We start from the raw sequence: 72,089 nt of genomic DNA on the forward strand, positions 1-72,089 counted from the left end.
AGCTTTTAAGCCTGATATTACTCAATCCTAGAGATTGACCTTAAAGATTGAGAATTACAAACTTATGGAATTCGATGATATCTAAACTCGAGCTTGAACGAGAAAATATTTTGATCAAAATTACAAACCGATTTGTTTTCTGAAAAACCCATTTTTAATGCGTTCATTACCATTGAACGTAAAATCCTAGGAATTTACCTGGAATTCATTAGGTCACCTGAACCAAATTGGGTGTCAACCGTAAGAACGGTGATTGCATAGCATGGTCAAAGACAGGACCTTATGCCAGACCGAAAAACCATAAGGGTGGGCTTTACTATTGCTCCTACAAAGGATAGTAATTGCATCCGACACGTTATAGACCATAATTAAAAGCATGTCAGGGGACATTGCCTTAACAGTTGCTTGTTCAACGTTTTCCTTTACAACCGGACGGTAGTTTACCAAATGGTAATATACGGAGCAAGTATACTGGACGTGTTGCTTTCCCAATACAAGGTTAGCAAGTGGGTGACACAAAACCGCAAGTTTTAAGCTAAAATTTTCAAATATGAAACCCACCAAACCCACAAAAACATTTTGCAAACACCGGTGAAGGGTTATTCCGGAAAACTTATCTAGGGTAAAAACTAGATTTAATTTTCAAAAGATCAAATGTTTTCATAAAGATCCAATTTCCTTAAGGATTTAAATTTTTATAGTCATGTGGGACTGTAAACCACATCGTTACTACCATTATTCATACCGCCGTATAAAAATCACTGATGTATAAAGTGTGAAGAATAAAGAAGTGATTCTAGTATTTTTATTTCAAGACTATATTGCTTGAGGACAACAACGCTCAAGTGTGGGAATATTTGATAATGCTAAAAACGAACATATATTTAATAGCATTATCCCTCAAGAAAGACAAGTTTTTAGTTGCAACTGTTCTATTTACAAGTGATATTCGTTTAAATAATAAAAGGTGAAGACAAAAGACAGATTCGACGAATTGAAGACGCAAACGACCAAAAAGCTCAAAAGTACAAAATACAATCAAAGTGGTTCCAATTATTAATGAGAAACGTCTCAAAATTACAAGAGTACAAGACGCGAAACGAAAAATAGAAGATATTAAATTGTACGCAAGGACGTTCGAAAATCCAGAACCGTGACCAAAGTCAACTCTCAACGCTCGACGCAACGGACCTAAAATTACAAGTCAACTATGCACATAAATATAATATAATATTTAAATAATTCTTAAAATTATTTATATATTATATTTAAAATCCGTCGGCAGAATGCAAACAAAGACATGTGAGCTGGAATCCCAGGCCATGCGAGCGCATGGCCTGCATGAGATAATCTCATGCGATCGCATGAGCCAAAAAGTCAAGCCACATGCTATAAATTTCGCAGTTTTGAGCGATCTTTTAGACATCCATATATCTTTCTCTCTATCTCACTCGTATAATTTATATATATATTATAATTTTAATTTTAATTTTAATTTTAATTTTAATTTTAATTCTAATAATAAAGGTATGTTAGCGAATGTTGTAAGGGTGTAAGTCGAAATTCTGTCCGTGTAACGCTACGCTATTTTTAATCATTTTAAGTTATGTTCAACCTTTTTAATTTAATGTCTCGTAGCTAAATTATTATTATGCTTATTTAATGCCGAAGTAATCGTGATGTTGGGCTAAATATTAAAATTGGGTAATTAGGCTTTGTACCATAATTGGGGTTTGGACAAAAGAACGACACTTGTGGAAATTAGACTATGAGCTATTAATGGGCTTTATATTAACTAAACGACACCTCGTTAATTTAATATATAGACTTATAATTTGACATATTTATATATAACCACATACGCTTGACTGGGTACGGTGGGCGGGATATCTATAAATACCAATAATTGTTCATTTTACCGGACACGGAACTGGATTAATAGTTAATAGACTTGTGGAAATAGGGGTGGATTACATTCAAGGGTAATTGGTGTAATTGTTAATAAAGTAGTAAAACCTTGGTCTACATGCAGTCGATAACCTGGTGTATTCATTAAACAAAGTATTAAGACCTTGTTACAATTCGAATCCCCAATTAGTTGGAATATTTGACTTCGGGAATAAGAATAATTTGACGAAGACTTTCGCACTTTATGATTATGACTGATGGACTATTATGGACAAATCCGTATGGACATATCGAATAATCCAGGACAAAGGACAATTAACCCATGGTAATAAAACTAAAATCAACACGTCAAACATCATGATTACGGAAGTTTAAATAAGCATAATTTATATATTTCATATTTAATTACACTTTTAATTATCGCACTTTTATTTATTGTCATTTTATTTAATTGCATTTTTAATTATCGTACTCTTTAATTATCGCAATTTTATTTTATCGCACTTTTATTTATCGCAATTTCATTATCGTTATTTACTTTACGCTTTAAATTAAGTTATATTTATTTTTAATATTTTACATTAGGTTTTAACTGCGACTAAAGTTTTAAAATCGACAAACCGGTCATTAAACGGTAAAAACCCCCTTTATAATAATAATACTACTTATATATATTTTTGTATTTTTACAATTATAAGTTAAAACTAATATAGCGTTAAACTTGGCTAGAGTTCCCTGTGGACGAACCGGACTTACTAAAAACTACACTACTGTACGATTAGGTACACTGCCTATAAGTGTTGTAGCAAGGTTTAGGTATATCCACTCTATAAATAAATAAATATCTTGTGTAAAATTGTATCGTATTTAATAGTATTTCCTTGTAAAAATTAATAGTATTTTATACACCACCTCGCACACATCATGTATTCATTTCCTTGCATATAGGAAGTTATAAAATTCTAGGCCATGTATAAGAAAGTGAAAGGTTAAATGGTTTTTTTTTGGTTAGATCTTTACATATTATACGAGGGATGCAAACAACAAATTTTGTATTTAAAGATAGTATAGAATATAAGGAACATTTGTTGCGGGTACGATGCAACGGACAATTTTTTGACATGTATCAATTGTTTTAACTCACACGAGTAAAAATTGGAAATGAGATCCGATCAATTTTAGGTAGTTTTGGATGCATCCAACTCTAAATCAAGATGTGTCAACTATATTCATGTGTAAAGTGGATGCTTCATCGTCTAGATATGCATGTTTCATCGTCTAAATATGGATGCTTCATTTATAAACTATTCGTGTGTAAAGTGAATGCTTCTTCGTCTAGATATGGATGATTCATTTATAAACTTGATTTATGCATACATATTATAACGGTCATTGATTATGAGTCAATATGAAAACTATGAAAAAAGTTGCAACATACAAGTAAATCTATTTCAAGCTATAAGGAATTTACTTACCTACATGTATATATTGCATCCTAAAATTTTATCAATTTCATCCATTAAATTAAATGTGAGATGCAATCAAAGTGTTATCCAATTTATCATGTATTTACCACTGATGATTTGTTAACTTCTATTAATTATAATAGAGAGTATGTGTAGGCCACTTTTTTTAGGAGAAATTAATTAAATTATTAATGTATTTTTTTCTTTTGTAAATAAAATGAATGGTTCACAAGTATTCTCACCAATTTTAAAAATGAAAATGTTCTCACTAGAATACTACCCTCTATATATATATATATATATATATATATATATATATATATATATATATATATATATATATATATATATATATATATATATATCAATTTATATATATATATGTATTTATATAAATATGTACTTAGGTAGTCCTCCGTAGCTTTGTCCCTACACCATCCACCTTTCTTATAAGTGTGGATGTTCTTGAAGTTCTCGATAAGACTCGGAGGATCCTTAGCGGCCTGCAAACACGCATCAGGTCAAATTAAATTCATCTATATACAACTATTAAAATATGACATTGATAAAAAAAAAAAAAAAGATCTAAGTAATTTACCAGACGGTCGGCGATAGACCTGCTACCTTGCGTACTGAGATATTCCATTTTCGCCCTATTTTTCTTGTTAGCCGCACAACGAGCTCGATATTTTTTTGAAAGCATCAAGTCTACGAATGGGTCCCACAGATGTTGTTCAACATCCGGTGGCGGTAGGTTTCGAAGGTTGTTTGGATGTTCATACCCATCATTATCCGTGAAATACTTTCTCTGTTCACTCTTTGCGTTCTTCCAACGATCCCCGCACAAAGAATTTACCCCAGCTTCCACGGTTCTTTGCTTGCTCCCGCCATCTAGCCATTTGGTCATGTCAAAGAACCCCTAGAACAAAAAGATACATAGTTACAATATTATATTAGTATAATAAGTAACATATTTTATAAAGTTTAAGTATAAATAAGTAAGTAATCTATCATTTAAGGAACCGAATATACTTACACAGAGATCAAGCCAAATTTTTTCTTTCTCATCATCGGGAACCTTTTGCCACGTGTCGTAATGCTTTGGAAAGGACGGGTCCCTAACAACTTCCACAAGCATACCAATACATTTTGACTTGTGAACGCCAATTGGACGACATGTCCCCAAAACAGAAACATCAAACTCAATAGGTAATGGTTTGTTACCCGTTTCGGCCACCATTTTCCGTAATTTGGCGTTTGAACTTGGGCCACGACCACCCTTACGGGGTTGAGCTGCATATTCAAACGAAAATTACACGGTTAAATTCAAAAAATAATAATAAACGATATGATCACTAAAAGATCTTAATTTCTTACTTGTGTGCCCACGCTCTAGGTTAGAAGGACACCGAGGGGGCTCATTGCCCCCATCACCTCCATGACTCGTTGCACCGAGCATTAAAAGAACCAGACATAACAAATACATTTGCATATATACAAGTAAGTCAACAGAACAAATATATATATATATATATATATATATATATATATATATATATATATATATATATATATATATATATATATATATATATATGTGTGTGTGTGTGTGTGTGTGTGTGTGTATGTGTGTGTGTGTGTGTGTGTGTGTGTGTGTGTAATGAAAAATATAGAAAAGCATAAAAATACACTTCATTGAAAGTTTAAACATTTCATTGCAATTAGCGTTCTTCATAAAGATAACAATTACACATTAATAATCAAATTCATCGCTAGAGTAAGCTTCATCATTAAGAAACTGAGGATTGTCTTCATCGTTAGCCTCCATACCATTATCATCGTTAGCCTCCACACCATTATCATCCTCACATAAATCGTGAGGAAGGATAAAAGGGTCTAAATCGATAATAAAATCAACATCATCATCGACTTCATGTGTTGGTGGATTAAAATCAATTGTTGTCGATTCTCCATGTACACTCAAACTTGTATAAGTCATATTATCCAAATCAGCATCCAGTATAAGATCGGATGAATTGGTGTTGTGTACAAACATCTGGTTCGGTTTCTTCGATGATGTCTCTATCCCAAAGTTTTCGATGATTGACCTCATGAATGACCTTCCAGCTAGCATTTTTAGAAGGATCAGCGATGTAGAAGATTTGTTGAGCTTGTGTTGTAAGAATGTGTTGATCGTCTTTATACCATTCTTCTTTTGTGTCAATACTAGTCATGTTATTCTTTGTAACTAAACGGATTTTACGCTTGATGTTCTCAGTCTTGAACCACCGACATCTGAATAACACAACACTAAATAAACCACCATAATGCAACTCTAGAATATCTTCCAACTGGCCATAATACATAGGCACATCAATTCCAGGTGTTGCAATTCCGCTATTTTGTGTTGTGCATCGTTCATCACGATCACGAACCACAAACCTAACACCGTTCACGTTGCAAGCGGTGTAATAGTTTGCGGAACCGACCGGTCCTTCAGCTAGACTTAGCAATTCGTTGCTACAATTTGATCGGTCAACTACTCGAAATTTACGTATCTATTAAAAAATAATATAAATAGAAAGTTATATAACATATATATATATATATATATATATATATATATATATATATATAATGAGTTTACCTTTTCTTTGAACCAACCAGCAAAATATGTTTGGATTTCAAGACCGGGATTCTCTGTATTGAACTAAATATTTAAAAGAATTGTTAGTATAATAAACGTTTACAAAGGTAAGTCATTCACAAAGCAATTTTTAGTGTATTGACTTACTTTTTAGATTACGCCGTTATATTAAGCCGCTATCATCATCGTCACATATCATTGTCATCATCATCGTCACATGTGACTTCAAATCTTCGGCGAGAAACTTTGGGTGAGAAATCATTGGCGGGAAAACATAATGAGGCTTTTTGGGCGGGAAAATTCTTCTATATAACAACCTCTTATTAATTATACCCTAAACTCTAATTAAACGACGTTAATCATCATCGTCGTCGTCGTCATCATCATCATCACCGTCATCGTAATCATCATCATCATCATCGTCGTCATCATCATCGTAATCATCGTCATCGTCATCGTGGTCGTCATCGTTCGTCATCACCATCGTCATCATCGTTACACCGTGACATTACACTGTTAAACTGCACCGTTACATTACACCGTCAACATCATCATCATCATCATCATTACAACATTACTGAATTAAATCACATTACAACGACCAACATTAAATGGAAATCATACAAAGTTACTGAAATTAAAATCACACTGATAACGACAAACATACGAAGATGAGGTCTTGTTTCCCCGCCCTAATGTAACGGTGTTTATGTGTCGGTGTAATGTAACGGTGTTATGTAACGTTGTTATGTAACGGTGTTTATGTGTCGGTGTTATGTAACGTTGTTACGTAACAGTGTTTATGTGTCGGTGTAATGTAACGTTGTTATGTAACAGTGTTTATGTGTCGGTGTAATGTAACGGTGTTATGTAACGTTGTTATGTAACAGTGTTAATGTGTCAGTGTAATGTAACGTTGTTATGTAACAGTGTTTATGTGTCGGTGTAATGTAACGGTGTTTAGAACACATAATTGTTAAGTAGAAATTATTCTCAAAAGAAAATACATCAGTTACTTTCAAAAGACAATACATTAGTTACTAGAAACCGAAATTACTTCAGAAACTACAAACTACAACACACTACTTCCAAAAGAAATTACATTAGTTACTTGAAAATGAAACACAACACAAATGCTACCAAACTATAAATTAACATCAGTTTCAAACTTTTTGCTTGACGTTTTGCGGTTTCAAGTGAACGTATGAGAGCTTTATTGGACGCTAACAATGACGGTATCACTTCAAGCGCCCGATCAGATCAGAGCGGATCAATCCAAATTTGTCTCCTTCTACAACGTTCAGACATCAAGCTTCCGAACCGACCATCACAACCATAATATCGTCGACCGTACTGGTATTCATCAGTCAAACAAGTTTTGATAACCATCTTTGAACCACAAGTTCGACAAGACTTAACAGCCAAAGTTTCCCATGTACCATACTGGTAATTTTCATCCATATTGTTGCAGTCATCTAGTGTTGTGACTAGTGGGGTTGTTATATAGAAGAATTTTCCCACCCAAAAACCACCATTCGTTTTCCCGCCAATGTTTTTCCACCCAAAGTTTCCCGCGGAAAGAAAAATACATCAGTTAACAATGTTAAGAGTTTGTTTATGGTTTAATTAGGGTTTGATTAAGGTATGTTTAGGAAAAGGCTTCTTATAGTTGCCTATCTCCTTGACAATTGCCCGACAGATGGTATTATTGTGTTGGTGGGGTATCTCAACTCCAACTCTAATTCCGTTCGAACACACGGACGTCTTATTATATTCTCTTTTAACTCCTTTTTATAATATTAGTTGCTCTTTTTAAAAAAAAATGATGATGACAATGATTTTTGACGATGATAAAAAAAATACAAGTAACTAAAAGATTTCAAATTAAATATATATAAAAAATTAAAAATTTCACCAAAATATATATAAAATATTTATTAAAATTATATATTCATATAAAACACATATTACTGAATCGTCATCGTAATCATCATCATCATGAGTGTGATTTAATTTCAGTAACTTGGTATGATTTTCGTTTAATGTTCGTCGTTATAATGTAATTTAGTTCAGTAACTTTGTATGATGTTGCTTGTAGTTGAAATGTTATAATTTCAGTAACTTTGTTAGAATTCGAAAATAACTGCGATTTTTCATTCATTTAATTCAGTAACTTTGTATGATGGTCAACATTTTCGGTGTGTTTGATGTGTGCAATGTTGTTGATAATGGACTCTATAAATACGAAAAACTGTCAAAAATGTCGTCCCCAATAGGCTTTAGGGACGACATGTCGTCCCTAAATATGGCGCCAATTTTTTTGTTCTTTTGGAGCCAATTTTTTTCCCAACGACAAAAATAAAAAAAATGTTTTTTTTTTTTTTTTTTGGAAGTCGTCCCTAAAAAATTTGCTTTTTTGCTTTTTGGAGCCAGTTTCTGACACGAGAAATAATTAAAAAAATTAAATTTTATTTCGGGACGACATGTCGTCCCTAAATGTCGTCCCTAACAAAATGGTCAAACTTTTGGTAAAAAGCAGCCCAGTTTTTTGTCCTTTAACGTATTTTTGGGGACAATTTGATGTTGTCCCTAATACTGTCGTCCCCAATGTTAGATTTTCTTGTAGTGTACGGTGTACGATGCCTTTCTAATCGGTACGTGTTTTAATATGTACGGATGCCTTTTTCAGCATAATTGTGTGTCTTGATACGAACTCTCGTCAATTGATAACTAGAGACTTAAAATGCACTATATTCATTTTAATTGAACATATAAAATGGTAGACGGAGCAAAACATAACGAATAGGCTTATGTCACAAACAATAAAAACCAACAACGTATGCGGCTTAGATGATTGAAATGATTGTCATAAAAAGCTTATAACTACTTGTTGAAACACTCGCTAACAATACTGAATTATGTTGATACTGGATTAATTCACGTTGTAAACTGATACCTTTGATGACTTTGATAGAATAATCCAAACTTTCACGAAAAGTTTCCTTGACAGAATGTAGTTGGTCAATGACTTTGCTAATGTGTAACCGGCTTCTAGGTGATTTAACTGAGCAACATATCCCAATTCGATACACTGACATCAAACACTCTTATGTCGACCCGTATGTTTCACTTTCATAACTATCTGCACTCAATTTTCGTTCTGTTTTGCTTCGAATAAGACGGGATCGGTTATCTCCATAACTTGATGTGGTATAGCCGTTTTCACATAGTCATGAAGATTTAAACTCTTACTAAACATGTCTTTAGTAGGAGGTTTGCCCGTAAACAACATTAGTATGGGAACTCTGAAGCTATATATGTCGCCATAGGGTGACACTCACTGACACCTTACTTCGGAATCCATATTCTGCACATTTTGCACATGAACAAAAGATTAGAACTATTCAAAAGATTCAATAGAGGGGTATCCGTTGGGGTGGAACGATGGCCACAAGATAACTGTTAAAGTGGCGGCAGCCGTAGGCAATCCGGAGGTCGCCATCAACAACGACGGAGAGGAGCTAGGGTTTCGGGAAAGGCAGCCGGTGAAAATGTCGCGACACGTATCGGTTTTGGGAATTTTATTCTCAACCCTGCATCTCTTTCTCATTTTCCATTAAATCCCCATATTTCTTATTTCTTATATATTAACATTTAGTCCCTGACACAGTTACACTAACGAATTAGATTGTGATCCCCTCGACCATTAGGTTTTTAGGTTTAGGGTTTTGATTGTAATCCCCTAATTTAACCGTTAGGTTCATGATTACATGTTACAATATGAAATTATCAAGTCTTGGATTTTATTTGGTATGAAAACTTACCGTAAGTGCGACGAATAAGCCATGAAGGCTAGATGATAAGAAGGCCATGAAGGCTAAGATGATGAAAAGGCCATAAAGGCTAGATGACGCCATGAAGGCTATTCAAATTTGCTGTAAGAGCCATAATTTTTGGATAGTATAGTTTGTGTAGTTACAAGCATATGTGAAATATGTCTCATGACTGCGAGAGTTGGTCCAAAAATTATGTTTCTGATCTTAAAAGATTAGTGGTTCAAGTTAGGGCATCTGAACTTTTGAATCACCTTAATTCAAGTCCGTATAAGTGAGACTCAATCGAAATGATAGATGTGCGTATAATTAGGAAAAAAAAAAATTAAACGTACCTGAACTTGGGGGTGTTACACTTATGTATCCTTTTACATGAAAACTGATTAATTGGTATAAGACATTCTTATCATTTTTAAAACCTAAAAGGTGTTCCACTACAAGTCTACAATGTTACCTTGAAAGACCGAACATTGTAATTAGACGTTATTTGTATTTAGACACTATTTGTAGATGCTATTTGTATCAGTAAACAACAAGGTTTTCATCTGTAACAAATATCAAAGAAAATGAGGGAAGAATACCAAACAAGAAGATAAAAGGAAGACATACTAGAACAAGTTATTTTTAAGAAACACGCAGCAGCCAAACATAGAGCGGCTTGTGGTGGGGCATCACACCCAATTAGAATCAAATTATGCGACAGGAGATGTAGTCGTTGAGGCAAATAGTTGAAGTTAAAGATCAAAATACTCTGAACATACCGGATGATCATATTTAGAGTTGTCGGGTAAGGCACAAAGATCATGCATATATAGACAAATCTGCTTCACATCATAAGAGAGACTCGGGCGCGTGAACGTAAGATGCTAACGAGCACCTACAAGGACCGATAGGCCGTAACCAACAATTAGGGTTTGGCTCTAGTATCGATAGATTTCCTACAAGGGTTACGATTAACCATTTGTACGCACCCAAGAATCTTGGTGGAGTACTTCTTTTGGGAGAGAAACATCTAGAGGGGGTATGAGTGCCATAGATTCTGAGAAAATAGTTAAATGGGCCAATGTCAGTCATCAAAAAGTCCATATTTAAAGAAATAATGACCTGCTGAAGCAATCTTGATGAGTGATAGGCTTCTTTTTTTTTTTTTTTTTTTTTTTGAACAGCGATTGGAATCACCCGGGGGGACTAAACCACCCGTTGCGATCATCTCCCGTTAGATAGTTAGGGAGAGACTTCTGACTTCAACCAAAATAATAATCATGATAGAAACTTGAACTGTGATGTACAAATATATCAACATTAATTGGTTGTTTGCTACTGTTTACACTTGTTAATAATAGCTTTTATGGAACAAAGCACTCATTTGTGAGCATACAGACAATCTACAGAAGAATATGTACTTATACAACTTGCGGTCGCATGGTCGAGGAAACGGGAGTTCCACTTCCTAACCTGAAAGTTAACAAAGGACATCGGATATGGATCATTATAGTGTCATTTTCATTAATTTGTAATTCCTATATTCATTTTAGTTGGACATAAAAAAATGATAGAGCAAAACAGAGTAACACATAGTTTTCATATGTTCTGTTCATGATACAACGTGGAAATACAGCCTCTTAAGGCTTGTAACAATAAAAACCTACAAAATATGCGACCCAAATGCTTAAATTTATCGTTATAAAAGTATAACTACTGATTGAAATAGTCACTGACAATACTTGATTAACAACCATTTACGTTACATAAAGTGAGAAAGCAAGATGAAAATATAATTTATATGACTTCATGGTATGTGTAGCATATGTTGGTGATTTTAGTGTCATCCAACGTACATTTTAGTTAGTTGCGATTTACTTGAATGCAGGTGTTAGCTAGCTATACTTACCAACGGGTTCGGAGAGTGTGGAGTACACGCCCGTAAGAGTTGGCTACTAACTGTCGCGTAAAATGCGGGGGTCAAGGGGGCTGCGCCCCCTTGCGGGGTCCAAGGGGCAGCGCCCCTGGCGGGGTCCAAGGGGCAGCGCCCCTGGCTGGGGTCCCGCTCCCAGGTGAGCGGGCAGGGGTCGAGGGGGCAGCGCCCCTCGCGGAGCTCGGGGCAGCGCCCCGAAACCTCAACAGAAATTGCACTATTCGTTAACTAGAAAAGTTGCGTTCGAATAAGTGTCAGCGAACAGGTATGCCTTTTGGTATAACCGATTTTCCCGCCAAAACTGAAGGGTTACACCCTTTTGATTTAACTGTTTTCCTATAAACAGTTTATGAACGTCTTTGTTCATTGATTCTGCATTCATAAAAACCAACAGAAACACACACATATTCTCTAACAATTTGATCAGTGATTTCGTTGCCCAAAACACTGATTGCGTTCTTGTTTGATCCCTGTAAAGATTTCGTGCAACCGTGGCAATCGTAGGGTCGAAATACTTTATAGAGATAGTGATTACACGATTCAAGAACGAATCCAGCAGTCAATTCATACCCGATTTCTAACAAATCTATAAAGTATTTAGTCTGTAATCATGTCTGGAGAAACGGTGAAAGAGATGACAAGGCAGTTTGCAAAACTGGAGAAATTTGAAGGAGTTAATTTTCGAAGATGGCAACAGAAGATGCGATTTCTGTTAACAACGTTGAAGGTTGTTCATGTTCTATCCACCCCCATGCCAGAACTTCCTGAGGATGCAACTTTGGATCAAATCAGGAGAAGAAACAAGTGGGATAACGATGATTTCATATGTCGTGGCCACATTCTAAATGGTATGTCTGATGTTCTTTTTGATGTTTACCAATCTGTAGAAACTGCTAAGGAACTATGGGATTCGCTTGAATCCAAATACATGGCCGAAGATGCTTCGAGTAAGAAGTTTCTTGTGAGTAATTTCAATAATTACAAAATGGTGGATTCAAGGCCTGTTATGGAACAGTTCCACGAAATTCTTCGAATTTTGGGACAGTTTACACAACACAATCTGAAAATGGATGAATCCATTTCAGTGTCTTCAATTATAGACAAACTGCCACCATCATGGCAGACTTTTAAACACATGCTAAAACATAAGAAAGAAGAATTGTCTTTGACTGAATTGGGAGGCACCCTACGTATTGAGGAATCAATACGTGATCAAGAGGGTGGTAAGACTAAAGAAAAGGACGTTGCATTATCCTCTGTTAACATGATTAAGGATGGTAAACGTGGGAACAAAAACAACAAAAAGTTCAATGGAAAGAAACGTAAGTTTCAAGGGAACAACGATGGTTCCAACAAGAAGGATAAGAAATCTCTATCTTGTTGGATTTGTGGCAAACCTGGTCACTTTAAGAAAGAATGTCGTGTTGGAAAGAACAAGGATGGAGCAAGCGGTTCAGGTTCAGGAAACGGGTCTAAGGACCAAGTTCCTAACCAATGTCAGAATTTTGATTGTATTATAAATTCTGTTCAGAATTATGTATCACATATTTCTGAAGCATTTTATGTGCAGGATGATAACATAGCGTGGTGGATTGATTCCGGGGCCACATGTCATGCATGTAAAGATCGCTGTTAGTTTAAGACATTTCAACCTGATGATGATGTGCTTCACATGGGGAACGAATCAGTCACTCCTGTCCTTGGTCGTGGAGATGTTGTTTTACAATTTAGCTCTGATAAGACAATTACTTTAAATAATGTTGTGTATGTACCTGGGTTGAGAAAGAATCTGATTTCCAATCCTATATTAAATAAGTGTGGTTATAAAAAAGTATTTGAATCCGACAAGTATATCTTGTCGAAGGGTGGCATGTTTATTGGATTTGGATACTATAATAATGGTATGTTTATGTTGAATCTTAAGAATGTTCCTGTTGTTGATAATTCTGCTTGCATGATTAGTTCTAGTTCAAATGAGTCAAGTTTATGGCATGCGCGTCTAGGACATGTACATTATAAAAGAATGTATGAAATGTCTAAAGTTGATTTGATTCCTACCTTTGAAAAATGTTCTGAAAAATGTAATACCTGTATGTTGAATAAAATCACGAGACAACCTTTTAAGACCATAAACAGGACGTCTTTGAATTTAGAACTAATTCATAGTGACCTTTGTGATTTTCATGCTACACCTTCCTTAGGAAATAAGAAGTATGTAATCACATTTATAGATGATGCGTCTAGGTTCTGCTATGTTTATCTTTTGCATTCTAAAGATGAGGCCTTAGACAAATTTAAAATCTATAAGACTGAAGTGGAATTACAACAAAATGGTTTAATTAAAACGTTGCGCACCGATACAGGTGGTGAGTATTATGATCCAATGTATTTCCAATCTGTAGGGATTATTCATCAAACTACAGCTCCATATACACCACAACAAAATGGTGTAGCGGAGAGGAAAAATAGGTCTCTCAAGGAAATGGTTAATTCCATGATGACGTACTCTGGTTTGAGTGACGGATTTTGGGGAGAAGCCATGTTAACGGCTTGTCACATTTTGAATAGAGTTCCTAATAAAAGAGGAACTATGACTCCTTACGAACTTTGGTACAAGAAACAACCAAACTTGCATTATTAGCGAGTTTGGGGTTTTCGGGCAATCGTAAGATTAACCGAACCCAAAAGGAAAACTTTGGGTGAAAGAGGTGTTGATTGCATCTTTATTGGATATGCTGAACATTCCAAAGCCTATAGGTTTTATGTGATAAAACCTAATGATTTTATTTCGATTAACACCGTTATAGAATCAAGAGATGCAATATTTGATGAATCCCGTTTTACATCAATACCTAGACCAAGGGACGTGATTTCTCATTCAAATGAGACTACACAGGGAGTTAACCTGGAAGAAATTCCAAGTGAGTCACTAGAACCTCGTAGGGGCTCTAGAACTAGGACACCCAAGTCGTATGGTTCTGACTTTCAACTTTACCTAGTTGAAGGATCGAGAGATTGTGTTAAGTCACAATATTCTTACTGTTACAGTATAGATGATGATCCTAGAACCTTTGATGAGGCCATGAAATCTCGTGACGTTGCCTTTTGGAAAGAAGCAATTGACGACGAGATGAGTTCTATTTTGGAGAATAACACTTGGGTATTAACAGATTTACCACCAGGATGCAAACCTTTGGGAAACAAGTGGATCTTCAAGAAGAAGATGAAAGTCGATGGCACAATTGATAAGTTTAAAGCTAGATTGGTTATCCAAGGCTTTAAACAAAAGGATGGTATTGATTATTTCGATACATATGCTCCTGTTGCTCGTATCACTACTATTAGATTGTTAATAGCACTTGCTGCTACGTATGATCTAGTGATCCATCAAATGGATGTCAAAACAGCATTCTTGAATGGTGATTTGGAAGAGGAAGTGTATATGAGACAACCAGAAGGGTTTGTTATGCCAGGTCAAGAGCATAAGGTGTGCAAGTTGGTTAAATCATTGTACGGGCTGAAACAAGCTCCCAAGCAGTGGCATCAGAAGTTTGATGATGTGGTGTTGTCTAATAGTTTTGTACTAAATCAATCTGACAAGTGTGTATATAGCAAATTCGATCAATCCGGAAAAGGTGTGATCATTTGCTTATACGTGGATGACATGTTGATCTTTGGTACTGACCAGGATCAAGTTGATAGAACAAATGAGTTTTTATCTTCGAAGTTCTCCATGAAGGACATGGGAGTGGCGGATGTAATCCTAGGCATAAGGATTAAAAGGGTTGATAGAGGTATCACGATCACACAATCTCATTACATTGAGAAGATTCTGAAACGGTTTAAGTGTGATCAATGTTCTCCCTTGAATACTCCCGTTGATACAACTGTGAAGCTTATGCCCCATTCGGGTAAAGCTGTATCACAGCTTGAATACTCTCGAGCAATTGGATGCTTGATGTATGCTATGACAAGCACACGCCCTGATATTGCTTTCATAGTGGGAAAACTTAGTAGGTTTACTAGTAATCCAAATGCTACTCACTGGCGTGCTGTGGTTAGAGTATTCAAGTATTTGAAGGGTACTATGGATTATGGTATCACTTATACTGGGTTCCCTTCAGTTTTAGAAGGATATTCGGATGCAAGTTGGATAACCAACGTCGAAGATCATTCATCTACGACTGGTTGGATATTCCTACTTGGAGGAGGTGCTATTTCATGGGCTTCTAAGAAGCAAACATGCATTACAAATTCAACCATGGAGTCTGAATTTGTAGCTTTAGCTGCAGCTGGTAAGGAAGCTGATTGGTTAAGGAATCTAATTCATGAAATTCCTTTGTGGCCGAAGCCAATATCTCCTATTTCCATCCATTGTGACAGTGAAGCTACTTTGGCTAAGGCTTATAGCCAAATGTACAATGGAAAGTCTAGACACTTAGGTGTTAGACACAGTATGGTTCGCGAGCTGATTTCACATGGAGTGATATCCGTAAGTTTCGTTAGATCACAACAAAATTTAGCGGATCACTTGACTAAAGCATTAGCCCGAGACTTAGTGCACAAGTCGGCTATTGGAGTGGGATTGAAGTCCACATAAATCTTCCAAAGTGAGACGCCCAATTCCCTTCTAGTACAACGCTAGAAGCAGAATTCAATGAGGTAAGCTTACTTTCTGAAGATTGAAACACATAAAATTCTGATCCCAAAGTATGTGTTTAGACCTGCAAGTTGAGTTAGGTTGAAGTTATTCTTCTTAATAGTTCTTTTGAAAAATTTCATATGCAGGTGCAAGATGTAAAAGGACTACCTATGTGAGCATGAAGTTTTGCCGCTTCAATGGAGCCTTGGACTTAGCTGCCAATATGTTCACTGAAGGATTGGGACACATGGCTTATAATAGTGTCAAGATTGTTTTAGGGATATGTAAGAAACTGATGTGTATAATATTTTATAGTTTTCATACGAGTGGAAGGGTTCAATTTCTGAAACACCCTGATACTCGAATTCTCGTAAATATTATACTAAGTGGAAATTCAATTTCTGAAACATTTTCATTTATGCATTAGTTTGTTCTGTTTGTTTAGTTATGTTAGTAAATCAAGGATTACACTAAAATGGGGGGGATTTGTTGGTGATTTTAGTGTCATCCAACGTACATTTTAGTTAGTTGCGATTTACTTGAATGCAGGTGTTAGCTAGCTATACTTACCAACGGGTTCGGAGAGTGTGGAGTACACGCCCGTAAGAGTTGGCTACTAACTGTCGCGTAAAATGCGGGGGTCAAGGGGGCAGCGCCCCCTTGCGGGGTCCAAGGGGCAGCGCCCCTGGCGGGGTCCAAGGGGCAGCGCCCCTGGCTGGGGTCCCGCTCCCAGGTGAGTGGGCAGGGGTCGAGGGGGCAGCGCCCCTCGCAGAGCTCGGGGCAGCGCCCCGAAACCTCAACAGAAATTGCACTATTCGTTAACTAGAAAAGTTGCGTTCGAATAAGTGTCAGCGAACAGGTATGTCTTTTGGTATAACCGATTTTCCCGCCAAAACTGAAGGGTTACACCCTTTTGATTTAACTGTTTTCCTATAAACAGTTTATGAACGTCTTTGTTCATTGATTCTGCATTCATAAAAACCAACAGAAACACACACATATTCTCTAACAATTTGATCAGTGATTTCGTTGCCCAAAACACTGATTGCGTTCTTGTTTGATCCCTGTAAAGATTTCGTGCAACCGTGGCAATCGTAGGGTCGAAATACTTTATAGAGATAGTGATTACACGATTCAAGAACGAATCCAGCAGTCAATTCATACCCGATTTCTAACAGCATATGAAATATAAAGTAATACCTTTGATGACTTAAATAGATTTTATGCAAACTGTCATGAAAAGTTTCCTTGACATGATGTAGTTGGTCAATGACTTTGCTGATGTCTAAGCGGCTTCTAGGCGATTCAACTGAGCATGCAGTCCTAATTCGATACACTGAAATCAAACCCTCTTCTATCGGCCCGTATATTTCAGTTTCACTAGTACCTGCAATCAAATTATCGTTCTGTTTTGTATTGAATAGGAAAGGATCAGTTATCTCCATAACTTGATGTGGTATAGCCATTTTCACATAGTCATGAAGATTCAAACTGTTACTAAACATGTTGTGAATAGGACGTTTGCCGGTAAACATCTCTAGTATGAGAATTCCAAAGCTGTGAATGTCACCATACGGTGACATCTTACTTCCCATTCCATATTCTGCACATTTTACACATGAACAAAAGATTAGAACTATTCAAACAGATTCAGTAAAGTAACTTATTTCTCAAATTAACCAATGTTCTTGCGTGCACGCACACTCGTACTCACAAAAATAATACCTGGAGCAGCATACCCAACAGTTCCTTTTACACCAATAGAACTGTCATGGCTTATAGAAACGCCAAATGTAGTCTGTTGAACAGACCTTGCTAACCCGAAATCACCAAGATGAGCAACAAAATCTGAATCGAGCAAAACGTTACTTGGTTTGATATCACAATGAACCATTGGCAATCCACACTGGTTATGAATATAATCTAAAGCGCTAGCCACATCTATCACGACATTCAATCTTTCTAGAAAATTTAGGTGTTTGGATGACTCGTCGTTGTTCTCTGGGCCCACTATCGGGTTCGGATGCAGCCAGTCCTCCAAACTTCCATTAATCATATAAGAATAAACAAGAGCTTTGAAATCATTCCCTTGAAAATCAATAGCTGAACAACAAGTTATAATTTTCACAAGATTTCGATGTCTGATACTTCGTAAAGCTTCACATTCTGAAACAAAACTCGTTTCAGCTCCATGAACTGCAAGTTTTAGTACCTTCACAACAACAGCTTCCGGTCCATTTTTTTGGCTCAAAATTGCCTTATAGACGTAACTGAATTTTCCATTACCAATCAAGTTGGCCGAAGAAAAACCATCTGTTGCTTTGTGTAAGGCTCTATAAGAAAGCTGTTGGAAGCTTTCGTTGTCCGAATTAGTCCTCGAGGAAACCTTCTTGTTATTTCTCCGTATGTATAATAAATAAAAGACTACAGCAGCAGCTACTAACAAAAACACGCCAAGTATTGAAATCATGATCTTCAAGACACAAGAAAGATTGTTCTTCTTGGATGATTCTTGATCAATTGCACACTCGGGCAGCTGAAATTCTTGAAATCCACCGCAAAGTTTTGCATTTCCTTTAAAAAAAAATCTTTGCTTACATTTCTAAAAGTTCCTTTATCTGGCAATTTTCCCACAAAACCATTATAAGACAAGTTCAAACTTCTGAAGAACACGAAATCTCCTAGATACTCAGGGATAGTCCCGGTTAAGTTATTTCTTGAAAGATCGAGAACTTCTAGCCCTCTCAATGTGCTAAACGTGGACGGAATTTCACCTTCAAAGGCGTTCCCCGAAATGGATAGTACAATCAAACTCGTGCAAGCTCCAAGACTAGATGGAATCGATCCTGACAACATGTTATTTGAAACATTAAACGAAACCAAATTTCGCAACTTTCCTACTTGGGAAGGAAGAGGACCCACAAAATGGTTATCAGAAAGGTCTAAGCATGTTGTCAAGGAAGAAAGACCAAAAATTTCCTCAGGTATGAACCCACTGAGATTATTTCTATGAAGATCCAATAGTTGTAAGCCTTTACAGTTGGATAAACTTGATGGTATCGGTCCCACAAGATCATTAGAAAATAAAAAGAGCTTGCTTAATTGGGTAAGATTTCCTAAAGACGACGGTATAAGACCTGATAGTAAGTTTCCTCGGAGAGACATTGCACCGACGTTTACTAGATTCCCAATTGAATCCGGGATTGTACCACTGAATCGGTTTGAGAACATAAACAATCTAGTTAACTTTAATAGTTGTCCGATCTCGTAAGGGATGCTTCCAGAAATCAAATTTCCTCCTATTGTGAGTGCCTTAAGTTGAGTGAAGTTAAACATCGATTTTGGCAAAACTCCTTTGAGATTATTAGCACCAAAACCTAAATATCTTAAGTCAGTACAGTTAGATAAAGAGGATAAAAAGTTCAAGTCACCGAATTTCCCATTTCCAAGAAGATTATTATTAACCGTAAACGTCCTCAATTTTGTTAGCCTATCGAAACTCGGTACGCTTCCAGTAAACTCATTTTCGTGGAGTGCTAGATGTTCAAGATTCGAGGCATTAGATAATGAAACTGGAATAGGTCCAGTGAACTTATTTATTGGAACGTTAAAGTATACGAGTCTAGGAAATCTTTGTGCAATGTCTTGTGGAAAATTTCCATCAATTCGGTTATTGGGCAAATCTATATCCGTCAAGGATGAAATATTGAAAACCGAAGGTGGTAAAACGCCCGAAAGATTATTACTTGCGAACCCAAAAAACCACAAACTAGACAACTGGCCAAGAGTATCTGGAATACTTCCATGAAAATTATTTCCTAACCCAGATATAAGCTCAAGGGACGAAAAGTTTCCTATAAACTTGGGTATTTCTCCAGTTAGATTATTCGAGTGGATATTAATAAGCTGTAGCTTACGCAATGATTCAAATTCATTTGGAAAAGTACCTACGAAATCGTTCCCACCGAGATCAAGTTTTTCAAGATTTAGACACTGAGATATATTCCAAGGAATATCACCTGATAAAAGATTATTCGCAATTCCTAGAGTGTTTAATCTCGATAACTTTCCGACTTCTTGTGGGAACTTGCCTGTAAAACTATTGTTGCGTAGCACAAGCGTTCTAAGAAACGACAAATTACCGACTGCAGGTGATATTGTACCCGAAAATCCACCTGACGATAAATTGAGTTTGATAACTCGAGTGTGCCTTGAACTACACACAACACCTGTCCAGTTGCAGATATGGATCGAATCGTTCCATGTAGACAAGATTTGATATGGGTCTGATTTTATATGCGCTTTAACCGATAACAAGGCCAAATGATCGGTCTCATTTCCAGTATCCATGGAAGAAACCGATGGGATTAAGCAAACCAAAACGAAACTAGAAAAGACTACATATTTATGAAGTAGTGAACAGAGTTTTTTCATTGATGCAAACTTCTTAAAGAATCTTGCTTTCATATAATACAGTGAATCAACAATTGTTCAACAATTGTTTGGAGTGTGATAAGAAAAGTTTTTAAGGTGAGCAACCCAATAAACACAGGTTTAGTAGATCTGTTGGGCAATCATTTAAATTAGTGGTTGGATTTATATAAGATTAAATGTCTAAATAATCTGGTATGTATGCTTATGATAAGGTGTGTGAGTCTGTAATTTTATATTCCACAAGTTTTGTCATCTCTTGTATTATAAAAAAATCATTTCTCTTCTATATATTATCATATACCTTCATGAATCATGACTGATTATCTAACTCCCACCAAGGCTAAAGGAATGGACTATATTAAAAAAAAACTGTAAGCTTATAAGGGTTCTCAATTTTTTTTCTCTATTCTATGTGGGATACTTAAATTCCGAACGTACTAGTTAGACTAAACATAATCGCAAGATCACTCATGTTCAACCGCGTGGCCTTTTATGTCTACATTACACATGTTTTGTACGGAGTAATATTTAATATATTTATTTACTTTACTATACATGTTTATTCAAAAGTCTTTGTTCCAAAGTCTTTGTTCAAAAATCTTTATATCAATATCAATCAATCAATCTATATCTATACATTTAAAGTGTGATAGATAATAAATTATAAAAAAATTAAAGTGTGATAAATAATAAATTATAAAGTTAAAAGTGTAATAACAAAGTTTTAGTTGGGTACACCGTACACAATGAAATGACCCGTGAAATCACGGGTTGATTTAAACGGAACAATTTAATGACATGTTTTAGGTATTAAGTGAATGTAAATGCTTAAGTCATTTATTTTAATGAAACGTTTAACTAAGAAACTTGTCGTTATTTTTACAAATATATAGAGACATGTATTTTCGCATACATATGTAACGTAATTAATTTCGTACAACGATTTCATATTTGAATATTAATAATATAATAATTATAATTATAATTGTTATATTAAAAGTAAATAATAATAATAAAGTTCGCTCAAGTTGAGTATTTAATAATAATAATTATTAGTAATAATAAATGCCTTTTAATTTTTTTTAGAAAATTAAAATTACAATTTAGGAGAGATTAGTATTTCCTTTTATAAAAGATTTCATATTATTTTTTTAATTACATTAATATATAATTATGACATCATCATTATGAAAATTAAAGAATAATTAGCTTAATAATGATATCATCATTTTAGAGCTTTATATGACTATATAGATAGATTAAAAATTTCCGCAGCAACCTATTAGATTATTTTATTCTTTATGTTGTTGCAAGAGTGTTTATATGCATTGGTATGTATTTATATTCATAGAGTGGCAATTTTATTTTTATCTTATTATAGTAAAACATAAGTGAAAAATACTTTTAACTCTAGATTCAAGGGCAAATGGCTCGAAAAGGTAACATAAGTTACTCAATTTGACAATCAAGGTAATCCTCAAATCGCATAAGCCCGAAAAGGATTTCAAATTTATTTTTCTCAAGAAAAGGATTGCGTGTTTAAAAATTTTAAAATTGAGGTAATACTCGTTAAATTCATTAACAATCGTCAGTTAAAAATACACGATTGGTCCCCGAAGTTTCTTAAAAGATTGCACCAAGAGTCATCTTCATCATCACCATCAACTTCACACTCATCTTCATCATCTCATCAACATCGTCATCTGTCATCATCTAATCACCACAAGTGGATGCTAATGTCGTTGTCAACGATCTAGATCAAGAAAAAAGGGTACTAAAAAGAATGGAGATTAATCAAGAATCCAAACAAAGAATGTAAAACAAAGAGATGTGACAGTGCATCTCTTAATCTGACTTTGTGAATGAGACAAATATTAAGTGAGATTTTGAAGGTGTAATTACCACCAATCTAATCACCACCATCGTCACCGTCCAAAAATCTTAAACACAAGGAATTAAAGGTCGAACTACCACCAATTTAATGGATATGGACTTCAAATTCAACAACAGGTCATAACCAACCACCACCAAATTCGAAATCCAAATCTGAGGTTTCTCAACACGAATTGATTAGAGAAAAATGTTACTAAACATCTTCTTAAGCTACGTGATAGATCAATTTCAGTTAACATCAACATATTCGAGCACTTTTGATCCGTGTTCATCGTTAAACCAAAAATATGAAGATTGATTAGTTTTGGAAGATTCACTACATCTTAGATTGAATTGAACATAGATATGGAATACATATCACCTGTTTATGACGTGAATCATCAAATCGATTGTAGAAACATCTCTGAATTCGAGATTTCAAAGTCAAATTTTGGAGTTTTCGGTCAACAAATTAATTTGGGTGATTCTTTAATTTTCAGGTTTGAGAAAAGATTTGTAACAACTTACATGAAGGAATCGAGCCTAACAATAACTAGATCTAAAAGTCGAATTTCATGTTCATCTTCCTACAAGGATCTAGCTTATGCGATCATTTTCTTGAGCAAAAATAAAATTGAAATCTTTTTCGGGCTTATGCGATTTGAGGGTTACCTTGATTGTCAAATTTGGTAACTTATGTTACCTTTTCGGGCCATTTGACCTAGATTCCATAGATTTATTGCTTTGATTTACAAATCAAATTCTAAACACATATATACATATATAAGAGATGAAAATGTAATTTATGCCTTACAAAGTTGTTTCCTTAAGAGTAAATTGAAATTAACAGAATTTCATTATGAATTGAGTTCGATACAACTGAATACGATTTACAGACTATATAATTACAGTGATCTTCTAACTAACATAACTGTCATTTGACTTTTATAACTAACTTCTAACTAACTTAACAAGCTATACACAACTACTATATACAATCACTTTGAACTAAATATCTTCTGTATCTGCTTGATGATGATATAAGCTTGTTGATTAAGTTGGTGATGCTTAGTTTGCTTTAGCTGTTATTGTTGATAGTATCTCCATTAATCCCCCACAAGTTGGTTGTGTAAGGCTCACATATGCCAAACTTGGAGATGCAGTTATAGTGGCGGTCTATTTCTATGTGTGTTGTCCTCGCATGTTGAACAGAATTTGATGCTATTGCAATAGCAGATTCATTGTCACATAGTATCTAATAGGGAGTTGACTGTTGAGTCTCAACTTGTAGATCATTCAGTAAGCTTTGTAGCCAGATTATTTTAAATGTACAATCATTCAATGCTCTATACTTCAGGTTATTTCAAATTTACAGAAAATTTTTAACATGCACATAGTCTTCTATATTTTTAAAAGTGAGGAATTATTATAATTTATAAATATGATGTTTTTATAACAACAAGATTAGTCAAATGACTTGGTTACACCTTTATTTCACCTCAGTGAACCAAAATCAGACTGTAGCATTGTGACTTGTATTTGCATCTTTATGCCGAGTTACTCCTACCTTCAAGAAAAAAATTCTTAACAATCTTTAGTTGATTAAATACATCGTTAATTTCCATCCGATCTCTTGGCGTGTACTTGGTCAAAACTTAGCCAAAACTTGGGATTACTCGAAAAATCGGTCAAAATCAGTCAAAGTCAAACTTGGTTAATATCCAAGTACAGCTTGAGTTTCCGAGTACCCCCTAACAAGTTCCAACCGAGTACTACTAGAGTAGCGTTTTTGCAACCTTGAAAGTGGCTAGTAGTAAGGCGTAAAAAAAGTCTTGGGTTCAAACCTCACTATGTAAACATAACATGTTGGGAGTGGCTAGGTCCTAGGGGAAGGGCGAAACGGTCAAAAGATGTACATCAGAGACAAAATTACCCGATAACATAAATTAGTAAAAACCTTACAAAATCATCTTTTGTAGAATAAGTAATTGTGAACAAAAAGTCAAAAACTGTACGCTTTGTAGAATAAGTAAATCGCATAATAAGGAGTTTGAAGACGAATTACCACGAGCAGCATAACCAATGGTGCCTTTTACACCAAGCGAATTCATGTGGCTTGGTGAAGAATCAAGTGTGGTATACTGAAAAAATCTTGCCAAGCCGAAATCACCAAAATGAGCAACCAAATTAATATCTAACAAAATGTTACTAGGTTTAATATCACAATGAGCCAACGGTGATCCACGCTGGCAATGAATAAAAACCAAGGCGCTAGTCACATCGATCACAATGTCTGTATGTATGAATGCGTGTACGTGTGTATGTATGTATGTATGCGTGTATGTATGTACGTAGGTATGTTTTTCATGTATGCGTGTTTTATGTATGTTTAGGCAAGGATTTATGTATGTAGATATGTATGCTTAGGTGTGTTTTTCCGTGTTTGTATGGGGTCATATATGTTTATTGCTAGTGTAGTGTTGCATTTATTGATATGTCGTGACCTACGTCATGAGCTCCGCACAGCACTCCAAGGTACGACCTTTATATATATATATATATATATATATATATATATATATATATATATATATATATATATATATATATATATATATATATATACATATATGCATATATTTATATACATATATGCATACGACTCTATTAAGTAAGTCATCAGCAAACGTCGATTTATTGACGACTTAACTGTCGCTTAAAGCCTAAATTAAACTCCAGGCATGATCTAAAACTCATGGAAATTTGATTCTATCATTTTCATAGCGTCTCTTTTTATTTTACTTTTATTTGTTATCTTTTATATATATATATATATATATATATATATATATATATATATATATATACACACACACACACACACACACACACACACACAAACACACATATTTTTTTATTTTTATTTTTTTTTTGGCCGGAGGTCTTTTGGAAACAATCTCTTTATCCGTCGAACAGAGAGAGGGAGGACCTTCTCTACTCTTGGAGTGTTTCACTCGGGGTGGAGAAACGACTTCTCTTTATTCAAAGATAGAGGAAGGATTGTCTACGTCTCACCTCCCCATACCCTACACATGTGGGTTTGGGTTTGTTGTTGTTGATATCTCGATTAACCACCCGATTCTGATGTAACCACTCATCATATCCAATATGTCTGATGACTTTAAGTTTTCTCAGAGTGACGAATTCATACATTTTTTCAACAATGACAAAGCGCTAAAAAATTGAAATAACATTATAATATAATAGCTTAATAGGCTGAAAGTTAAGTCTTCTCTATTTCACAGTTTTAGTTATATGATTTTCATAAGATACATATATTTGAGATAATGCACAATATGTATAGTAACAACATATTGGTATAGCTGCAATTTTGCAGTTTTACCACGGTGAAAATGCACAAAAGGCGATTCAATTGTAAATAATTGACGATATATAATGTTACGTTGGAGTGCCTATAATGTTACTGTGTAACGTTGACCAGTCAAAGGGCCTATGTAATGGTACACGCTTAATAGTTACTAATCTTTATGACAACAACATTGAAGCTCGAATCATTACCGGCCATTGTTTTGGTGACCTAGCTTACCTCCCTAGAATGATCGTTGAACCAACAGACAAAACGATTGCTACAAAGTTTAGGAGGCGTCAATTCCCAGTAACTGTCTGTTTTGCAATGACGATTAACAAAAGTCAAGGTCAGTCGTTGACAAACGTTGGTCTGTATCTGCGAAAGCCTGTTTTCACTCATGGACAGCTCTATGTGGCCGTATCTCGTGTTACAAGCAAAAAAGGATTGAAAGTGCTTATATTGGACAAAGAGGGTAGGTCATCAAATACAACGAAGAATGTTGTCTACAAGGAAGTCTTGCAAAATATAATATAGTCCAGAGAAGTTTAAACACATGCATGTAATATTGAAATCTTCTGTTTTTTTTCTTTTCTTAAATGCTATAAATAATTCATTTGTTAGTTTCATATGATGATATCATTATTATGTCACATGTCTGATTGGAATCACAGTATATAATCATCCAGTTGAGTATGTTTCTTATGCGGATTACAATCTGCAATGACTTTGTTATCAATCAATGACTACCTGGTAGTCATTAATTTGTCACAAGTTGTTTGAATCACAGTCTGGTTGGAATCACAGTATACTGACTGAAAATGTTTGATAGCAATCAACTACTACCTACAGTTCAATTTACTATTAAACATGATTGCTTTTACTGATCACTTGGCATCTTCATTTTACTTCTCAGGGTATTTGCAACTAAAAAATTTGTTTCAAAATATTTTTTTTCCCTTGCTTTATATATCATCATGCTATGCACCAGGGCCGTCTGGTTAATTTTATGGGCCCTGGGTGAAAAATAAAAGTGGGCCTTTTGTATACAAATCTATAGTTTCTATTAAAATCCTATAATGATGATGTCATTATTAGACTATTTCCTTTGTTAACAAAAAATCAAAAATAAAAAGAAAAAAATCTAAGCAATCTTGATGATGTCATTAACATTAATTAAATATTTTATTATTTATTTAAGATTTTTATCATATATACGGATATACCCTTCTTAACTTTAATAATAACATATTTACCCACTTAAATATGATTATATCATATGAGTCTATTTTAAACATATAAACTCGTCATATTTACTCATTTATTCAATACGTCGTTATGCCCTAATTTTTTTAGCGATAATTATTCATGTTTGCTTCTTTTTTCTTCTCCGAACTATGTACTATGATATTAACTACCATAATCAATACATGTTAATCATCTAATCATCAACGGTATAAAGCTATTATAAGGTGAGAATGCATAAAGTGATCACTATTAGTTATCTTTATATATCTTTAGCTGACTAGAATTTTTTTTTATTGTTGTTATTTTCTCTTAATTGATAGGCTACGGATACTATAAATCACGTTTCGTCAATATGTTTGTAAAAAAAATAACAAGTTTCTTAGTCAGAATATGTGGTTCCACGGGTCATTAAACTAAATGACTTTAGCATTTACGTTCACTTAATACATAAAATATATCGTTAAACTGTTTTAATTTAAACAAACCCGTGATTTCACGGGTCATTTCACTAGTTTTTTTTTTCTATATAACATAATACTAAGCTTCGACATCTAAGTATTGAAGGATGAACGTGTAGTATTGGAGCATAATATTGAATTACGGAGCATTCGATATTGATTATGTATCTTATTTTCCGATTTTTCTATTTTTAATTAACAAATGGACCAAAATATGTAAAAATGAGCCTATATGTAATGTTAGGATATTTTTTAGAGGCCCTTATAGATGTTGGGCCCTGTGCGGCCGCACGGATTGCACGGGTCAATATCCGGCCCTGCTATGCACATAACTCATTAGATATGATTACTTCCTTAATGAATTGTTTTCAGTGTTGTGTTCATGTATTTGGTTTTATTTATGATAACAAATAAGGAAAACGCAAAAATTCAGATAATTACTTACCAAATTAAAACACTTGCTTTACTCAAACACAAACCTGCAGTTCAATATGTTAATCATAGATCACTTGGCATCTTCAATTTACTGATCACTTGGCATCTTCATTTTACTTCTCAGGGTATTTGCAACTAAAAAATTTGTTTCAAATTTTTTTTTTTTTCCTTGCTTTATATATCATCATGCTATGCACATAACTCATTAGATATGATTACTTCCTTAATGAATTGTTTTCAGTGTTGTGTTCATGTATTTGGTTTTATTTATGATTTCAAATAAGGAAAAGGCAAAAATTCAGATAATTATGTTGGAATACATAACGTACCACCTTATAGATAGGGTCGGTCTATTTCTTTTGTTAAAAATATATATCAAAAAAACGTGCTTGGTAGCTACAGGTAAGCATTAGCAGCTTTTTAGGAATTTTTTTAAATTTGCATTCAACATTTATATCTAACTGCTCACACGAAGTTGTAGGTATTTTAAATTGTCTTTTTCATATTTTTTCTTATACGTCACTGAACACTTTAGTTATCTCATTATATTAACTGCTCACTTCCACAACTTCCTTTTATATTCTCCACAATCACAGGTTTCATTTGTTTTAATAAACTAATAAAACCTTTGTCATACTACTAGAAAATCGATTTTAATGGACGGAGGTTTTTCCGGACGATGGCCATCGTCCGGGAAGAGCTACTACACGCCAAAAAACGGACCCACTAGCACTTGCATGTTTGACCCACTTTCCCGGACGACTCCAAATCGTCCCGGAAGATACTATTTAATTATTATTATTTTTGGCTTGAAAATATTTGGCTCCAAAATGTGGCAATTTTGGAGCCTTTTTCTTTCCGGACGATAAATCGTCTGGGAAAACCTTTCCGGACGATAAGCTTCATCAGTCCAAAAATAAATAAAAAAACTCACACAGCCGCGCCTAAAATTTCGTTTCCCTCCATTTGATTCCCGGACGATTTATCGTCCGGAATGGGTCGTCCGGGAAAAGTTTCGGCAGAAAAGCTGAAACTTGGCTACCTTTTTCTCACTTTCACCTACCAAAAAAACTCACACAACTCCGGTGTTATCGAGCGATTTCCGGCGATTTCCCGCTTCTTCCATACCAAATCCAACAATCTTTCATCCCAATCACTACCAAGGTATGTTCTTCAATTTTTTCTTTTTTAATTTTGATTCTTTTTCATGTTTAGTTTGTTAAAACCCCAAATCCGAAAATTGGGGTTAACATTTGATAATTGTTGTGATTATATATGTTTTAGCTTATGATTTTCATGTTTAGTTTGTTACTATGTTTATGTTTGATGATTCCTTGAATATTTTGAGGCTTTAAATCCGAATTTAGTTAGTAAAGTGGTGGGTTTTGTGATGAAATTGTCAAGAACATGAAATTGTTGTATGACAATATGTTTAGGTTCATGAATTTCATGCTTAGTTTGTTAAGTTGCTTAAGTTTTGATTATAATTGGTCCTAAAATCTAAGTTTTGTGTGTTTGTAGAACGAACGTCAAGCCAAGAATGCGGAAATCGGTCCTATAAAAAATTACAAGATCTTGCACAAACCCAAGGATTGTACCAAGTGGAATGATTCGTTCATACCGAAAATTAATTACGTAAGTGATACATTTTTATGGATTATGGTGTACTTCTTATAAATATAAGTCAATTGGTGTACTCCCGATATATATATATATATATATATATATATATATATATATATATATATATATATATATATATATATATATATATATATATATAATGGTCTTGTAAGTGATACATTTTTATACGTATGTATATATATATATAAATAATGATATGTTAGTAATATTTATATTTTTTTAACTTTGTAGAAACGAATGAAGACGTTGTTAAAACAATTTCCCGGCACCGACGAGGAAGTTATCATGGAACAAGTTTTGGGCGAACGACCGGGACACCAACGCGGATTGGGCCCGAAGATGCCAAAGTCGGTAACTAATTCTGAATCTTCATTGTCTACCGGTCGGAGTCGTCAACCCGAAATACCACCACAACCATAATACACGGCGGCCGACATTGAACGAATAATTGCTTTTAATAATATGCAAATCCCGGACGATGTTCGACCAAGATTTGGCTATCCTCCCGGTACTTCCACTACCGGTACTTCCAATACCGGTACTTCCACTTCCGGTAACCCGAGCTCGAACGATGACTTTGATAACGATTTGTATAATGATGGATTTGACGGTTTGTAATTTGTTTGGTGTGCGTCAAGACAATTATGAAATGGTTGGTACGTTTTGTAAACGATATTTTATTTTGTAGTTTTTCGGATATTGTAATGCATGTTTGGATAAGTGTATGTTTCAAGACTTTTGTTTAGTGTTATTATGGTATTTTGTGAATTCGTAATCGTTATTATATAGCAGGTTTTTAATTTGTAAATGTGCTGGAAACTGCAGAATTTGTGCTGTTTTATTAGTCTGGAAATGCAGAAACCAAATCTGCTAAAACTGCAGATACTCGCTTTCCCAGACGATAAGTCGTCCGGGAAAACCGTTCACGAATGCAGTGTTGAAAGTCAAAGTGGGGCTCACGTACGCGTCTGGGAAAAAAATCTTCGTCCGGGAATACTTTCAAGGACGGACTTTCCCAGACGACCATTCAGGGATGAAAAGTCGTCCGGGATCAATTTCGGGGACGACTTATCGTCTGGAATTTTCGTCCGGGAAGACCTCGTTTCTAGTAGTGATATAAGCTTATATACAGCACCATATTCACTTTTCTCTCTCTCTCTCTCTCTCTATATATATATATGGGTAGGATCAAGAGGGAAGTAACCAATCGGGGGAAGCAAATTTTTTTTTTTTTCTTTTTTTGAAAAAACTTTGTTCACGAACATTATAGATGGGATGAAAATATGAACATTTAGTAGAGACACTTTGTGATAAATGTTTTTATTTTGGCTGGAAAACGCTCGAAGAAACAATATATAACAATTATCGTGTTTTTCGAGCGTATGTTGAGGTTTTAGCTATTGGTGTTTAGATATTAGGGTTTAAATATTAGGGTTTATAGGGTTTAGATATTAGGGTTTAGAAATTTAGGGTTTAGGGTTTAGATTTAGGATTTAGATTGAGTTTTTAACACGAACGGTTTAGAGTTTAGGGTTTAGGGTTTAGGGTTTAGGGTTTGGTGTTTTGGGTTTATTCCATAAACCCAAAACACCAAACCCTAAACCCTAAACCCTAAACTCTAAATCGGGCTAAATTTTACTTCACAAAACATGGAAAAAAAAAAACATTCATATTCTTCACGAACAATATTATCTTGAATGTTATTTTTGTCGATCGTTTTCCCGCCTAAATAATAACATTCATCACGAAGTGTCTCTTCTAAATGTTCATATTTTCGTGTGATCTTGATGCCGAAAAAAAAAAATTCCAAAAAAACGAAAAAAAAAATAAATTTTGCTTCCTCCCAATTGGTTACTTCCCCATTGATCCTGCCCCTATATATATATATATATATATATATATTTACAAATAAATAGCGACGATCAAGAGTACGTGACATAGAACTCTTAACGTGTTACTCGATCGGTATATAATGAACATTCGATTCACGGTTAAATAATGCATTAGGCGTAATTGCAGAGGCCATAAATGCAATAACCACCGGGCATGCACTTGTTCCCACACGACCCACAATTCCTCTTGTCATAAGCCAAATTGACACACTCCGCTCCACAACACGAGCTCGTAAACTTGCACTTGTTCTTGCACGCCCCACAATTGTGCTTGTCTTCGCTCAAATCCATACATTTATTGTTGCAACAAGTCGAATTTTTGCCTTCTAAGATATAGCAAATCTCGTCGTCTTTCTTACAATGGTCTGCTGATCCTTGTCTAGAGTTCTTGGTCTCAGTCGTGAAGCGGTTTACCGTCTTTGGAAATGGTTTTGCGGCCATGGATTCGTTCGAGATTATGATGATGGTAATGATGACTATGAAGAGTACTTTGACCGTATTCGACATTGTTGTGACGAATTAATTACTCCTTTCGAAGCCAAATTAATTGTCCCCAGACAAAAAAAACACACAGTTTAAGAAATGTCATTATCACACTGTACTTTTTCTGAACTTTTTTCTTACTTTACTGTTTTACCCTCAACTAATTAATTAGAAATCTCTCTCACCTTTGTAATTTAATTAATTCATTAGGGACAATATTGTAAACATCATCAAATTTACTTTCCATATTTGGAAGTGGACAATTAATTTGAGACGTCCAAAAAAGGAATACTGGACAATTAATCCGGGACGGAGGGAGTATTAAATAGTTAAAATGTATGGAAATAGATGAGAAGGTGAATTATTAAATAGTTATTGATGGGATGGAACAATGAAATGTTGGATTTTGGAGTTGATATATGTAGTGGGTAGGTTGATGGGTAAAGGGTTGACCCGAAGTACCAGGTGAATTGTGTGTGGTGGGTCTTACTATATATGCACTCTTCTAAAAGGTAAGTAGTTTTAGTACCGTGAATGGAAATGTGTTGATTAGAACACACATTTAATTAGTCGTCGATGGCCTATACAATTACAATTTACAATAGTATTAAATAATTAGGCAAAACAATAGTCCCATCATTTGTTAAAATAAAAGGGCAAATTCTAAAAAAAGTTAACCTATTTTACCATTTTTCCTATTTTAGGTAATCTATTTTAGTTTGATACAAAAAAAAGGGGTATGTTTTACAAAGTTAATTAAAAAAAGGGGTCCCGTTAAATTTCTTGGTTAAGTGCCAACATGGCATGTACACGTCACTCACTTTTTTCACCTCACTTGCTTACTGTAATCGTTATATTTAACTCTCTCATCTAACACATCGTTCCCACTTCTCCCAAATCGAACCAAAACAAATGAAACCCTAAATTAACCAATTCGTTCTAATCCTACCAAATCGAAACCCTAAATCTCACATCCGTACCAAATCGAAACCCTGTATCACTATGGGACCTGACCCTGATGAACCTTCCTTAAATCAAAGTGAAATACTTGTTCGTTATGGTGGAAAGTTTTTCGAGAATCCGTCGAGGTATGATAAAGGACACATAGTAAGGATGCAAGGATTTGATTTAACCTCGTATAACTGTAAGTCTTTTTGCACTTATCTGAGAAAGATAACAATTTCTCATAAATCGTTTGGTCTTTATTATTGTATACCTGGTAGGAATTTAAGTGATGGTCTACGGTATATCGTTAATGAAGCAGATTTTAAAAGGTTTGTTAAGTATGCAACTCAATTTGATAAGTCTATTCGTGTTTACGTGGATGCACATAAGTTAGATTTATCAAGTTACATATGTGAAAGTGATGAGGAAAATGAAGATGATGAAATTAATGAAATGAAGGTAGAAAAGAATGATGATTTAGCTGTAATTGTTGATAAGGAGGATGATAAACCTGCTGTTGATATGGATAGTCCAGAATCTGAGCATGAGAATGATAGTGAGTCTGAGAATGAGCCTGATAATGAGAATGAGAGTGGTCCAGAAAGTGATTGTCCAAGTTTAGATCATATGTCTGCTGATGAGGAAGAGTTATTACAATGTAGAAAGAATAAGAAGATGAGTCCTAAGGAACCACCTATGCCAGCTTTGAATACACCCACCAAGAATAAGAAGATGGTTCCAAAGGAAAGTGAGAATGCACTTGAGATAGTTGATGTACACGATGAGCACAACATGGATACTGGATATCACTCAGATATTGATTACAACCCTAATGTTGAAGAAGGTGATGAGGCTGAGGAAATCACTAGAATTAAGTCTCAAATGCATAACCCAAATACTCACTGGAGGTTAATGCACCCTTTTAAAGGAGAGAGGTTTGAAAGCATTGAACAATTTAAGGATTCTATAATCAATTATGCTTTGGCAAATGGTTATCCATTGTATTATGCAGAGAGTAAAAAGGAATATGTTCTTGTTAGATGTGGGGTCAGAAATGCCAAAGGAAAGAACATTGTTGAACAAAAGCCATGTCCTTTTAGATTGTGGGCATCATGGATCACAGGTGAGTCAACTTTTCAAATAAAGTCTCTAAAGTCTAAGCATACATGTTCTAGGCAGCAGAAACTAAGTGGGATTGTGACATCTAGATGGATTGCAAAAGCTTTTGGTAACAAGATTAGGATCAACCCTAGAATAAAACTTAAAGAACTAAGACACTTGGTGATGAAAAAGTACAATGTTAGAGTGACCCAAAGTCAATGTAGTAGAGCAAAGGCAAGAGCAATATATGAGATGAACATCATTCTGGATAATCATTATTCAAGGATATGGGATTATGCACAAGCAATCATTGAGACAAACCCTGGAACAACAGTTGAAGTTAATGTTCAAAATCAAGAGGATGGATCTACACCATTTCAAAGATTTTATGTTTGTTTCAAAGCATGCAAGGAAGGTTGGATAGGTGGTAAGCTGCAAAGTCCTATACTCTAGAACACTTTGCATATGTCATGGATAAAATCAAAGAAGGTAATCAAGAGGCATACACTTACTTACTTAACAAACAACCATACAATTGGACAAGAGCATACTTTGCTACAGGTTTTGATTGTGATTCAGTTAGAATGGGATTAGTGAGTGTTGGAATTCAATGATAAGAGACTTTAGGAGTAAGCCAATTATTCAAATGCTAGAAGACATCAGAAGGAAAGTGATGACAAGACTAGAGGAACAAAGGGTAAAAGGACAAGAATGGACTGATGAACTATGCCCTGATGTTAGACAAAAACTGGAACATATAAAACACCACAACAGGTATGTCTATACCCTCAAACTATGTAACTGTATTGTTTATTATTTATTAAATAATCATACATGTAATGTTGTAGGGATTGGGAGGTTCACAATAGTGGTTATCAAGAGTTTGAAGTGCTAAACAGGAATGAAAACTACACTGTGAATTTAAGGACAAAAATGTGTACATGTAGAGCATGGCAGTTGACTGGAGTTCCTTGTACTCATGGTGTTAGGGCCATATTTGCAAAATACAAAGAACCTGAAGCATTTGTTAGTGACAGTTTAAGGAAAGGAAAATTCATGGCTAGCTACATGTATTCAATTAGATCAGTTGGTGGTGAGATATTCTGGCCAAAGACAAACAAAATTCCACCTTTGGCACCACTCAAAAGAAGAATGCCTGGAAGACCAAAGATGAAGAGAAAAAGAGCACCAAATGAAGATGGTCCTATAATGTCAACAAAGCCAAAGCAATGTTCAAAATGTATGCAATATGGTCATAATGTTAGAGGCTGTACAGGGGTTCCATTACCAAGAGAACCAAACATACCAAAAAAGAAAGGTAGGCCACTTGGTTTAACTTCTGTTAGTAGAGGTGGTGCAGGTAGAGGTGTTGGTGTAGGCAGAGGTGATGGTGGCAGAGGTGTTGGTGTAAGCAGAGGTGATGGTGGTATAGGTGTTGGTGGCAGGGGTGTTGGTGTAAGCAGAGGTGGTGCAGGTAGAGGTGGTGGTGGCAGAGGTGGTGCAGGTAGAGGTGGTGGTGGCAGAGGTGTTGCAGGTAGAGGTGGTGGTGTAAGCAGGGGTGATGGTGGCAGAGGTGGTGTAGGGAGGGGAGATGGTGGCAGAGGTCTAGCCAGGTGGTTCATGTAACTATAGCATGGCAAAGGTGTTGAAGTGATGCATTTCTTTTGAAGTTTAACTTTTTTTAGGCAACGATTTGGGTTATTTTGAAGTTAACTTGTAATGTGCAATGATGCATTTCTTTTTTGTAGTTATCTTGTAAGTTAATGATACATTTAAGTTAACTTGTTATGTAACCCAAATGATATATTGAACTTATGTAATGTTTCATCTATTGAAGTTAAATTATGTAATGTATTGATCTATTGAAGTTAAATTTATTTTGAAGTTAATTTATGTGATGTTATGAAATATTGTAACTGCACTTTTAAGTGCACTTTGTATCTGCACTTTTAAATGCAATTTAGATGTCAAACTGGATACAAATTCTGCAAAATAACAAGTTATGCATACTGGAAACAAATTAACTTGTAATATAGATACCAAAACTTAGCAAGTCATTTCATTGATAGTAAAAGTGATACAAAACACAAGATCATATCCATTACATTTTGGAATTCAAGATTCAAAACATAACAAAAACTAACATTACATTACAGACATTACCAAACTAACATGACTTGCTCTTAGACTTCAATTCGAACTAAACCTAAAAGACATACAAATACATAAGGAAGCAACAAATCAAACCGAAAATCATCAACCTTTGAAACTTGTTCTTAGACTTCAATTCTTGAATTTCATCTTCGTACTTCTTTCTTTGATTCATGAACTCAACCATATTCATTAAATACCAATTCGTCAATGGTGGGTCAATCCACTGGAAGTAATCACATTTACGCCTGGATCTGAAATTAGGGCAACCGAAGAATCTTCTAACCGGGTTTGATACAGTCCACGAAACCCAACTTCCAGCTATATCACCACAAGAGCAACGAACAGCAACTTCACCATTAATATTTGACATTTCAGGAGATTAGGGTTACTTACCTGCACTCAATTTGGAAAATAGGGTTAGGAGTCGTATGAATTGGAGAAGTAAGGTTACGGATTCGTAATTGGGGAAATTAGGGTTACGATTTTGATATGATAATTGGGCAGACAAAAGCGTGGTTTAAATAGAGGTGTTTCAGTATAAAATATTCAAAAAGCCAAGGTGAAAAAAGTGAGTGACGTGGACATGCCATGTTGGCACTTAACCAAGAAATTTAACGGGACCCTTTTTTTTAATTAACTTTGTAAAACCTACCCCTTTTTTTGTATCAAACTAAAATAGATTACCTAAAATAGGAAAAATGGTAAAATAGGTTACCTTTTTTTGGAATTTGCCCAAAATAAAAAGATGTCATAGTCTTAGATAAACTCCGTAAATCCGTAATTATTAACATGTTATATTGAACTAGCCAATTGATTACTGAGTTAGTATTAATTAATATATATCAGTTATATACAATGACATACATTATTGTTTAATACGGATTATAAGATGCAGAGTAGTCCTATGATTTTTTTTTATTTTTTTATTTCTTTTAAAGGCAAACCTACAATCTACACACGAAACCACGAATATTTATATCTCACTGCCTTAAGTGAGACTTGAACTCACAACCTCTTAGTTGAAAGGTTCCTCTCATACCGCTAGGCCAAGGGCCCTTTGGTAGAGTAGTCCTATGATGATCAACTCGCAATGAACTTAGTTAATTTGTTTTTTAAAGCAACAATAAAATTTATTATTATAAATTATAATTATAAGATTATGTACATCATCAATGGCCAAGATGGCCATGGGCCAAATTAACATAACCCAAATTTGACTAAGTAAAGATGGGCCAAATTAACAGAACCCAAATTAGACTAAGTAAAGATGGCCATGGCTTAAGATGGCCTGTTTATTTTCCACTTAATAATCTGTCTCTGTACAGCTCTTAATTCAGTAACTAAAGTTGATTTCTTGTTACTTAATCTGAAATTGGTCTATTTCTTATGAGACACAGAATCAGACACCCCTTCAGATTAAGAGAAAATAAAAACAGGACTTAATACAGAAAAAAGTAAACAATCCCGTACATTGCATCGGATGCTTAAAATTAAAGAAACACTCAGACTCTTACAAACACTCCGAACGATTTTAGTATATAATGGATAGTCGCAATCATTAATAATAAAAATTACACATGATAACGGTACACCATGATCACATCTGCGTTTTTTTATGACAAGAATATTAAGTTATTCATTTCTTTGTAAATACACATGACAGATAATCACTTGGGCAGTTGGGCATAGCCTAGTGGCCCCGAGTTCTCAATGAAGTAGGAGATCCAGGTTCGAATCTTGGTAATGTCCAAGATCAAATTGATTGGGCTTCTGACTAGAGGGGGCATCAATGTACACAATTCAACTGGTTACGATTATTGATGCACGGGGGGCTCGTGAGTCGTCACTCGCGAGTTTTAGTCGCTAGTGAGGACCCAATATGATTGCTAGAAAAGTTTCCGCTGCGAACCCAAATAAAAAAACTAAACATGACAGATTTTGTCCCGTCGGGTCAATTTAGGCTACATTTTTATCACTAACTAACAAGTTAAAATTGCCTATCAGAAGCAGGCATAATATATGGTTAAAAGACTACCGAAGTGTAGTTTACAAATGGAAATCGTTTTTGTTAGTGTATCTAAGATTGTTATTAGACATTTGTCTTATGTTATGTAAACTTAGTTACTAAGAAAACTTAGCTATTAAGTTTTCTTAGCTATTAAGTATTCTTAGTCATTAAGTATTCTTAGTCATTAAGTATTCTTAGCTATTACGTTTTCTTAATTATTAAGTATTCTTAGTTATTAAGTATTCTTATCTATAAAGAATACTTAGATATTTTAGTTTTCTTAATTGTTAAGAAATTATCAGTATTCGTGATACTTACCTCTTAAGATTTCTTAGAGGTTAAGTAAATCACTTTTTGTAAACCTATAAATAGGAGTGTAATCAAGAGTTGAAATGAATAACCAACCTTCAAATTATTTCTATTCTAAGCTTCCATTATTTATTCTAATATACTTAGCAACAAAGTCTTGCTATTTTAATCTTTAACAACAAAGTCTTGCTATTTTAATCTTTCAAGTGTAGAATTCTATTCTATTCTTGAACATTTACAGTGGTATCAGAGCACTCTTCTTAAGGGGCTGTTTTATTCACGCTAAAGAAATTTAGACTAGACATGGCATCTAGTTCAACTGCTCCAGCAATTCCAACATTTAATGGGTTGCACTATCATATATGGGCAGTAAAGATGAAGACATATTTGAAGTCTCAAGATTTGTGGAAGGTTGTAGAGACTGATGAAGATCCTCCAGCACTCAGAGCAAACCCAACTGTTGCTCAACTAAGAAATTATGAAGAAGAGTTGCTGAAGAAAGATAAGGCACTTACCTGTTTACATTCAGGACTTGTTGATCAAATTTTCACCTCAATAATGGACTTGGACACACCAAAAGCTGTGTGGGATAAAATCCAAGATACCTATGAAGGTTCTGATAGAGTAAAAGCTGTCAGATTATTGACTCTCAGACGAGAGTTTGAATTGTTGAAAATGAACGATGATGAACTCGTAAAAGATTATTCATCGCGAATAATGGATGTTGTTAATCAAATTAGACTTCATGGTGACAAGATTTCAGACCAGAAAGTGGTGGAAAAAATAATGATAAGTGTTCCTCAAAAGTTTGAAGCCAAAATTTTCGCAATAGAAGAATCTTGTGATGTTAGCATGCTTACAGTTTCTGAACTAACAAGCAAGCTTCAAGCACAAGAACAAAGGGTCTCTATGAGATCCGAAGAAAAGGTTGAAGGTGCTTTTCAAGCTTCTTTCAAAAATAACAAGGCTGGAATTCAAGATAAAATACATATAAGAGAGGAAATTATAAAGGAAATAAAAGTTCAAACTCACGAAGCTCCTCTTCCACATCAAAGAAAGGTACTTTCCCTCCATGTAAAGTTTGTCAAAATACAAATCATCAAGAAGTTGATTGTTGGTTCAAAGATAAACCAAACTTTAAGTGCAATTTTTGTAAAAAGTTTGGTCATATTGAGAGATATTGTAGAGCAAAGAAAAATCAAGGTCAAACAAAGGAACTTCAGTTGGCAAATGTCACTGAGGAAAATCAGGAAGCAAATGAACACTTGTTCATGGTCTCACATGTGGATAAAAGTTTAAGAAGACTTACATGGCTTCTTGATAGTGGGAGCACTAGTCATATGACTCCAGAGTTGTCATACTTTTGTAATCTTGATACTAAAATCAATACTAAAGTGAAGCTCGGTGATGGAAGAATTGTTCAAGCTAAAGGGAGAGGCACCATTGCATTTAAAACAAAGCAAGGTATCAAATATATTTCTTATGTCTTATATATTCTTGACCTTGATCAAAATTTGTTAAGTGTTACAAAAATGATGAAAAATGGCTACGGTGTGAATTTTAAGAATTCTCGTTGTTGCATCTCTGACACTACCGGTTCAATATTAGCAAATCTTGATATGGTAGTGATAATGCTAAAAACGAACATATATTTCATAGCATTATCCCTCAAGAAAGATAAGCTTTTAGTTGCAATTATTCTATTTACAAGTGATATTCATTTAAAAATTAAAAGGTGAAGACAAAAGACAGATTCGACGATTTGAAGACGCAAACGACCAAAAAGCTAAAAAGTACAAAATACAAATCACCAGGTTCAAATTATTGATGAGAAACGTCTAAAAATTACAAGAGTACGAGCCGCGAAACGCAAAGTACAAGATATTAAATAGTACGAAAGGACGTTCGAAAATTCAGAACCCGGACCAGAGTCAACTCTCAACGCGCGACGCAACGGACTAAAAATTACAAGTCAACTATGCACATGAATATAATATAATATATAATTAATTCTTAAAATTATATATATATATATTATATTATATATTAAAACCGTCGGCAAACTAGCAAACAAATAATTCTGAGCTGGATTCCCAGGCCATGCGATCGCATGGCCAAAAGGCACAAATGCCATGCGATCGCATGGAGCAAACAGTTTGGCCACATTGCTATAAAAGGCGCAGTTTCAGTCGAATATGATACATCTTTTTCTATCCTCTCTCTCTCACGATATATAATTATATTTATATTATAATTTTAATTTTAATTTAAGATTAATAATAATAAGGGTATATTAGCGAATGTTGTAAGTGTGTAAGTCGAAATTATGTCCGTGTAACGCTACGCTATTATTAATCATTGTAAGTTATGTTCAACCTTTTTAAATTAATGTCTCGTAGCTAAGTTATTATTATGCTTATTTAAGCCGAAGTAATCTTGATGTTGGGCTAAATATTAAAGACGGGGTAATTGGGCTTTGTACCATAATTGGGGTTTGGATATAAGAACGACACTTGTGGAAATTAGACTATGGGCTATTAATGGGCTTTATATTAACTAAATGATACCTCGTTAATTTAATATATAGACTTATAATTTGACGTATTTATATATAACCACATACGCTTGACTGGGTACGGTGGGCGGGATATCTATAAATACCAATATTATTCATTTGACCGGACACGGGAATGGATTAATAATCAATAGACTTGTTAAAACATGGGTGGATTACATTCAAGGGTAATTGGTGTAATTGTTAACAGAGTAGTAAAACCTTGGATTACACGCAGTCGATAACCTGGTGTATTCATTAAACGAAGTATTAAGACCTTGTTACAGTTCGAATCCCCAATTAGTTGGAATATTTGACTTCGGGTATAAGGATAATTTGACGAAGACTTTTGCACTTTATAATTATGACTGATGGACTATTATGGACAAAATCGTATGGACATATCGAATAATCCAGGACAAAGGACAATTATCCCATGGTAATAAACTAAAATCAACACGTCAAACATCATGATTATGGAAGTTTAAATAAGCATAATTCCTTTATTTCATATTTCATCGCACTTTTATTTACTGTCATTTTATTTAATTGCACTTTTAATTATCGTACTTTTTAATTATCGCAATTTTATTTATTGTCATTTTATTTCTCGCACTTTAATTTATCGCACTTTAATTATTGTCATTTACTTTACGCTTTAAATTAAGTTATTTTTATTTTTAATATTTTACATTAGGTTTTAACTGCAACTTAAGACATAAAATCGACAAACCGGTCATTAAACGGTAAAAACCCCCTTTTATAATAATAATAATACTACTTATATATATATATATATATATATATATATATATATATATATTTATTTATACAAATATAGTTTTTAAAAAATATAGCGTTAAACTTGGCTAGGTCCCTGTGGACGAACCGGACTTACTAAAAACTACACTACTATACGATTAGGTACACTGCCTATAAGTGTTGTAGCAAGGTTTAGGTATATCCACTCTATAAATAAATAAATAACTTGTGTAAAATTGTATCATATTTAATAGTATTTCGTAGCAAAAATATAACTATTTCGTACACACCTCTACGCACATCAAGTATTTTTGTCGCCGCTGCCGGGGAAACACTTAACGCCAAAGCGAAACGCCATATATATATATATTTTTTAAGAGTTTATTTAAAATATATAAAATTATAAAATATTTTTATTTCAATTTTAGTTTTTAAATATAAGTTTTATTTAATTTATATAAATATTTTATTTAAATTAAAAACAGAAATTTTAAAAAAATAAATAAATAAAAACGGGCTAGTCACTGTAGAAGCCCAACTACTTGGCCTGAAAACCGAAGCCATGCGACCGCATGAAAATCCTACACACAATGTTTGCGATCGCATGGATTGATTTGACAGGACCGGTACCTCAGTTTGCAGGTTAGGGTTACGAATTTAATTATTATTATTATTATTAATTACCTAATTAGGGTTTATTATAATAATAATTAGATTTAGTTTTATTTAATTTGTATTTTTAAGTTATAATTAGTTTTAATAAATATATAAAATTAATACTTTTTATAAAAATAATATTTTTATAAAAAAATTGTATTTTTATAACTTTAGTTTTATTTTTATATTTTCGTATCTTTTTATAAGTTTAATTCGTAATTTGTATTTTTCGTTCGTAATTAGTTTTAAATATAGTATTTTCCGTAGTTATTTTTATTTCTAGATTTTTAGGCTTTGCCGTAAAATCCCTTAAGTACTTTTTCTTTAGATTAAGATTTAGGTGTTTTAGAATTTTGCGACGCCGTTTTAAGATTTTAGTACTTTTTAAGTTATTACCATTTTGGATATAGAATTCCTTTTAAGATTTAATACCTTTAGACGTAAGTTTTAAATTTTAGTTTTTAGACTTTTAAGTTTCGACGCTGCATTTTATTATTTTTCGACGCTTATTTTTCGACCTTTTATTTTTCGACGCTTTTCGATGCGCTCTTTTTCTTTCTTATTTCTCTACGCTCTAGTTTTTAAGACATAAAATTTTCTATTTCTTCTCTAAAATTTCTTTAAATTTCGACGAAAAATTATTTTAAGCGGTTAAATTGATAGACATCCAAAATTTTCTGGCTCGTAGTAATAGTTGGATATGTTAGTGGCGAGTTGTGGGCTTCCGATTTAAATGGTCCTGGCTACCTGCTGCATCTATTGGCTATTCGAAACGTGGGCAAAATCAGAAAATTCTATTAATTTGATAACTTATATAATTTTTATTTTTATAACTAATAGGATATTCAGTGAATGCACCGAGCAAAACGTTCACCACCTTTCATACGTTCACCACCTGTAACTCGATCAAGACATCTAGCCAATATTGTCGCCATTGATTTTTTTTAGAATCGTCATCTAGTCGACCAAGTACTCCAATGCAAATTTCCGATAACCCATTTTTTGAACCCGACCTCACAATTGAGAATTCGGAGGATATTCAGGGACAATTCAGAGATCCTGAACCACTAATCACTCATCCAGAAATTGTCGAGGAAGAAACCATTAAATCAGAATCCCTTAGTGATTCAGATTCAACAAATTCAATCATGGAAAATCCGGAACCTCTAAGTATGGAAGACCGAATGAGAGCTAAACGCAGTGGACAAGGTCACGCAATTACTCAACCAGACATTAATGCGCCAGATTATGAAATCAAAGGACAAATCCTACACATGGTAACTAATCAATGCCAATTTAGTGGTGCACCGAAGGAAGATCCAAACGAACATCTTCGTACCTTTAATAGAATCTGTACTCTATTTAAAATCCGAGAAGTTGAGGATGAACAGATTTATCTCATGTTATTTCCCTGGACTTTAAAGGGAGAAGTCAAAGATTGGTTAGAATCGTTACCTGAAGGGGCGATTGATACATGGGACGTTTTAGTTGAAAAATTTCTTAAACAATTCTTTCCGGTATCTAAAGTCATGAGACTTCAAGGAGAAATTGTTACGTTCACGCAAAAGCCAAAAGAAACTCTATATGAGGCGTGGACAAGATTTGGAAAATTGTTGAGAGGATGTCCGTAACATGGTTTAGACACTTATCAAATAGTACAAATATTCTACCAAGGATGCGACATCACTACAAGAAAAGACATCGACATAGCAGCTGGTGGTTCCATTATCAAGAAAACCGCAACTGAAGCTTATAAAATTATTGATAACACTGCTTCCCACTCACATGAGTGGCACCAAGAAAAAGATATCGTTAGATCATCTAAAGCAGCTAGAGCCGATTCTAGCCATGACTTTGATTCCATTTTCGCAAAGATAGATGCTGTCGAGAGACAAATGGAAAAGATGACTAAAGATATTCACTCAATACGAATTAGTTGTGAGCAGTGTGGAGGACCACATTTGACAATAGATTGTCTCAGTATTGAACAAACAATGGAACAAAGAGAGAATGTTTCATATATAAACCAAAGGCCTGAAAATAATTATCAGAATAATTATCAACCGTCAAGACCAATCTACAATCAAAATCAGAATTATAACCGAAATTTTCCATACAACAACCAACAAGGTCCTAGCAATCAACAAGGTCCTAGCAATCAACAAATATCTAATAATACTTACAATCAGCAAAGACCAATTTTTCAAAACAAACAACCACAAACCGATGATAAAAAGCCAAATTTAGAAGACATGATGTCAAAGTTAGTTGAATCTCAAACGCAGTTTTTCACATCTCAGAAACAAACGAATGAACAAAATTCTCAAGCAATTAGAAATCAACAAGCTTCAATCCAAAATCTGGAACAAGAAGTAAGCAACCTAGCAAGGTTGATAGGTGAAAGAAAACCAGGAAGTTTACCTAGTGATACAAATGCTAACCCCCGGAATGAAACAGCTAAAGCTATTACCACAAGAAGTGGTATTACACTTAAACCACCTGAAATACCTGTAATTTCTGATGATTCTATTCCTACTCCACAAGAACCACAATCTGAGCAAGATAAGGAAACATAACCGGTAGTTGAAAAGGTTAATGAAGATAACACAGTTAAGGCTAAACCTTATGTTAAACCATACCAACCACCACTTCTTTACCCGAGCAAAATGAGAAAAGAAATACTTGAAGCCGAGCAATCCAAATTTTTGGATATGTTTAAACAAATAAATGTAAATCTTCCTTTCATTGATGTGATATCAGGAATGCCTAGATATGCTAAATTTCTGAAAGATCTAATCACAAATAGAAAGAAAATGGAAGAACTCTTGGCTGTTACTATGAATGCTAATTGTTCTGCAGTGCTATTGAATAAGATACCAGAAAAATTATCAGATCCAGGAAGTTTTACAATTCCATTTTTTCTGGGTAGTCTTAGTTCAATAGAAGCATTGGTAGACTTAGGTGCTAGTATAAATTTAATGCCGTATTCACTATACGCTAAACTAGACCTTGGAGAATTGAAACCAACACGAATAAGCATACAACTAGCAGATTGATCAGTAAAATATCCTAGAGGGATAATGGAAAACATGCTAGTTAAAGTTGGTACTTTAGTATTTCCAGTAGATTTTGTTATTCTGGACATGGAAGAATATTCTCAAGTTCCTCTCATATTAGGAAGATCATTCTTAAACACGGCTAAAGCAATAATAGACGTGTTTGGTAAGAAACTGACCCTAAGTATAGAGGACGAGAGTGTTACCTTTTCTGTTGATAGAGCCATGCAACAACCGCAATCTGCAGATGATACATGTTATTATATTCAAACTATAGATTCACATGCAGAATTGTTAGAAGAATTTCCAGAATTACAAGGAACAGGAGAATGTTCTTTAGGAGAAAGAACTGAACCAATTGATGAAGCTGAAATGTTAGCTACACTTATGGCTAATGAATATGAACCAACAACAGAAGAAATTCAAATGCTAAAAGAAGAAGACAGATATCGATATAAATCATCGATAGAAGAACCACCGACATTAGAATTAAAGCCACTTTCAAACCATTTGGAATATGCTTATTTACATGGTGAATCTGAATTACCTGTAATAATATCATCTTCTCTTACTGAAAATGAAAAATCTCAACTCATTTCTATGCTAAAAGCTCATAAACCAGCTATTGCATGGAAGATTCATGACATTAAAGGTATAAGTCCTTCGTATTGCACACATAAAATCCTTATGGAAGAAGGACATAAAATGTATGTGCAACGCCAACGAAGACTAAATCCAAATATGCAAGATGTTGTTAAGAAAGAAATTATTAAACTGCTAGATGCAGGTTTAATTTATCCAATTTCTGATAGTCCATGGGTAAGCCCAGTTCAATGCGTACCTAAGAAGGGTGGCATGACTGTCATCACAAATGAAAAAATGAGCTTATTCCTACTAGGACTGTAACAGGATGGCGTGTTTGTATTGATTATAGAAAATTAAATGAGGCCACCAGAAAAGATCACTTTCCCTTACCTTTCATTGATTAAATGTTGGAAAAATTAGCCGGAAATAGTTACTATTGTTTTCTTGACAGTTTCTCCGGATATTTTCAAATCCCAATAGCACCCAAGAATAAAGATAAAACCACGTTCACTTGCCCTTATGGTACTTTTGCTTACAAACGCATGCTATTTGGACTTTGCAACGCCCCTGCAACCTTTCAAAGGTGCATGATGGTGATTTTTCACGACATGATAGAAGAATGCATGGAAGTATTCATGGATGACTTTTCAGTCTTCGGTGATACATTTGAATCATGTCTAGTTAATCTTGAACGAACGCTTATTAGATGCGAACAATTAAATCTAGTACTTAATTGGGAGAAATGCCATTTCATGGTTAGAGAAGGCATCGTTTTGGTCATAAAATTTCAAAGGAAGGAATTGAAGTGGATAGAGCTAAAGTAGATGTAATTGCTAAACTTCCACATCCCACCAATGTTAGAGGAGTTAGGAGTTTTCTAGGGCATGCCGGTTTTTACCGACGTTTCATAAAAGATTTTTCTAAAATTGCCCCTCCTATGAATAAACTCCTAGAAAAGGATGCTCCATTCATCTTTTCAGATGAATGCATCAAATCTTTTAATATTCTTAAAGAAAAACTCACTAATGCGCCGAACATGATAACGCCAAATTGGAATCTACCATTTGAACTCATGTGCGATGCAAGTGATTTTGCAATGGGAGCCGTTTTAGGACAAAAGATTGAAAAACGATTTCAACCTATTTATTACGCTAGTAAGACGTTACAAGGAGCACAAATAAATTATACAACTACTGAAAAAGAACTCCTTGCTATTGTCTTTGCTTTTGATAAATTTCGTTCATATCTCGTTCTAGCTAAAACGGTGGTCTATGCTGACCATTCTGCTCTTAGATACCTATTTTCAAAACAAGATGCCAAACTACGATTAATCCGATGGATCTTACTCTTACAAGAGTTCGATATTGAAATCCGAGACAAAAAGGGAGCAGAAAATCTCACCGTTGATCATCTTTCTCGTCTTGAAAATCCTGAATTAGAAGTTCTAAATGAATCGGTCATACAAGATAACTTTCCCGATGAATATCTATTGAAGATAGATTATAATGAAATTCCATGGTTTGCAGACTATGCAAATTATTTAGTATGTGGATTCCTTGAAAAAGGGTTGTCGTACCAAAAATGAAAGAAATTCTTTAGTGATATAAAACACTATTTCTGGGAAGATCCACATTTGTTTAAAAGTTGTCCCGATGGAATAATACGCCGATGTGTATTCGGGGATGAAGCTAGTCAAATCTTAAACCATTGTCACACAGGACCAACATGAGGGCATTATGGGCCTCAACTCACAGCAAGAAAAGTTTACGATGCTGGATTTTATTGGCCTATAATTTTCAAAGACGCACACCTTCTTTGTAAATCCTGAGATGCTTGTTAAAGGGCCAAAAAAATAAGTCAACGTGATGAAATGCCACAAAATGTCATTCAAGTATGTGAAGTATTTGACGTTTGGGGTATTGACTTTATGGGTCCATTTCCAAAATCTCATAATAATCTTTACATTCTCGTTGCCATTGATTATGTATCTAAATGGGCGGAAGCACAAGCTCTCCCAACTAACGATGCACGAGTTGTATTCAACTTTTTAAAACGTATTTTTGCAAGGTTTGGAACACCGAAAGCTTTAATAAGTGATCGGGGTACTCATTTCTGTAATAATCAACTTGAGAAAGTTCTCAAAAGATATGGAGTAACTCATAAAATCTCAACCGCTTATCATCCACAAACAAGTGGACAAGTTGAAAATACCAACCGAGCATTAAAACGTATTCTAGAGAAAACCGTAGGATCTAATCCGAAGGAATGGTCCATAAAATTGGAGGATGCACTCTGGGCTTTTAGAACAGCCTACAAAACCCTAATTGGAACCACACCTTTTAAACTCGTTTACGGAAAAGCATGTCATCTTCCAGTAGAAATTGAGCACAAAGCATTTTGGGCTTTGAAGACATGTAATCTTGATTTACATGAAGCCGGACGTTTACGATTAAGTCAACTAAACGAATTAGAAGAATTAAGACATGAAGCATACGAAAATTCATTAATCTATAAAGAAAGAACTAAGAGATGGCATGATAAAAGAATCAGAAGTTCAAAAGAATTTAAAGAAGGAGACAGCGTTCTTCTTTTCAATTCACGATTCAAGCTATTTCCTGAAAAATTGAAATCAAGATGGTCTGGACCATTCATAGTCAAAAGAGTTTTCCTATATGGAAAAGTAGAATTAATAAATTCAAATAGAATTGAATTTAAGGTTAATGGTCACAGAGTTAAACATTACATACATGATCCAATGGAAGTTGACAACGAAGTTAATCACAATTTCGATACCATAGCTAACTAAGTGTGGGGAGAATCAAGTCTTTTTAAGGATAATATGTATTTCTGTTAGAGTTAGACATTTTCTATTCGTGTAGTTTTCGAAAATGGAATCCGAATGGTCTTTCCCTAGCAGACCCTAAAGAACTAGTCTTCTCCCCCCATTCTGAATTTTTATTTTTTTAGGTTTTACGAGATGAAGAATTCCTTTGATTTGAACCATGGTCTAATGCTACACACTTTGATTACTAAACGTAATAATGACACACTCCCGAGTGACCTGGTCTCAGTAATAAGAGGCACATGTGACGAAGTAAGGAAAGAACTAAGGAAAGATCATCATAAGATACATTTTGGTAAAGGAAAATCAAAATCCGCAACAAAAAGAAGAGCACGACACCTTGAAAGATGTAATAAATGCGGAAAATGGTCACACGAAGGTAAATGTTCAAATAATCAAACATATTCAAATACCGAATTTGTAACTCTATGCAGAGAAGGACCGTTCATATGTTTAGAAGAAAAGTTATTGAAGAATCGAGGTTACGCTTATGTAGCTATGGAAAACCAAATCACACGCCTCTCCTATGAGTCGGCTAAAGCAGGTCTCTGAGAATTCTTTCTCACAGGTAAGTATGTACAGTTTTTATTTGTTTTTATTTTATCGCTTTTAACCTTTTGATAATAAACGCTAAATCGTTTGCTATAAAGTATTAAATTGGTATTCAATAAAATTAGGTATGCATAACAGAAATTATTGATATCATACGAAAATTTATTACATCACTGCGAAATTTACCGTTTATTCTTAAGGTATAATATCTTTAATCAATCAAACCAAAATATTTCAAAAATTCGTCAGGAGTAAAACTAGGTTATGGAACCGAAATTACTTTACCGAAAAGAGGGGCGTATATTTTTGATAATATTTGATTGATTAAAGTGGGATAAAAGACCAAAAAGATTTTAAATTTTAATTTTTACCATGTTTTTAAAATTAATATATAAATATTAAATTAATATTGTAAATCTTTTTCAATCAATATATTTAAGTTTTTAAATATTTTAAAAATTAATAATTTTTTTTATAAGTTGTAAAATTAATGTATAAAAATATTAATATGAATTTTTAATTTTATGCATTTTAAATTTAAGTTTGGTGTGAATTTAAAAATAAAAATTTACTTTATTTCATTAAGTTAAAATTTTGATATTTAAAATTCGTCGTGAGTTGAAAACTAGGTCATTGAACCGAAATTGCTTTACCCAAGGGAGGGACGAGAAATTTTATTATCATTATTTTTAATCTTATTGAATTAAAGTATACCAAAAACATTAAAAAACCCAAAAATCTTTACTTTTAAAACAACGCTTAAAAAGTGACAAATTTTAAAATTTTGTCGAGGAACGGACTAGGACAACGATCCGAAACGACCTCGTCCTAAATTACAAGGAAAACAAAAATTTTAAATTTACTTAATTTTTTGTTTTATAAGTATAAGGTTTTAAAAAAAAAAATCAGACCCCATGCGATCGCATGGGGTTTCCTCTTAAACCTCATGCGGTCGCATGAGGCCAAAAAACTGGGCAGATCATAAAGTCAGTCGAGTGTTCTGCTCTTCACAATACCACACACACATACACGAACATACCTACATAAACACCCCAAAAATCATCAAATTTTCATCAAATTTAACCATATTTCTTGCTATAATCTGCTCTAATCATGAATTTGTTAAGAAGTTTTTCAAGAAAGGTAAAGATTTCACCCCTAAACTCTTTAAATTTTCAGTTTTAGTGTTCTTGAGCGAATTTTTACATAATTTGATTTTGTTAATTTCTAGTGTAATTAGAGTTAAATTGTTAGTATATTATGCATGTATAACCTAGATTGATGCTATTTAACATGATTTGAAGCCAAAAACTTCAAAATTTTTAGAAATCTAAGGTTTGTGTTCTTGAGCAATTTGGGGCTTTTTGATATAAACAGGTTATGGCCGATTTTTGTCATGAATTATTGCTAAATTAAGTAGTGTAACATGTTTAGGTAGCTAAATGATCCAAACTTTGATCCTAAACATGATTTTTGAGAATTAAAGTGGACTTTTTAAGTCTAAAATTCATGAACTTGATTAAATTGATGTAAATGCCATTTGAAACTTATTTAATTGCTAGCAATGGTTATTTTAACATGTTATTTGAGTTGAATGCTTATGAACTTTGTAAACATTTTTATATATGCTTATTTGAAAAAGTGTAAAATTGTTAAAATTGTGAAAATGTGTATAAGTTTAATTTTGATTGAACATGTTATTGTAATTGTTTTAATTTGTTATTTTGTTAACACTAATGCATATTTGGATGCACAAATTTTGTGTTTAATGTGATTTGCAGAGATATACCGATACTGATGGTGCATCATCATCATCTAGGCAACCTGCTCCGGAACCACAACCAGAAATGCAATATGAGCCACAATATGAACCGGAGCAACAACAGGAACAACAACAACAACCTGATCAACACGTACCATATTATGATCCGCAACAAGAATATGTTAATGCCTACGTACAATTTCCGATTCATCCAATAATAGAACACCCAACGATTCATGAAGAACAGTTGCATCCCAATTTGAGATTTGATCGAAGTTGGAGAGATTACCCGACGTATCAAAGTAACAAATTTTAAACTGGTATAGAAAAATGTAGAAGTACCGAGGGTAATCGATTGGGAGCCTTTGGAAAGGGTCCAACTAGTTAACTCAGTTAGGCAGCATCTGATCCAAAGGTATGAGAACTCTTCTTTTCCCGATTGGGAACATTTATTCACCATTCGTAGGCCTGTATATAAGGAATGGTGTGTTGAGCTTATGAGTACTATATCACTTAATGCGAATGTAGTTTGGTTAGATGATAGAAGTTTTCTTAGATTTTTACTTGGCCGTAGGATGTACAGGATGTCCATGCTGGACTTGGCCAGGGCTTTACAGATTTACACTCCTGGTGAATTACTACTACCCGATTGTACACATATGATTTATCATGGGGAGCGGGTAGATAGGAATTTTGACGCGGACGCCGTCTGGAGGCGTATGTCAAATTATAATGTTTTTACGCTGGGAGGAAGACACTCCTATTTAGATATTAACAAAGAAGAGCTTCGTGTTATACATAGATTTTTAGCTAATTCGATTACACAAAGAGGTAAAAACAAGGAGAAGATGACCTTACATGATTTATTTTACCTTAAGTGTATTCAAAACCCTAGAAGCTTTGTTAATATCCCCTACTGTGTTGGTTTTTATCTGTCCAAAATGGTGGCAGGAATACAGGACGGGGGAATAATAGGAGGAGGTATTTTTGTTACTCTCATTGGAGAGTATTTGGGTGGGGATCAAGGGGGTCCACTGATGGTGTGTAGGGAACAGGTTGATACTTTAGAATTGAAGGTCTATCAGGGTGCAAAGGTATTAAAGAGCAGACGCAATCAGGCAGTACCATATGATGGTCATCATTCACAGGTAGAGAGAGGTTCAAATGAGGAAATAGAGGAAGCGGATGACATTAGGGATGTCATTAGGGAGGCTATGACTGATGTTTACCAGCGTATAGATGAGGTAGAAATGACAAACGAGGCTAGACATAGTCAGTTCGAGTAGTGGTACGCCGAGAATGTGTACGAGCATTCTAGGCAACGACAGCATGATAGATGGCACTATCATCAGCATCAGATCATGAGCCAGCTATCACCTCAGGTACCAAATAACTACGTACCAACCCGACCTGCTTACTATCATCCACACCAGCCCGATATGCGACCACCATTTACTCTCTACGACCCTAACCAGGCCTATCAGTACACCTATAACCAACCGTGGAACCCGCCCGACGACATGAATTGGAACCCCTATCCAGATTGATATAGTTCCCGTTGGTGATTTTTATCTTTTATTATTTTTATTTACTTATGTTTAAAACATATAATATTGTGATACTTTAATGTAAGGTTTATTTTTTTTTTATTATGTTGTACTAATATTTCATATTTGATTTGAAAGTGAGATGTTAAGTCCCAATTCAAATTACCATGCATGTTATTATTTGTATGTATGTATATTGTCAATTGTACACAACAGAGTAAAACAGCGAACTTTCAAAGACTGGCATTAAGTTCTGCAAAAGCTACTAATTTTGACGACAAAACAAAAAACAAATGTGATGTAACAACAGATGGAATGAACAAATGAAGTGCACCATTTATCATTCAACAAACAAACGACAATATGTTTGGAAACTTTGGTAAAATTTAATCATTTTTCTACGCTAATTACCCTCAATAATTTAAATTGTTACTGATTTCTTGCAAATGAGGGCATTGCAAGATCTTAAGTGTGGGAAGGGGTTAAATTCTTTCGGATTTTTAAAAATTTTTGAATTATACACTTGGTTACCATTAAAAATACTAGTAACGCAGTAGTTGTATTAGAATCTAGTGCTCTCTGATAATAAAGAACAGCCCTAGTCTTATATACTGACTACCCAATTCTAGTAAAATTTTTAAAAATTTTCAAATAAATGAATTCAAAATCATGTTTGTACATATTTATGAACGATAAAACTAGGTGTTAACACCAAAATTATTGTTACCTCGGAAAGGACATAAATTGAGAAACAACCTAAAATGTTAGAATTCATTTAAAATGGAATAGAGGAAAATAAAAAGGCAAAGAAATGAAAATAAAAGCCAAGTGTGGAAAAAATTTACCAAATTATTTAGAACATATATCACATATTTTTGTACAAATAATTGAAGATACTTTTGTTTTGGACAATTTTATCAGTTTTACCCAATTTCTTATAATATATTTGAAAGAAAGATGGATCTACACGATGAATCAATTCCATCATTAAAAGGAAGTAAAGTCTTCCGAAAAAGACACGCGCTTCTTGATTTAGGTCAGGAAGTTGTCGTCCAGACCAGTTGTAGAGTCTACGAAAAACCTTGAAAAGTTTTCTCGAAAATTAGCTGGAAATTCACGGACCTCAGCATCAAACAGGGTCGCCAAGTTGTCAGACTTATCCTAACCATGAGAGGATCTGTCTCGTACAATGGGGGTACCGTGCAAATTAGCTTATAAGACTAATGAATCAGATCCCCAGAAAGGATAATCTCCTTAAAGATCAAAAATCAGCTTTTAAGCCTGATATTACTCAATCCTTGAGATTGACTTTAAATATTGAGAATTCAAACTCATGGAATTCGATGATATCTAAACTCGAACTTGAACGAGAAAATATTTTGATCAAATTACAAACCGAATTATTTTCTGAAACCCTATTTTCAATGCGTTCATTACCATTGAACGTAAAATCCTAGGAATTCACCTGGAATTCATTAGGTCGCCTGAACCAAATCGGGTGTCAACCGTAAGAACGGTGGCTGCATAGCATGGTCAAAGACAGGACCTTGTGCCAGGCCAAAAAACTATAGGGTGATCTTTACTATTGCTCCTACAAAGGATAGTAATTGCATCCGACACGTTATAGACCATAATTAAAAACATGTCACGGGACATTGCCTTAACAGTTGCTTGTTCAACGCTTTCCTTTACAACCGGACGGTAGTTTACCGAAAGGTAATATACGGAGCAAGTTTACTGGATGTGTTGCTTTCTCAATACAAGGTTAGCAAGTGGGTGACACAAAACCATAAGTTTTGAGCTAAAATTTTCAAATCTAAAACCCACAAAACCCACAGAAACATTTTGCAAACACCGGTAAAGGGTTATTCCGGAAAACTTATCTAGGGTAAAAGCTAGATTGAAATTTCAAAAGATCAAATGTTTTCATAAAGATCCAATTTCTTAAAGGATCTAAATTTTCAGTCATGTGGGACTGTAAACCACAATGTTACGACCATTGTTCATACCACCGTATAGAAATCACTGATGTACAAAGTGTGAAGAATAAAGAAGTGATTCTAGTATATTTTTTTTTCAAGACTATATTGCTTGAGGACAAGCAACGCTCAAGTGTGAGAATATTTGATAATGCTAAAAACGAACATATATTTCATAGCATTATCCCTCAAGAAAGACAAGCTTTTAGTTGCAATTGTTCTATTTACAAGTGATATTCGTTTAAATATTAAAAGGTGAAGACAAAAGACAGATTCGACGATTTGAAGACGCAAACGACTAAAAAGCTAAAAAGTACAAAGTACAAATCACGAGGTTCAAATTATTGATGAGAAACGTCTAAAAATTACAAGAGTATGAGCCGCGAAACGCAAAGTACAAGATATTAAATAGTACAAAAGGACGTTCGAAAATCCGGAACCGGGACCAGAGTCAACTCTCAACGCGCGACGCAACGGACTAAAAATTACAAGTCAACTATGCACATGAATATAATATAATATATAATTAATTCTTAAAATTATATATATATATATATATATATATATATATATATATATATATATATATATATATATATATATATATATATATATATATATATATATATATATATATATTGTATATTAAAACCGTCGGCAAACTAGCAAAAAAATAATTCTGAGCTGGATTCCCAGGCCATGCGATCGCATGGCCAGAAGGCACAAATGCCATGCAATCGCATGGAGCAAAAAATTTGGCCACATTGCTATAAAAGGCGCAGTTTTAGTTGAATATGCTACATCTTTTTCTATCCTCTCTCTCTCTCACGATATATAATTATATTTATATTATAATTTTAATTTTAATTTAAGATTAATAATAATAAGGGTATGTTAGCGAATGTTGTAAGTGTGTAAGTCGAAATTCTGTCCGTGTAACGCTACGCTATTATTAATTATTGTAAGTTATGTTCAACCTTTTTAAATTAATGTCTCGTAGCTAAGTTATTATTATGCTTATTTAAGCTGAAGTAATCGTGATGTTGGAATAAATATTAAAGACGGGGTAATTGGGCTTTGTACCATAATTGGGGTTTGGATAAAAGAACGACACTTGTGGAAATTAGACTATGGGCTATTAATGGGCTTTATATTAACTAAATGATACCTCGTTAATTTAATATATAGACTTATAATTTGACGTATTTATATATAACCACATACGCTTGACTGGGTACGGTGTGCGGGATATCTATAAATACCAATAATTATTCATTTGACCGGACACAGGAATGGATTAATAATCAATAGACTTGTTAAAACAGGGGTGGATTACATTCAAGGGTAATTGGTGTAATTGTTAACAAAGTAGTAAAACCTTGGATTACACGCAGTCGATAACCTGGTGTATTCATTAAACAAAGTATTAAGACCTTGTTACAGTTTGAATCCCCAATTAGTTGGAATATTTGACTTCGGGTATAAGGATAATTTGACGAAGACTTTCGCACTTTATATTTATGACTGATGGACTATTATGGACAAAACCGTATGGACATATCGAATAATTCAGGACAAAGGACAATTAACCCATGGTAATAAACTAAAATCAACACGTCAAACATCATGATTATGGAAGTTTTAATAAGCATAATTCCTTTATTTCATATTTCATCGCACTTTTATTTACTGTCATTTTATTTAATTGCACTTTTAATTATCGTACTTTTTAATTATCGCAATTTTATTTATTGTCATTTTTTTTGTCGCACTTTAATTTATCGCACTTTAATTATTGTCATTTCCTTTACGCTTTAAATTAAGTTATTTTTATTTTTAATATTTTACATTAGGTTTTAACTGCAACTTAAGACATAAAATCGACAAACCGGTCATTAAACGGTAAAAACCCCCTTTTATAATAATAATAATACTACTTATATATATATATATATATATATATATATATATATATATATATATATATATATATATATATATATATATATATATATATATATATATATATATATATATATATATATATATTTATACAAATATACTTTTTAAAAAATATAGCGTTAAACTTGGCTAGTTCCCTGTGGACGAATCGGACTTACTAAAAACTACACTACTATACGATTAGGTACACTGCCTATAAGTGTTGTAGCAAGGTTTAGGTATATCCACTCTATAAATAAATAAATAACTTGTGTAAAATTGTATCGTATTTAATAGTATTTCGTAGCAAAAATATAACTATTTCGTATACACCTCTACGCACATCAGGTAGATGATAGTTTCTACTTAAAGCTCGATTTTGTGGATGAAAGTGCTTATCATGTTGTGGAAGATAATAGTATGATATGGCATAAAAGATTCGGTCATTTCAATAACCGAACACTGAAGCACATGTATACCACCCAACTAGTCAAAGATTTGCCTATAGTTACCAAAGTTGATCTTAAATGCGAGGGGTGTGAATTGGGGAAAAATCACAGGTTGCCTTTCTCAAAATCTGGTGTGACAAGAGCCACACACAAGTTAGAAATCATACATTCTGATATTTGTGGTCCTATGTCTATACCATCCTGGAATGGCAACAAGTATTTTATACTTTTTATCGATGATTACACACGGATGTGTTGGGTCTATTTTCTCAACAATAAAGCTTCAGTTTTTGCAATCTTCAAGAATTTCAAGAAACTTGTTGAAGTGCAAAGTGATAATACTTTGCGTATTTTGAGAACCGACAATGGTGGAGAGTATACTTCAAATGAATTTGAAGACTTCCTTCAACAACAAGGAGTAATTCATCAGGTCACGGTTCCATACTCGCCACAACAAAACGGAGTTTCTGAGAGGAAAAACAGAACAGTTATGGAGATGGCAAGATCGATGATTTTCAAAAAGAATCTAACCAAGACATTTTGGGCAGAAGCCATTGCAACTTCTGTGTATTTGCTCAACCGATTAGCAACAAAAGTTGTGAGTAATAAGACTCCGGTTGAAGCTTGGTCAGGAATTAAACCTTCAGTCAAACATTTGAAGGTATTTGGTTCTATTTGTTACTATCATATTCCAGATGTCAAGAGGACAAAACTTGATGCTAAAGCTAGAAAAGGAATTTTTATTAGCTATGCGACAGAGTCAAAGGGATATAGAATATACGATTTGACCGATTGTAAAATTGCAATTAGGAGATATGTGACTGTTGATGAAGGAGCCTACTAGGATTGGAATATAAAGGAAGTTAAAAGGCATGAAGCTTCTATTTCAGGTCTCCAAAATGAATCTCATTATGATGATCCAGAATTTTTCATACCCCCAAATAGGGCCGGGGAAATATGACTTCACAATATCACAACACAAGTATGTATAAACTAGAACGACTCTATATGAGACGTTTTAATTAAAAACCAATGTATTATAAGCAGCGAAAAGTATTAAGTCATTAAAAATGACTCCTTAAAATTTAAATGTAATCTAAAATGTTCTATTGCAATAATATGAATGATGATATGCGGACTCCAAAAGCAGCAAAGTCCAAATAGCAAATAATCTTTAGCAATCTTCACCTGATACAAAACATGCTTAAAGTGTCAACCAAAAATGGTTGAGTGAACAACATAGGTTTATCAATAATAACCAAGTTTTTAGACCACAAGATTTAATTATAAAGATTAATCAGTTCGGTAGTAGTGCTGGGGTATATGATATCGAAACTAACCATAAGTTACCCTAAACACATCACGTTCGTGTCGTTGAATCATTATTATGTATCCATTAACCAACGGTCATCCGGATAGAGACGTCACTCTCAATAGGCCTACTCACAATAACTAAGCTTGCCAAATTCCAGTAACTAACGATATCATGGCAGAGATTTAGCATGAATCAAAGCATGTTAGCACAGTTTGAACTAATCAAAATAAAGTTTTCATGTACTTGTGTCTAAGCGTAAAACAGTTTGAAAGCAAGCATGTGTCTCACCCCAAAAGTTCAAAATAAGTATATAAAGATAGTTAAAAATTGGGGCTATGAAGTTCACCTTAATAGCATATAGATATTCCACGCAAGTTATATGATCGGAGTGTTGAACACAGAGATCTCAACCTAGAGATATTATGTTCGATTAGTTAATGTCTAATAGACATAAAGTTTGTTTATTAATATAGCAAACTATATTAACAGTGACCGTTCTCGAGAAAAGTTATATTTATATAAGTGATAATATACTTAGTGTACTTAAATGTTACTATATTGATAAGTGTATAGGTTATACTAATAATAGTATTATTATTTAATTAATCAACCACTATGTACACTTATCATTATATAATTATACTTATGTGATACATATATATATATATATATATATATATATATATATATATATATATATATATATATATATAGAGGTGTAGGTGTTACATATACATAAGTGTATGATGATATATATATATATATATATATATATATATATATACACTTATTACTTTTTATTATTATGTTTACTAACTTAATATAACTTACATAATGCACATTCATACATACATACACACGTACATATACATACATATATACACATACATATACACGTATGTATATATTTAGATATACACACACATATACATACAGTGTATACATGCACATACGTACGTATACATGCATGCATGCACGTACACCATGATCATAATTACTTTACTAATCCATAATCATAACCTTTTATCATAATCTTAACCTAATAACCTTAATCATCACCACATAAAATCATATCCTTTAATTAATATAATAGCTAATCATATTCATTAACTCTAATCCTTATCATCCATATGTATTATCCAAACTTATAACCCTAATCTTTTTAATCATACTTAACCAAATCTTCCAACTCTTTACTTATACAATACATAATCATAATTTATAATCTAACTCATGATCATAAACTTCATCTTATTATTAACTAGCTTATCAACCAAAACACTTTTTAATTTTTACAATCTTATTAATCATAACCTTCACCTACATAAAATCATAATCATAATCTCATACTAGTTCATATCATAATAATTATTCTTACATCCTATTCTTAATAATTATATTTATTATTCATAACCTTTATTATCTTTATTAAACATCATAGTACCTTTAATCTTATTCATATACATAATCTTAATTCTTTAAACTTATTAATAAACTTGTAACCCTTATTCATAATCATCTTTATATACCATTCATAATCCTTATTATTTATCAAATTATTACTTCATATTCATAATCTTTATCATACTTGTATCCTTATTATAATTACCATCTTTTATCATAATACTTATAACAATTCTTATAACATAACCATTTATTAATAATAGATTAAAAGCAAGATTAGACTAGGGTTTTAGACTACCTTATGAAGAGTGAGATCAAGGATTATGATGATGATGGTATACGAAACAGAAGCAGATCCAGTAGCAGCAACAATAACGACCCAACAGAGGTCTTTTGGGTCTGAATTGGATCGCAGAAGACAGCAGCAAAACAAGCAGGTTTAGCAGCAACAGACACAACAGCTATGGACCTATTTTGATACTGTTCTTGGCTCGCAACAAGCAGGAGAACAGCCGGTTGTTGAGCTGTTATGGTGATCAAAACAAGAGCTGAATAACAGCAGGAAACAATAATGAATATAGGCTGTTTTGGTGGTGAAAAGGGCTGCACAAATGGGCTGTAACCGTAGCAACAAGTGGCGTTTAAATTCTGTAGCAGGTGATCGTATGCAGCAAGTTTTTGTGATGGTGGATGTCGACTAAAAGAGGGCTGCAGAAGGTGATGATTTTCGATTACAATAGCAGGTTTTGAAGACTTCTTAGTTGACTACAAGTAGGGGTTTTTGAGCTTGTGTAGTCGACAAGAGAAGGAGGGAAACTGGATGAATCTGTCGACTGATGTAAAGGGTTTTTTGTGGTGAACTAATAAAAACTTGATCCCTTTATATAGTTGTGTAGGTTTCCTAATCTTATTCAATTTTCTTGGAGATCAAGGAGTTGTATTAGGCTTAAACTTGGATTGTGAAAGCTTAAAGATTAAGTTAATATCTCATCTCTTTTTTTTTTTTTTTTTAAACTGGCCGATGCATATATACTCATACATATTACTTATTTTTTTTTACACGGCATCAATTATTTATTTATGCATTTTATATATATATATTTTTATCATTATTATTATTAATATTAAGGTTACATTTTATTTAGTTAATAACCCCTAACTTTATAAATTTACATTTACTTCTATTTAGTTTTAGTATTTAATTGTATTTGTTATAAAGTTATTTATATAATATATATTACTTTAACTATTAACAAAAGTAATATAATTTATATATATGCTCATAATGTTAATAATTTAATTAGCACTAGGGTTAATGGTTATCCTATTAATTTATTATTAGGTTTAGGGCTAATAATATTAATAAACCTTTAGGGTTAGAGTTTAGATTATAAATTACTATTAAGTTTAGGGTTTCGGGTTTCTAATTATGAACATTATTTATAAAGCATTTAATATGTCTTAATAACAACCCTAATGATGAGGCACAGAATATGACATTGAAACTCTAAGGGCAACTTAGTAAATTCAGAAGGGAAAAGTGAGGGTTGTTATAGTACCTCCCCGTTAATTTAAACTTCGTCCCGAAGTTTCAGGAAGACTTCTCGGAAGCATCAATGTTTGAGAAAATATGAGGATATTTCCGTTTCATCAGGCCTTCACGTTCCCAGGTATACTCGGGGCCTCTTCGTGAATTCCAAAGGATCTTAACAACAGGAATAGAGCTTTGTTTCAAATGTTTAACCTCACGATCCAGAACTTCTATAGGTTTTTCGGTGAAGTGCAATTTATCATTAATGCGAAGATCATTCAAGGGAATAACAAGTATGTCATCAACACAACACTTTTTAAGATTCGAAATGTGAAATGTATAAACTTTAATTAACAGGAAGTGTTGACTAAAAATTACCATTCGGTCAACGTTTTGTTAAAGCAAAGTCTACACTTAATTACAGTGGGGATCTACTTGAGTGAGAGCTGATATTGTATGAAATTTCAGCTAAAAGAGCCTAGGTGATTAGAATATCTCGTCTTATAGACTTCATCCATGACTAGTTTTCATAAGTTTCTGGATAGCGGTGATTTTTATAGGATCGAAATGTATTCCTTCACTATCAACTACATGCCCAAAAAATTGTACGGTTCGCAGCCAAAGTTCATACTTGGAAAATTTGGCATTCAGTTGTTCCTTCTTTAAGAGCTCTAGATTCAATCGCATATGTTGCTCATGCTCTTTCTCGCTCTTGGAATAGATTAAGATGTCATCAATGAAGACTATCATGAATTTATCAAGATAAGGTTTGCATGCATGGTTCATAAGATCCATGAATACAGCAGGAGCATTGGTTAAGCCAAAAGGCATGACAAGAAACTCATAGTGTCTACAACGAGTTCGGAAAGTAGTCTTAGAAGCATCAGTTTCCTCGACTCTCAATTGATGATAACCCGACCTAAGATCAATCTTCGAATTGAGACTTGATCCTTGCAGTTGGTCAAACAGGTCATCAATAAGCAGGAATGGATAACGATTTTTGATGGTTAGCTTGTTGAGTTCTCGGTAAGCAATACACATTCTCAACGTGCCATCTTTCTTCTTGACAAACAGAACGGGTGCTCTTTACGGAGGCAAGCTAAGACGAATGGAACCTTTCTCCAAAAGTTCTTGGAGTTGGCTGGATGATTCCCTCATTTTGGATGGAGCTAATCGGTATGATACCTATGCAATAGGTACAGCACCGGGCGTGGATAATTGACAAGTGAAGAATATATAATATCTAGGGTTGATATTTTTAGTTGACAATATAGTGATAAGGAGTAGGTAGTGGTACACAATGGTCTTAAGGTTGATCAAATCTTATTTCCATCGTGATCCATTAGGATTTCTGCATGACCTATCATAATATAACTACGTTGATCAAGTGTCGCTATATTATTCCAAATCATACTTTTATCACTCCATAAGGTTACTACTATGTCATCTAGTCAATATTCATCTTCTTCGAGGTAAATAATTCAATGGAAAATGAAAGAAAATAACATCATTCATTCATTTAAAAGAAAATAACCAGAGTATTACAGAAACTTAACGAAATCTTCCAAACTATAGAAGTACTAAATGGTAACATAAAGAATACTATGAAAATGAGGAATTTAAATATCTCTAGTGGTTTCCAAAAACTCTTCATTATGCCTCTTCATTCTTCTTCTTATCCGAACATTGATTTTTGAAATGCCCTACTCCTCCGCAGTTATAGCAAGTAGGAACAGTTGCATTTGCCTTTGGCTGAAGTTATGGTTGTTGGAATAACAACTCTACAATTTTTGGCTATGTGACCCACCTTCTTACACTTGGTGCACTTGGCCTTACACCATCCTTCATGATGTCTCTCACACCTTTTGCAATAAGGAAATTTTCCCTTATACAACTTGTTGAATTTTCCCTTACAAAGCTTGTTGAATTTGCTTTTAGAATTTTCTTGCTCCATTCCTTCTCTCTTCCTTTTTGCACCTTCTTTCTCCTTATGCTTATCGATGAAATAGCTTGCCATGCAAGCAGCTTCTTGTATGGTGCTCAGGTTCTCCAAGATAACATTTCTTCGGACTTCATCAGGCAATCCATTGATGTAGCATTGGATTCCTAGATACTCGGGAGTAACCATGAGAGCAAACTCTTGAAATCGGTTGGTGTAGTGTAACAACCCGACTTCGCTTTACCAAAAACACGCTACAAAAAAATAATAATTCTGGTGCAGCACATCTGGACGGCGTCCAGATATCTGGACGGCATCCAGCAATGAAGGGTGGGACGGCGTCCAGCAGATCCGGACGACGTCCAGTTTGCCTTCCAGCTGTTGTCCCCGGGTCCAACTTACACGAGCGGAAATCCCGCTTCCCGAAACATTTAAACGAAAACCTTTTCACAACATATCACAATATAATAAACTAAGAGGTTTTCATCATCAAAACAAGTTTTACAACACCGGGCCCACATCGGCCCGAATTACGCGTTTCGTTCAAAAATACAAGTTTCGACCATACTAGTTTAATTTCCAAACGACACTACAGCATGGTGTTTGGGGTTAAACTACCCAAATCTTGGCTGAACTTCCAAAAGCTAAACTCCCAAAAGCATCCCCTATCAATACAAGCGGGAGACCACTAATCCAACCGAATACCTTTGCCTTTGTCCACGCTGGAGCCTAAAATGGTAAACAACGAGAGGGTAAGCTAATGCTTAGTGAATGCAATAATTATACATATACATATACAACCTATCTACTTGCAATCACATCCACCAAATACCTCATACGAACTTGTAACTCAAATAGCATGTCATCAAACCCGTAATACTAACAAGTCGTACATTATCACAAAAACGCATTAGCATACACTCAACTCAATATATATAATATGCTAAACAATCAACAATCTCAATATGGTTAACCATAAACGCTATGGTGCTACCAACTCGTAGTTCACACCATACGCAATTGAGTCATACTCTTTTATAGTGCTACCGGCTCGTGGTTCACACTTTGTTTTATAGTGCTATCGGCTCGTGGTTCACACTCGATGCTGCCGGCTCGTGGTTCATATCTTAATTTATAGTGCTACCGGCTCGTGGTTCACACTCGATGCTATCGGCTCGTGGTTTACATCTTATCACACACATGTTATGGCACTACCGGCTCGATGGTTCATGCCATAACACCCACAAATAAACACGCCATATACACATACGTATAATTACTCCACTCACCTTAAAGTCTTCGTGAGAGTTAACCGAGATTGCAACCTTCAATGAAACGTACCTATTACATTAGGCACATAATCAATCACACAATTGAATTGGGTCAACTAACTCACTCAACATCCTAGCGTCATTTTGACCCTTGGTGCAATTTCGACCCATTTGCACCTTCAACTCTAAGATTAGGTCAACTTTGTCAAAACCCTAACGCAAGCCAATTATGGTCTTAACCCATTAATACTCACAAGTTTAGTGTGTTTTCATACTCATTTCATAACCTAGGTCGCCCAAGACCCATTTGACCCATTTGACCCATCTCAAAGTCAACACACCTATTTGGGTCACCCACACCCTAATGACACCCACCAATATTAACTACCAAGTGTGCTAGTGATTTACTAAGCTTTTAAGACCCATTTACCCACTTTAATTTTCAAAACCCTAGGTTAGTCATCTTTTGGGTCTTCATTACCCAAACTTACCCAAAACCCCCCAAATCACTAACAAATGGGTTTTAAGTGCAACACTAACCCAAACCCTAACCCTTAACACAATTTAAGTAAAGAAATTAGGTTTTGTAACTTACCAACACAATCACCACGTGGCTAGCGACTAGATGAACAACTTTAGAACTCGCACTAAGACCCGATTCAACCGCCTCCTTCCTTTAATGGAGCTCTCTCACTCTAGAACCTCCTCTCTCTCTTGGATTTAATGGAAGATGATAAAGTAGATGGAAAAGGAGTAATGAGGCTCACCAAAACTGATCTAGGGTCTTAAAGTCGTCCACAATGTGAAATTACCAAACTACCCCTTTTTAAATAACAAAATACCAAAGCTGGCTCATCAGGCCATCTGGACGGCGTCCAGCCCTTCAAACTGGGACGGCGTCCCACCCTGTTGGACGGCGTCCAACACAACTGGGAAAAACTGGATCTTACAACTCTCCCCCACTTGAACCGGATTGCGCCCTCGCAATCCACGCCGCATGAAAAGCAGGAAGATAGACCAAAACAAACTCTTCGGGCTCCTAATTGAACTCAGAACCTATACTTCGACGCCATTGAACCTTATAAGTTCTCACCTCTTTATTTCTTAATCTTTTCACTTTTTCATCAAGTATGGCAACCGGCTCCTCAATATACTCTAGCTTGTTTTTTAGTTCAATTTCGTCTAATGACACCCACGAAGAATCATCCGCAAGACACTTACGGAGATGGGAAACATGAAATGTATTATGGATCTCCGCAAGCTCTTCGGGTAACTCCAAACGATATGCAACTTCGCCAACACGAGCTAAAACTTTAAATGGCCCAATAAATCGAGGAGCTAACTTTCCCCGTTTTTGAAATCGAATAATACCTTTCCATGGCGAAACCTTAAGCATCACCATATCACCTTCTTGAAATTCGATCATTCGTCTACGCTTGTCGGCATATGACTTTTGTCTATCTTGAGCCTTTTTCAAATGAGCCTGAATCATATCGATTTTACTATTCGTTTCTAAAACCAAATCGGTACTCCCGATTTCCTTTTGTTCCACTTCACCCCAACAAATTGGAGTTCGACACCTTCGCCCATAAAGCATCTCATAAGGTGGCATCCTGATACTAGTATGATAACTATTATTGTACGAGAATTCCACCAAAGGCAAGTGCTCATCCCAACTACCACCGAAATCAATAATACACGCCCGTAACGTATCCTCTAAGGTTTGATTCGTACGTTCAGTTTGACCGTCCATTTGAGGATGATACGCTGTGCTCAATTTTAGTTGTGTACCCATATCGTCATGAAACTTTCCCCAAAACCGAGATGTAAAATGGGTATCTCGATCCGAAATAATAGATATAGGAACCCCATGTTGAGCGACTACTTCCTTGATAAACAATTTAGCCAAGGTCTCCGACGATATCGCTTCCCGAATGGGAAGAAACAAAGCACTTTTCGTCAATCGATCAACTATCACCCAAATCGAATCAAATTGGGTTCTCGCCGTTTTAGGTAACTTTGTGATGAAATCCATGGTAATGTGCTCCCATTTCCACTTTGGGATTTCTAACAGTTGCAACATACCATACGGCGTTTCGTGCTCGGCTTTAACTTGCAAGCACGTGACGCATTGCTCAACATACTTTACAACATCACGTTTCATGCCCGGCCACCAATACTCTTTTCTTAAATCAAGATACATTTTCGTCGCGCCCAGATGAATGGAATACTTTGACTTATGTGCTTCATCAAGTAGCACTTGTCGATAATCACCCATCTTAGGAACCCACACCCTTCCTTGAAAAGACAACAAACCACGCGAGCCCATAGTAATGAACTCCGATTGCCCCACTATTCGTTCCGCATGCTTGTTGTGAACGTAAGCCTCTATTTGAATCACACCAAGTTTTTCAAGAAAATCGTTAGTAATAATCATACGTAACAATCCCAATCGTAACGTCGGGTGATGACTCTTTCGACTTAACGCATTCGCGACTACATTCGCCTTGCCCGGATGATAAAGTATCTCACAATCATAGTCTTTTACCACATCCATCCACCTACGTTGACGATAATTCAAATCTCTTTGGTTAAAGAGATGTTTCAAACTCTTATGATCCGAATAAATCGTACTCTTGACACCATACAAGTAATGGTGCCAAATTTTCAATGCATGCACAACCACCGCCAACTCAAGATCATGAGTCGGATATCTCGTCTCGTGTTCCTTTAATTGTCGAGAGGCGTAAGCGATGACTTTACCTCTTTGCATTAGAACACACCCGAGCCCATTTAGCGAAGCATCACAATAAACCGTCATGTCTTCCGCACCTTCCGGCAACACTAACACCGGAGCTTGACACAATTTCTCTTTTAGCAATTGAAAAGCAATTTCTTGCTCGTTCTCCCAAATAAATCTCGCGTTCTTCCTCGTCAATTTCATCAACGAAGAAGCGATCTTAGAAAAGTCTTTGATAAACCGACGATAATAACCGGCCAATCAGAGAAAACTTCAGATTTCCGTAGGCGTAGTCGGTTGTCTCCAACTCTTCACCGTCTCTATCTTCCCCGGATCTACTTGAATACCGTCCTTGTTCACAATGTGGCCAAGGAAATGAACTTCCCTTAGCCAAAACTCACATTTGGAGAATTTAGCATACAATTTCTCCCTCCGCAATGTCTTTAACACACCCCGCAAATGATGTTCATGTTCCTTCATACTCTTCGAATAGACAAGTATGTCGTCAATGAACACAATTACCGACTTGTCCAACATAGGTTGGCACACTCGGTTCATAAGATCCATGAATACCGCCGGTGCATTCGTAAGACCAAAAGGCATTACAACAAATTCAAAATGCCCATAAAGCTTTCGAAAACCCGTTTTCTTGATATCTTCCTCACGGACCCGCATTTGGTGATAGCCGGACCGTAGGTTGATTTTGGAGAAACACGTTGCACCTTCGAGTTGGTCAAACAAATCGTTAATCCGAGGCAATGGATAATGATTCTTGATCGTCACTTTATTTAACTCCCGATAATCGATGCACATCCGCATACTACCATCCTTCTTCTTCACAAACAAAACCGGAGCGCCCTATGGCGAAGCACTCGGTCGTATGAAACCCTTCGCAAGCAACTCTTGGGTTTGATTTAACAACTCTTGCATTTCCGTTGGTGCTAAACGATAAGGAGTTTTAGCAATGGGAGTAGCTCCCGGAACCAACTCAATGCGAAATTCAACTTGTGTTTCCGCCGGAACACTCAGTAACTCGTCCGAAAAAACGTCTTCGAATTCACTAACCACCGGAATTTCACGAATGGGTGGTGGCTCATCACGAGTATCAACAACATGGGCAAGAAAAGTCATGCCACCATTAACAAGGAAATGACGTGCCCGTGCAAAAGTGCATATCGGCACAAGTCTTCTACGCTTATCACCGTGAATAATTAACTCTCCCCCACTTGGGGGTCTTCACACGAATAAATTTTTCATGGAATGCAATATCGGCTCTATGATTATCGAGCCAATCCATACCAACAATGATATCGAAATCACCCAAAGTCATCGGGATAAGATCAATCTTAAAGTTTTCGGCACCAAAAACGACATCACAATTTTTACACACATCAACCACTAGCACTGTCTTGCCGTCCGCTATTTCGACTTCTACCAGACAACTTAACTTAGCTAACAGTCTATTAAGTCTAGGCACAAATTTTGGAGACACAAACGACGAATTTGCACCGCTATCAAATAGAATCCTTGCCGGATTTGAGTTAACCATAAAAGTACCTGAGACAACTTTGTTGGATTGCTTGGCCTCATCATTGGTCATCAAGTAATTGCGACCCCTAGCCGTACCCACCGCTCTCTCCAACTTCTTCACATGATCATTATTCAAATCGGAACATTCCGGCCGCTTGTGCCCCTCTTTACCACAATTATAACAAGTAAGATTGGTCGACGCCTTGGTACAATCACGGGCTATGTGCCCTCTTTGATTACAATTATAACATGTGGGTCCGAAACCCCCGGAAGCACCCTTCTTCACACTATTAACGCTTTTGGAGCCTTTCTTGTTCTTTTTATTTGAAAAGTTCGAATAACTCGAACCTTCAAACTTTCTCTTTGAAAAAGTGAAATCGCTTTTTCTTGCAACCTCCGGCACAAAACCCCTCGCCAATTCGAATAAATCTTCAAAAGACTTAGCCATTCCCCGGCTAATCTTACCCTTCAACTCATCACTTAAAGTACGGTAGAAATCTAGCATCAACTTGTGATCATCACCAACATACTCCGGACAAAAACGAGTCTTTGCCAAGAAGGTAGACTTGAGAGTAACCAAGTCCATTGAACCTTGTCTCAAATTGTGCAACTCGTCTCGGATTTTATCAAGATCGGAAGAAGTTCGGTATTCTTGGAAAAATTCCTTCTTAAACTCCTCCCATGTCAAGCTCATGCATTGCTCTTCACTATATAATTTGATTTTATCGACCCACCATAACTTGCCCTCTTCGCGCAACATGCTAGACCCATACCTCGTCTTCTTCTCGGGAGGACACTCCGCGGTACGAAACGCCCACTCGATATCGGAAATCCAACAAGTGCTTTTCAATGGATCCCTCACCCCATTAAACATCGGAGGTTGAGTATCCTAGAAATTTTTGTAGTGGAAGTCCCGCCTTCCACCCCCACCATTTCCTTCACCCCCTTCGCCTCGAGGATAAATGTTTCTAGCTTCTAAAGCCTCCTCTATTGCGGCTTTCATTCGTTCATTGATCAGTTCAGTCACTTGTCCATCAACCGACTCTTGGAAGACCTTTCGAACATCGTCAAGGAAATCCTTTTTTAGCCTTTTAAAGATGGCCTCAACCTTGGCCGTGAGTTTAACGTCCTCACTCGTACTTCCGTCATTGGTGTCGTGTCCATTTCTCATCTTCATTCTATAAAACGAAGTAAATTAAGCAACGAGACGAAAGGACTTAACACATATGTATATACATATACGCCACACTACCCCATCTTTCTCAACAATCGTCGTACATCGCTTGTTTGACACGATTTGAACCAGTAACAATGGTAGCTAATCATTGTTACGCGAGCACATCGCATTAACTTGCTAGTACAACGCCTATCTCGCTTGATGATTTCTAACACAACACAAAACAATTAGCGCAAGGTTAGTTCACATAAACCTAATCACAATTCAACATCAGTCCGACCCGTCTCCTACAAGTCTTGCATAAAAAAAACGCATACACAAATAAGTCTAAGTCTAGGCACCTATCTCAAGTCGCCTAAACCCCTTAGACCATGCTCTGATACCACTTGTAACAACCCGACTTCGCTTTACCAAAAACACGCTACAAAAAAAAAAATTCTGGTGCAGCACATCTGGACGGCTTCCAGATATCTGGTCCAGCAATGAAGGGTGGGACGGCGTCCAGCAGATCTGGACGGCGTCCAGTTTGCCTTCCAGGTGCTGTCCCCGGGTCCAACTTACACGAGCGAAAATCCCGCTTCCCGACACATTTAAACGAAAAACTTTTCACAACATACCACAATATAATAAACTAAGAGGTTTTCATCATCAAAACAAGTTTTACAACACCGGGCCCACATCGGCCCGAATTATGCGTTTCGTTCAAAAATACAAGTTTCGACCGTACTAGTTTAATTTCCAAACGACACTAGAGCATGGTGTTTGGTGTTAAACTACCCAAATCTTGGCCGAACTTCCAAAAGCTAAACTCCTAAAAGCATCCCCTATCAATACAAGTGGGAGACCACTAATCCAACCGAATACCTTTGCCTTTGTCCACACCGGAGCCTAAAAAGGTAAACAACGAGAGGGGAAGCTAACGCTTAGTGAATGCAATAATTATACATATACATATATAATCTATCTACTTGCAATCACATCCACCAAATACCTCATACGAACTTGTAACTCAAATAGCATGTCATCAAACCCGTAATACTAACAAGTCGTACATTATCACAAAAACGCATTAGCATACACTCAACTCAATATATATAATATGCTAAACAATCAACAATCTCAATATGGTTAACCATAAACGCTATGGTGCTACCGGCTCGTGGTTCACACCATACGCAATTAAGTCATACTCTTTTATAGTGCTACCGGCTCGTGGTTCACACTTTGTTTTATAGTGCTACCGGCTCGTGGTTCACACTCGATGCTATCGGCTCGTGGTTCACATCTTAGTTTATAGTGCTACCGGCTAATGGTTCACACTCGATGCTACCGGCTCGTGGTTCACATCTTATCACACACATGTTATGGCACTACCGGCTCGATGGTTCATGCCATAACACCCACAAATAAACACGCCATATACACATACGTATAATTACTCCACTCACCTTAAAGTCTTCGTGAGAGTTAATCGAGCTTGCAACCTTCAATGAAACGTACCTATTACATTAGGCACATAATCAATCACACAATCGAATTGGGTCAACTAACTCACTCAACATCCTAGCGTCATTTTGACCCTTGGTGCAATTTCGACCCATTTGCACCTTCAACCCAAAGATTAGGTCAACTTCGCCAAAACCCTAACGCTAGCCAATTATGGTCTTAACCCATTAATACTCACAAGTTTAGTGTGTTTACATACTCATTTCATAACCTAGGTCGCCCAAGACCC

At 34.9% G+C, this 72,089-nt stretch overlaps 1 protein-coding gene and 1 pseudogene across 1 annotated transcript; one reads left to right on the forward strand and one right to left on the reverse strand.

The window, feature by feature from the left end:
• Window positions 1–11,165: 11,165 nt before the first annotated feature.
• On the reverse strand, window positions 11,166–20,969 carry LOC139897999 (uncharacterized; annotated as a pseudogene).
• Window positions 20,970–26,195: 5,226 nt separating this feature from the next.
• LOC139901575 (uncharacterized) lies at window positions 26,196–26,621 on the forward strand. The gene has a single exon (XM_071884269.1). The coding sequence runs from the start codon at window positions 26,196–26,198 to the stop codon at window positions 26,619–26,621; it is 426 nt and encodes a 141-aa protein (XP_071740370.1).
• The last annotated feature ends 45,468 nt before the right edge of the window (window positions 26,622–72,089 follow it).

The sequence above is a fragment of the Rutidosis leptorrhynchoides genome, chromosome 3 (assembly GCF_046630445.1).
Source record: "Rutidosis leptorrhynchoides isolate AG116_Rl617_1_P2 chromosome 3, CSIRO_AGI_Rlap_v1, whole genome shotgun sequence".
Taxonomy (NCBI): domain Eukaryota; kingdom Viridiplantae; phylum Streptophyta; class Magnoliopsida; order Asterales; family Asteraceae; genus Rutidosis; species Rutidosis leptorrhynchoides.

What these genes read in the sequence shown, in the direction of transcription:
- LOC139901575 (XM_071884269.1), top strand. Translation starts at nt 26,196, where the DNA reads ATGTTACTGTGTAACGTTGACCAGTCAAAGGGCCTATGTAATGGTACA.